The 72,089-nt window shown below is 26.6% G+C and overlaps 1 protein-coding gene across 1 annotated transcript; it reads right to left on the bottom strand.

The window, feature by feature from the left end:
* Window positions 1-23,953: 23,953 nt before the first annotated feature.
* Window positions 23,954-63,028, bottom strand: LOC135931051 (putative uncharacterized protein DDB_G0282133). The gene is made up of 13 exons (XM_065467908.1): window positions 62,988-63,028; window positions 62,856-62,937; window positions 62,758-62,812; window positions 62,576-62,715; window positions 62,427-62,533; window positions 62,096-62,257; window positions 50,114-50,434; window positions 41,498-42,210; window positions 28,606-28,830; window positions 28,283-28,453; window positions 25,738-25,873; window positions 24,730-25,690; window positions 23,954-24,639 (listed from the first exon to the last, which is right to left on the bottom strand). Exons 1-13 carry the CDS (start codon window positions 62,988-62,990, stop codon window positions 24,545-24,547), a joined length of 3,171 nt encoding a protein of 1,056 aa, XP_065323980.1. The 5' UTR covers window positions 62,991-63,028; the 3' UTR covers window positions 23,954-24,544.
* Between the last annotated feature and the right edge of the window lie 9,061 nt (window positions 63,029-72,089).

Here is a 72,089-nt window from a genome sequence, read left to right as displayed (position 1 = left end):
AAATTTTATGTGTATGAAGATGTTGTGGAACAAGTAAAATACAAAGATGTATATTCTAAAGCAACTTATACCAATATTTAAGTAAAAAAACGTTATGAAAGATTTAGAACAAAAATGTTACTCATTAATTTCTCCTCTATCTTAACTAATACCAAATATATAAATTTTTGGAGGAAAAAAAATGAGAACTTCCTAAACATTCCGTTATACCTAGAAAAATATTATGGTCCCGACTGCACTCCCAGTGAGCATTTATTTCAGTCTTTAGGTTTACTTTAAATTCATATTGATCCTTACTATGCACTTCAACTTTAAATAAAATATATTTTATAAGTTAATTATAATATAATAAAATAGTTAAATTTCTAATTTATGTCTAATTACTTTTTTTTGGCGAAAATTGTTTCTAATAAATTATTAATTTTAGTGTTCATGCAAAAAATTAATAGAAAATAATTTTTAAGATTATAAATTTCGGTTTCGCCAATTGGCGCGCCACCGATTACTGATAGATAAAACGGCGCTGCCATCAGTTTATTGGCGCATAGATTTAATTATATTTAAAATTTTGATCGAGAAGTTAGAGCTGGGCATTAAATATTTATTATAAAATATCTTCTGATTTATTAATAAAAGGGGGATTTAATTTTAAGAGTTTTTGGACAGACCGGATCTACGATAGCCGTTGTTGACTATTAATTTAAATAAAAATTCGGAATTTTTATTGGACTTGAGATTTATCATATAGATAAGATCGATATTTAATTTGAGTGGAAGCAGGCCAAGGCCATTTGATTGGTGCCATCTGTGTATTTATTATCTTATACTTCATACAAGGACTATAGAATTAGAACAAAAGCAATATTTTCCTTTACTGCCGACTATACTGAGGAAGATCTAATGCATTTTTAGGGCAGGGTTTTAGTTTAAATTCAAATGTGAAAAATTATTGACCTTGTTATTAAAACTGAAAAATTGATCTCATTAAAAGATTTTATTAGTGGTAATAAGACGATAATAGCAATTTCAAGATCAAAAATATAATTATAATCTTGAAAAATATTATACCATAATTATGCGGAAACTTTTATTAGGTTCATATATTTTTAAATTAACTTTTTTCGAGTTATACAAATATCAATTTTAAATATTATTCTCAAATAATACTCTTAGATCAGGATGCCCATTTTTTAATGCTTTTTCTCTTAACAAGATTAAATTAGAAATAATTTTACCAGCACCAAAAAATATTGAATTCATGACATATTATATTAATAAAAACATAACTTTCGATTTATATAAAAAAATAACAAGAAATGAAAAATCAAAGAAATAATTTAAAATAAAAACTCCGAAAAATTATCACCACCCATTATCGTGTCTATTATATTCGTCATTCCATCCAAAACCTCCCCATCCATTGCCCCAATCTTCATCCCTATCGTGGTATCCGTGATCGCTATAGAGGTTATTGTCTTTTCCGTAACCATCTCCATTTCGTCCTCCCTCATAGTCATTAGAGTCCCAAATTCTATTATGTGCATGTTTATTATTTCCATATTTATGTCCACGATTATTATATCCGCCATGATTATTATATCCACCATGATTATATCCTAATGGGTGAAAGCCATATCTATCCCGAAATTTCCCCTGATTCTTTGGGTTATTATGAAGGGAATGGTGATTAGTATTACTATAGGTTGATTTTTACCCACGCCGTGGCCATGGCTATAATGATACTTGTAGCCCTTTTCGCGAAATAAATGATTTAAATTTCTCTTTTTGATATGCTTTCTAAGGCCTTTATTGTTATCTAATTTGTCTAACTCGTCTTCTACCATAGATTGTTGTTGGTTAGAATGTTGATTATTATCGCGATCATGAGACTGGCTATGTTTTCTAAAATTTTCAAGGGGAGCGCTCAAAGTAACGGCTAAAAGTGAGAGTCCCTAGAAATTTGATTAATAATTTAATTATAATGAACCTTTTTAAAGATAATGATTATCATGACCATTTTTGATCGGGGTGTTTCCCTGCCACAATGGTTATCAAAATAATGATTTATATATGAGAACCTCTCTATCTTGACATAACTACCTCAGAGAATTTATTTACATTATTCTGTCTGTCACAATAAAGTTTAATATTATTATAAGTCATTTATTCACCAATCATATTTTTAACAAGAAACAAAGACTAACCAAACTATCAATATATAGAATCATAAAATTTAGCATTCTTAGGGGCTGGTTAAGGTATGAATTTACTAAAATAGAATATTCAAATTGAAAAAAATGTTCTAGGTTCAGAGAAAAAAATTTCAAAATTACGAATTACCAAAAATACATTTAAATGTTAAGGATATATGGTATGAAAAAATCTGAATAATTAAATAGATAAAGATATGACACAAACGGAATGTAATCGCAATTATATCAAATCAATATTTGATGAAATACAATTTATTGCATATAAGAGCTCTCATTTTGTGGCACTGACTCTACAACAATAACAGAAACCATATTGAAAGAAAACGAAATATATCCATCTGAGCTCTATATTTTTTTCCACCTGTCAAAAAGAATTTTAAAAAAATTGTAAAAACTTTTCCAAAAAATCCCCAGTATAGTTAGTTTACCAAAAATACAAAATAAGGAATATCAATTTTAAATGATATGATCTTAAATAATTAAACTCAATCACTTATAACAAAAATTAAATACCTCTTACTTTAAGGCCTACTAGGATACAACCGCGTACAAAAATCAATTAAACTTGGTAAGATTTATATTTAGTTGGAATAACGAATTAGAATAACCTTTGCTAATTAAATATTGAATAAATAATAAGCTGGGCATATGACGCCGCCAATGTTATGTCAAGTAGTTATAAGGCAGTTCAGACATTGTTATAAAAAAATTCATAGTAAAAGGATACTATTATTTGTTTAAACCATAAACAGCTATTTAAATTTAGCCAATAAATTGTATAACCTTTTTTAAAGATATTTAACATAGCTAATAAATACACTGGTATTATTTATAAGCGACTTAGACCTGACTGACCACTTAGAAATAGTGACGGTTTATTTATTATTTTTTCTGGTAGAAATATTTACGCTAAAGTTTCCACAAATGATTCAGTGGATTCTGGTATTTTGTTTCAGCAATATTATTAAGAATTTTATTCTCTTATCCATTATAATGTATATTATTTTAATAACCAATGACCCACATAAAATTTGTTGCTTCTACTATAAGATAAAAGAAATGATCAATCTTTTGTTCTTCCAATAAAACCAGAAAAACTAATTTCGAAATTTATTTTTCCCCAGAAGAATTAACAAAAATAAGAAAATAAAAATTTGCATGATTTTTTTGTTGTTACAAATATTAAGTTTGATTATGAAAGGAATTCTAATTGGGTCATTTTAAAAAGCATTTATACTAAGTTCGGTTTTTAAAAAAAATAATGAACGGCGTTCCTTTTATTTTTGACGGACTTTAAACTTGAATGCTTTCCTTTTTTTACGAACGCATTCGTGTTTTACGTTCTTTCAATCTAAAAAAATCTTCTTATTTTTATTCATTTGAAAATAAAACATATTAATTGGAATTTTTTAAGAAAATAAAGGATATTTTTTAATAAGATGTTTTCTTTATTAAGCGGAAAATATTTCCCCAGAAAAACATCCCAGGATTATAATTGCCTGGAAATAAATTCTCCTAGAAAATGATTACCCGGGAAAAAATTCCCATCGAGAATAATTATCCGAAAAAAAATGCCCGGAAATATTTTCCTTATTTTTAAATTCCATTAATAATTTTTTTAAAAAATATCAAAAATAACACCGCTGTCAAAAAATAATGAAAATATTTCTTAAAATATTATCACAGTAAAGATATACTATGTAAGTTGCAATTTTTTTCCAATTCCATAATTTTTTATCTAAGCATTGTAAAAAATAATCTATTGTAATCGTTTTATTTTCATCTTAACCAATCTTTATTTAGTTGCATTTTCTTACCAAAATTATAAAAATTTATTTGAGTACTTTTTATGCTATTGTTATTATATATCAAAATGACCACCAGATTTATCGAGTCATATTTTAAAATTAGCCTATTTAAAATCCCTCATAATTAAAATGAAACACTCCTTAAACTTTGAGAATATCAAGCTCAGTAAATGTCGGTAATTATTTCTTAATGCTAAGATATAAAACTGAATTGTCCAGAAAACGGATGTTATTTAAAAGATAAATTGTTCAGAAAAATATATGCTAGATTAAAATAATTTTTCTATTGATTTTAAGAAAACAGACAGACACTATTAGCAATTATCGCGGAATTGCTTTCGCACTTTTTTCCTGATATTGACTTCGCATTAATAAATTCGCATATATGATGATTCATAAAATAGTTTTCAATATATTGTCTTCGCGATTTGGGTTTCACCATCTATAAGATTTTCGATAAGGCTATAGTTTTTTAAAGTGCAAAGCCTACTGCTCATGTCGGGAAAATTAATTAATTTATCATCTAACTAGATTTTTGCTATTATATATTGGTGATAAATGTTTCGATGTTGTTATAGGGCTTCCTACCCAAAAGGAAAAGTTTTAATCAATAAAAGGAAAGGGTCAATTATAAAAGGAAAAGGTCAGATCAAAAAAGGAAAAGTAGCAATCATAAAAGTAAAAGGCTTGATTAAAAATAAGAGGTTCAACCAAAAAAAGGTGTTAATTAAAAAAAGGAAAAGGTTCAATCAAAAAAAGGAAAAATATCAATCAAGAAAGAAAAAGCCAAAAAAGGAAAAGTATCAATCAAAAAAGAAAAGTGATAATTTAAAATAATTTTTAAAAAAATTATAAAATTTTTGTCGATTTTCTTAAATTTTTAGGTTTTTAAATTTTTCCTGCTTATTTTTTTAAACTTTTTATGATCTCTTTATGTCATTTTTAATCTTTATTTTCTTAATTTTTTTCCTTCTCATTCTTGATCATTTTTTTTTGTCTTTTTAAAAATAATTTATTTATTTTCCCTGTCATCTCTATTCACTTCCCTATTTTTATTTTTAATTTTTTGACTTTTTATGATTTTTTATCCTTATATTTTAATTTTTTAAATTTACTTAATTTTTATTTCTCTTTGGCAATCAAATTTTTTTTATTAGTATTTTATGGCTCTAAATGACGCCTTAAAAATGGATAGCTATAAAACTGTGACAAATATAAAATACTCTAATCTCAAAAATGGAAAAAAATTTAGTTTATCCTAAGGAGGAGCATGTGCATGCAAGAAATTACAGGTTCCATTTAAAAAAGGAAAAGTATTAATTAAAAAGGAAAAGGTTCAATCAAAAAATGAAAAGTATTAATTAAAAAGGAAAAGGTTCAATCAAAAAATGAAAAGTATCAATCAAGAATGGAAAAGTCTCAAAAGAAAAGGAACCAGTGGCGTAGCTAGGAATTTTTCTTAGAGGGGGTTCATACATATAAAATCCTGGTGGCTTCGCCCCCAGACCTCCCTTAACGGGCCTTCGGCCCTTTTGCCCAGCCTTCGGCCGGGTTTATCTTAAAAATTATAACCACATCTTCGACAATATATAATAAATATATTTTTAAAATGCATGAATAATATGTTATTCTTTATAATAATACTACCCAGAATAATTTCAATAGTAATATAATATCCTTCCACACAAAACCAGAAAAATATAAATATTAATGGTATTTATTTGATATAAAGTCACTTTTAAGTCTTTTGAACGTACAATCTGAAAAAAAAATTTGCTCTGGGAGGGGTCCAAACCCGAAAACCACCCCCGTAGCTACGCCACTGAAAGGAACAGTGTCAATCAAAAAGGGAAAATTCCCATTAAAAAATGGAAATTCGTTATTTTTTTAAAAAATAATTCTAAATTTTTTTTTGTCAACTTTTCTTAATTTTTAAATTTTTTTGTTCTTATTTTATTTCTAAATTTTTGCAACTCTTTATCTTTAAATTTTTAATCTTTATTTTTCTATATCTTTTCTCAATTTTTTCTTCTTCTCTTTTTGATCATTCTTTTTTATTTTTAATTTTCACTTAATTTTATTTCTCATTGATATACAATTTTTTTTTAGTATTTTTTGCATAAATTATTTAATTACAATTATGATTTATAATTAGTAAGAAACAAATATTTATATTAATCATTAATAATTTCCCCTCTTCTAAATTTTGGAATATAGGTTTCCATATCCAAAATAATTCTTTCTCTCTCCATGCTCTATAAAACGAATTAATTCCTCCTTTGAAGAAACTCCAATCCTCAAATACTTGAGACAAAATTCTGGCCGAATGGCTTGCAGCTATCCCTAGTGCCAATCTTGGTCTTTTGCTATCGTGAGGGAGATCATATGATGTAGACTAGGCTGTGGTCTATATTTACCACCCCAAAAATATAAAGGGTGGGGAAAAACTTCGATCCTAGGGGCCGTCATGGTCTAACCTGTTTATATTAAAGGACAGTTCAGTCGCCATAGAGCTATTAAGTCTATAATTTCAAAAATTAGGGTTGATCAACTGACCAGACCTCTTGAAAGTCGTTTACTTATCCCTGTCTGACGGATAAAGACCAGATGGGCTCACAAATTTTACTTGATTTAGAGGAAAGCACCTTATTTGGGATTTCACTTGTGTCTCAAAATTTTCCTCTAACCCAAACATTGATCCTATTATTATAGCCGAAAAGTCAAAAATTAGAAAAAAACCACTACTTTTCTGATTTTCACAATACCCAAATAGTTTCTTTTAAAATGTTGCAATCAACTCGAATCCCCGTGTTTTGAGGTAACTATTTTATTTTCCTCGGATCTCAATAAGCGCCTCTTCCCCCCCCCTTCCTTTTATATTAAAAAAAATTTTTTTATATACTTTTTATAGTTGTTTTGTTTTAAAATTGTTTACATGATTTTTTTTTAAATATTATTTTAATATCGTTTTATATATTATGCTATTTTTTTTTAATATTTTTTAATATTTAATAAAGAAATTACACTAAAAAAATATAAATAATAAGACAATTCATGATAATTTTATTTATTTTTAACAACAATTGATTTTCAAAGTTTTAATCAGATAAACAAGAGCACTTCCACTGTGCTAAACACACTTTCAATTGGCGCAGAGGCTGGAAGGGTTGTACTTGTATTATATCCAATAAATAAATTTTTTATTGGGACAATTTATTAAAAATATTTAAGGAATGATCTTTATTTTCAAAAAAACTTATTGGGTCTTCATCACAAGTATTTTCATTCAGATCCTTATCGATTTTTTTGTATCTTTTCAGAAGTTAATCTGATATGTTCGTCATTTAAAACCAAGTCGTCAAAATCTTTTCTCAAGGTTAAAATATTTAAATTAGGACATTAGGTGTAGATTGGCTTTCTTTATTGGTTTAAAAATAGCTTCAAACTGAAGCCAGTGGGGTCAGAGTAGAATTAATCTTCATCTGTAGAAATAATTATTATTGACATATTCTTTTTAAAATTAATTCCAATATTAGATAATGTAAATTAGCATACCTTGCTTGATTCAATATTAATTAAATTAACAATCTTGACTATATAAAATTCAATAACAAAAATATAATAAATATTAAAAAAATGAAGAACGTTGGTGATTGATCTGAATTAAAATTTTGGCTTAATTTATTTAGAAAATTTAAGAAAGTATAGTAAAATAAAATAAAAAATATTTTTCCCATATTTTTTAAGAAAAAATTTTAAGTAACGATTAACGTTTTGCTATAATGTACTCACAAATAATCGTTTTCGTTATCTTTTGAAACAAGTAACAAATGGTGTTCCCTTATCCCAAAAAAGTAACCCGTTGGCAACGACGCACTTTATGCGACCATACTTTATAGCATTAAAAAATTAAAATTTTAAAGAGAACATGACTAAAACAAATATATAGTCAGATAAAAGTTATATCTATCACAAATTTTTTACAAGGAATAAAAGTTTTTCATTAAGGACAACCCAATAAAGATTATTCCCTTTATAATTCTTTCTAAAAATTAGAAAGAACTCTTCAGTAACAACATAGAAAGTAAACTTAAGGCTTGTGTCATATCAAATAAATAATAGATAAGGCGATTATTTAGCTAGCGCTAAATACTTATATTAAAATATAAGCTCGTCAATCAATTAACATCTTTTCGTCCTCTCAATAAAACTAATTAATTTTTAATCCGCTTACCAATAGGAAGACGAATAATGTACAATTCATCAGGAAAGAATGAATATTTTTTTAAAATGTACAAATATTTTAAATACTTATATATATATGTATTTGGCGATGGCCTTAGACTCCATATAAATACTTAAAACATATTTTTAGAGAGTTGAAGGCTATATGAAGAATCTGTCGTATATAACATCATTCTACATAATTTATTACCTAAATCGAGATATACTTATATTAAAAAATCATATGTAAACTTTGCCCAGGTTATAAAAAAGTGTCATTAATAGCATTTATGTCTTTTGAATTTCAACTAAAAAATATAATATTTCTTTTGAAAATATAATTTTATATTTTGTATTAAAGATTACCGAAAATTATGTAAATAAAGAAAATTAGGACATCATAATTATTAAAGCCAAGGTTGACAAGTGATCAATTGACCGAGAGTATCTGACTAAAATTATTTTCCAAATATCAGGGTCAGAAAGCCGGGCAAATATGATCAAACAGGTGCGAATAAACGGGAGAGTAAGGCCGGGCCACCAAAATTTATCTATTTAAATGCCAAATTTTAGATATTGTGCATATATTTCAATTTCATTTTTTGGATATTTAAATTTCCGACTTTAAATCATTTTGATTTCCTTTTCTTATAATTTAGGTAAATTGGGCTCTCTAGAGGGTCACCGGATTTATTTTCACCCGCACCGCCAAAAGTCCTAGCCCAGTCCTGTGATCAATTAGTCTAAAATCTATATATATCAAATCATTCTTACACACTTTGATAAATGAAAAAAAAACTTAAACGATTACTATGTGGCAGGCCTTAGTAAAAAAATGTAACAAGTGTAATTGTAACTAAAGGTCTGCCATAGGTGGGTTTTTAGCCCGAAAACCTGCTCATAAGAGTTTTTAAATAAAATCACCTGCCCCATTTTTCTAAAATTTTGTTTAATCCGTCCCCTGCCCAATATATTTGATTGGTTGGTATTTTTTGCGAAAACCGTATTATTTTAAAATCTCATACCATCAAAATCTCACGACTAATACCGTTTAAAAGTGAAATCATGAGATTTTTATTGCTTCAAATACATTAGTGGTCATTTAAATTTTTGAAATCTCTCGGCTATTCAATATTTCACATGAATGTTTTGAAAATGACAACTTATGAATTTCAATATGTTCATGGCTTAAATTGTATGAAATTTAAAAAAGTCAGATTTTAATATAACAGTCAAATTAAAAACATTTTTATATAATACATTTTAATTAGAAATCCGTTTTTATCTTCCTCCATTTTAATCATTTTTTCAATGGCATGCAAATATAACCACAATCCACATGGGTAATTAAAATGATAAATAATTATTTAAATATATTTTTACATTAAGTTTTTATTAAATAAAAATTTTAAAATTATATAAAAATAAATATTAATAATTTTATACTTATATCAATAAAGTTCTTTTTCATCTATCTTCTTTATTCTTTCATTGAATTTTTTTATAAGATGCCAAATTATGAAGCTTATTTTTATATTGATGACCCAATTCAATATAAATATAAAATGATATAGAAATAGATAATATTTATAATATTATTTTTATTTATTCGAATTGTTTAGAATAACTTATGTCGTTCGTAACCCAAGATGGCTCAAATAATATACTAATTCTTTTTGAATAATTCCTATTTTATATTTCTAGATAAAATATCCACAATTTTTATAATTATTTAATTATATCAAAGGATGAAGTTTAAACAAAATAAGCATTATATTTAAATATAATTGTTTAAGATTAAGCCAATTAGAGATTTTTTCTTATTGTTTTTTTTTTGCACCGTCTACATAGGGTAGGTGCTAATTTTAAGAGGGAAGGTATAATTTTAAGGAGGGTTTGCCTCCACTAAACTTTCTTTCATGTAGAAGTTCTCTGTATCTATTGAATACTACCTTTTATCAATAAACTAATGTCGATCTAGAAGATGTACCTTGTATATAGAATTCTGATGAGGAAAGATTAAGGCGTCTCCAGATACCTATTGGATCGGAGTCTTCGGTTTTGGACTCACTTAATTAACTTAAACTTGTATTACAATTTTATTCTATAAATTTCATATTTTGTATAATTGGAATGTTGGAATTCCAATCAAAAAAGGCAAAGAAAAAGGTCTAATCAAAAGAGGAAAAGTGCCTATCAAAAAAGGAAAATTCCCATTCAAAAAAAAGATAATCGTTATTTTTTTAAATTTCCTTAAATTCTTTATTTTTCTCATTTTATTTTTCTTGTCATTTTTGATCATTGTGTTTTTTTAAAAATAATTTATTTATTTTTTTAAATTTCACTTAATTTTTATCCCATTAGTAGAGGAAATTTTTTTATTAGTATTTTTTGCATATCAAATTATTTCTTTACAATTACGAAGTATATATAGTAAGAAACAAAAATTTATATTATTCATTAGTAATTTCCCCTCTTCTAAATTTTGGAATATAGGTCTCTATATTTCTAAAATAGTTCTTTGCATTCTCCCCAAATATTCCTCTCTCCATGCTCTATAAAACGAATTAATTCATCCTCATTAGAATTTTGATTTCTGACAAAATCCCTCTATTAAAAAATACATTTTCAATGTGATTAAGATAAGAGGGTAAATATTTTTTATATATGTCCTCTCCCTAATTGTATGGTTATGATGAAATGGAACATTATCCATCACAAAAATAATATTCATTAAATTACTTTCTTCAAAATGATTTTGTATCATTTCCAAATTTTCTAAAGTGCATAGCATTGCATGGACCATCAAGAACTTCTAATCTGAATATTCCCGCAATCGTGAGAGCAGCAATGATAGTATAATTCATTGTCTTTATCAATTGGACATTATTAATAGCCTTTCGTCACATTGATATTGAAAACCCACTCTCATCGATAAAGATAAAATTTTCTTTCATAGGCTACATCCAAACCATTTGGGGTATTCTTTACGAATATCAATATTTGATTCTATATCTTCTCTAATTGAAGATAGTGATACCCTTTCAAAACTATACCTAAATCCAGATAGCAACCTCGATACAGTATTTTTTGATATTTCTACATCATATCTTACTTTAATATTTCACATAACCTTCTAAGGATGCAATCCAAATTGATATAATTTAATGTATATTATACCCAGTAGCACTAGGGGGGTCGCAGGAGCTATAGCCCCCTGAAGAATTTGAATAGCCTCTGAAGCGAAAAAAAATTTTTCTTAATGGCTCCCTAATATCCCCCTGAACTAAGAATAAATTTTTTGATAGCCCCCTGAATGATTTCTTTTATAATTCTATTAAGTATTATATAAATTTGATTTTATTATTTAAAAATTAATTAGGCTATCTAAATTTTTATTAAATGAGTGTTATTTTAATTATTAGATTAGATTAATACATATAAATTTTATTTTATTACTTAAAAATTAATAAGACTATCTGAATTTTTATTAAATGAATGCAATTTTATTTATTAGATTAGATGAATACATATAAATTATATTCACTATATCAGCTTGCAACCATATAGTCAATTAATGATAGATACTGCCTCAAGGTAGTACCTATCAAATTTGTATTTTGTTTATTATTCATTTGGATAGGTACTACCAAATTTATTTATGCTATATTTGTAAAATCGTGATTTTTGTAAAACGTCTGTGGCCTCGTCAGAAAGAGCGTCGCTTACCAATTCGATGATTCTGGGTTCGAATCCCAACATAGATCATGTTTTTTTTATTCCAACTTGGTGGTTCTGTTCTTGGTGGGATGATATATAGGAGGCCGGACTTGGCCACGTGATTCCGTTATAATATATGTTAGGTGGTCTTAAAACATTTTAATAAATTTTGGTCGGTATTTAGCAAATTAGGTTGATACTTGAAAATTTCTATACGTTGACTTGGCAGTATCTATCATTAACCCATATAGTCTTATGATTGTGATTAGTAGTATATATTATCCCCTTTAAGAATTATTGATTTGGTTAAGCTAACAAATTTTTCCTTATTAGTCATATAAAACATTGTCTAAATGGTAACCCTATGTTATATTATGACCTTTTGTCAATGTAGGTTACTAAGAATTATATCTAACTGTATGGTTTTTAAAAACCATTATCAATTGAGTTTAACCTATTTTAGCACTTAAAACTTTAGAAAAAAAAAATTTTATATTCGCAATTGAAAATATTTAATATTTTAATAAATGGATAAATATTTTGTATTAAAAAATATTATATTTAGAAATATCTTGTATTGTTTTACTTTTATAATTTGAATGCATAATAAATGGCAAAATATGAAATTCAGAATAATTGTTCAGAGTTTGCAAATATCAATTAAAAAAGTATAATATATTAATATAAAACCTGGTCGAATGCCGGGCAAAAGAGGGTTGAGGACCCACAAAATAGGAATATAGAGGCGAGGCTCCCATAAAAAAAATTTTTTTGAGCCCCCTGAGATTGTAAAGGTTAGTGACTCCCCTGATAATCCCTATTCCTGATTTAATTTCTTGCGTGCACGTGAGCCTCCTTTGGGTACACTATATTTTATTCTATTTTTGAGATGGGAGTATTTTATATTTGTCACTGTTTTATAGGTTACTTTAAAACATGATGCTATATTTATGATACTATCCTTTTTTAATGCGTCATTTAAAATTTATTTACTTACAAATTTGAAATAAATATGTATAATATTATAGATAGTTGATATACAAAATAATTTATGCAGGATTCTTTATTTCAATATATTTACCAATAAACATTTTAGAATAAATTAATTAATTTTAAAAATATTTATTTATACATCTACGAGCTATTATGAATTTTGTTAAAAAAATATTTCCCGCTGCTATGAAGACTAAAGTCTAATCATAATAAGGTAAATTTTCTTTATTTTAAGTCATTAATGTAATTTGAATAAATCTCACCCTCTAGTTTTATCAAATCAAGGAATTGACGATTAGCAGGAAAATAAAATATCATTAATTTTGAATAGATAAGAAAAAGCGAATTCAGTTATTGTTAGTAGTTCTGCTACTGCTTATAAAAAATCTATAAAACATATTTCTATTAAAAAATACGGGTAATATTTACCGTTAAAAATATTATTCATATAATATTCGTAAAGATTTATAAGTAAGAATATATCATCATTTATAGAAATTAACTAAAAATATGTTCATAAAAATTAACATAAAAAATATGGTAAGTCACTGAAACTAGAGGAAATTTTGGTAAGTCACTGAAACTAGGGGAAATTTTTAATATTAATTATTTTTAATATTTTTTTATTATTTTTTTTATTAAAATTTTTTTTGAATAAAAATAATAAACATTTTTTTTGTTACAATTCTTTAATTTTAGAATAAAAATGTAGTATATTATTTTTTAAAAAGCGTGTATTGGATACTACTAAGTTAGGACTATTAAATCAAATACTAGATAAATAATCAATTCATTTGAGTGAACATAATATATAAACAATGATAATACAGATATATATAATTTTAAGGAAAAATAAAAATAGTTCTATATAAATTTATATCATTTGAAATTTTTTTTAATTTACTAAAATTTGACATTTTTAATATTATGAAAATAAGAATATTCACATATATATAAATGAGAGGAATCAGTTTCTGCTGTGATTTACCGAGTAATGATCATATCCATTTGAAAAATATTAAATTTTAAAATTTATCAATATTTATTTTACCCCTCAAAATATATTTATTTTTTTATTTGTATTGCACATAATATAACGAAAAAAAGTATATATATTATAATATAATCTAGTGTAATTTTCTATTAAATTAGTTGTTCAAAAAAATAGATTGTGTTCCCTACTCGATATACCGTATCGTATGTGTGTAGAAGACTGTGAAATCATAATTAGTGAAATTAAACAGGCTAGTAATTGCCTCGCTTATATAGTTTCTGCTATTTGGTTCAGGATATATAGATTGATATCGATTTTTCAAAACTCCAAGAAATTTTTTAATAGGGTTTAGTTGATGGAAATAAGGTGGAAGATATCCTATATTTTGGTCATTCTGAGTTATTATTATATGGGCACGATGAAAAAGCGCATTATCCATAATTTGAGTGAATTCAACAGCAAAATGAATGATAATTCATCCAGGTAAATTTGTCTATAATGGTATTTTTGAAACCATTAATTCCAATGGTACACCAAACCTATACATTTCCTTTGAAGGAGGGAGTTTGACGGATGGCCTCTTACCCAGAGGTGCCCATTCATTGTGGGAAATGACGTGGGAATTGACCTGTTTCATCTAAATAGAATATATTTTGAAATGGCACGTTCATCATTTTTAGGCAATATTCTTTATGAATATTGATAACATCTGGGGAATTCCGTCTATTAAGTTCTTTTCCAACCCTTTTCCTGCTCCATTCCATTGATTTGATGTATCTTGATATAGTTGTCTCGCTCAACCTTAGATGTGGCGGCAAATGTTCTTATGTTTTTAATGGTATAGCCGTTATTACCAAACAAATTCGATTGAAGTTCTGTTTTCTATCTTCTTCTGACCTCGTTGTTTTATTATATAATCAGATCAAGGGTCGTCGTGATATTCAGGGAAAGTTTCCCGCTTAAAACGATAAACTGAACCAATGGATAAATTTAGATCATAAAATTGTCTTTGCATTGGGCTGATCATCAATTGGTTTGCTCATCCATATTTTAGTAGCCAATTCCATCTTTTCATCACTCCAATTACCTTTTATTTTCCTCAAACGAATAGGATCCAAATTTGGTTGCTTTTGAATCGAATATTGACATCGGTTTGTAATATCTAGACATGAATTTGATGGGATAGGTGAATAACTTTAGTATCTATTTATTATTTCAGATAACCCCCAGAGAGAATTGAAGTTTCACTAGATTTAACTAAAATTATGTATATAAAGTTAGTAAATAATCGAATATTATATTAACAAACCTGAAACTGGAGATAGATTCAAAATACTAGCGATAGTAAAATTTGACATTTAATTAGAAATATAGTTTTTAATCGAAAAAAAAAATTATTAGTTTAAAATGAAAATTGTGGCAAATTTAAAAATGAATTATTACAAGTTTAATTTAAGTTAAATTACGGAAGTTTTTAAAAATAATGTCTTTCTCAATATTTTTTTCCAAGTTTTTAAAAGTAAATGTGTTATTTTAATCATTTTTGCAAGCAAAATATTTTTAATTGGATGGGTTTTAATTTAATCGTCAACATGTTTCAGTAAATCATCATAACACTGTAAAAAATAACTTAAAAAATAAATATGTAAATTTTGAGCAAAAAATCTTTTAAGATAAAAATTTTAAGATTCTTTTATAATAAAAAATTTATTGGGATTAAATCGCTTAAGATTTTTTCATCATTTTTTTTGGAAAGAGAAAAGCTCCGTGAAGTTGGCCGAACATTTGGAAGCACTAACGATGAATCATATGTCATTTTTTAGTGCTTCGTTAGTGCTTATTAGTGCTTCAATCCGTATAGTAGCCGAATTTAAGGAAAAAAAGTTATTAGCAAAAATAAAAATTTGTGCCAACTTCACGCTTAAAAGTTGACAGAACTAACGATGAAACTTATATCCTTCTTTGGTGCTTAGTTAGTAGAGGTTAGTGCTTCAATCACTTTTGTAGCCGAATTTAAGAATAAAAAGTTATTGGTGAAAAAAACAAAAATAAACAAATATTGGCGATGTGCCAAAACAAAATCTAGAGTAGTACTACATCCGATTTTCGCCATTATTTAGTGCTTAATTAATGTATTTAAATTCCGTTATTAATTTAGTTAACCGTCATATGGGAAAAATGTTATATAAAAATTATGACGTCACGATTTAGGCGTGAAGTTGGCCGAACTTTTGGAAGCACTAACGATTAAACTTATATCATTCTTAGTGCTTCGTTAGTAGAGGTTAGTGCTTCAATTACTTTTGTAGCCGAATTTAAGAATAAAAAGTTATTTGCGAAAAAAACAAAAATAAATAAATATTGGCGACGAGCCAAAACAAAAACTAGAGTAGTACTAAACATCCGGTTTTCGCCATTATTTAGTGCTTAGTTAATGTATTTAAATTCAATTATTAATTTAGTTAACCGTCATATGGGAAAAATGTTATTAGCTAAATAAAAATTATGACGTCAAGATTTAGGCGTGAAGTTGGCCGAACTTTTGGAAGCACTAACGATGAACCTTATATCATTCTTTAGTGCTTCGTTAGTAGAGGTTAGTGCTTCAATCACTTTTGAATCCGAATTTAAGAAAAAGTTATTTGCGAAAACAAAAATAAATAAATATTGGTGACGTGCCAAAACAAAACTAGAGTAGTACTAAACATCCGGTTTTCGCCATTATTTAGTGCTTAATTAATGTATTTAAATTCCGTTATTAATTTGGTTAATCGCCATATGGAAAAAAAGTTATTAGCTAAATAAAAATTATGACGTCACGATTTAGGCGTGAAGTTGGCCGAACTTTTGGAAGCACTAACGATGCAACTTATATCAATCTTTAGTGCTTAGTTAGTAGAGGTTAGTGCTTCAATCACCTTTGTAGCCGAATTTAAGAATAAAAAGTTATTGGTGAAAAAAACAAAAATAAACAAATATTGGCGATGTGCCAAAACAAAAACTAGAGTAGTACTAGACATCCGGTTTTGGCCATTATTTAGTGCTTAATTAATGTATTTAAATTCCGTTATTAATTTAGTTAAACGTCATATGGGAAAAATGTTATTAGCTAAATAAAAATTATGACGTCAAGATTTAGGTGTGAGGTTAGCAGAACTTTTGGAAGCACTAACTATGAAATTTATCATTCTTTAGTGCTTCGTTAGTAGAGGTTAGTGCTTCAATCACTTTTGAATCCGAATTTAAGAATAAAAAGTTATTTGCGAAAACAAAAATAAATAAATATTGGCGACGTGCCAAAACAAAACTAGAGTAGTACTAAACATCCGGTTTTCGCCATTATTTAGTGCTTAATTAATGTATTTAAATTCCTTTATTAATTTAGTAAAACGTCATATGGGAAAAATGTTATTAGCTAAATAGAAATTATGACGTCAAGATTTAGGCGTGAAGTTGGCCGAACTTTTGGAAGCACTAACGATGCAACTTATATCAATCTTTAGTGCTTAGTTAGTAGAGGTTAGTGTTTCAATCACCTTTGTAGCCGAATTTAAGAATAAAAAGTTATTGGTGAAAAAAACAAAAATAAACAAATATTGGCGATGTGCCAAAACAAAAACTAGAGTAGTACTAGACATCCGGTTTTCGCCATTATTTAGTGCTTAATTAATGTATTTAAATTCCGTTATTAATTTAGTTAAACGTCATATGGGAAAAATGTTATTAGCTAAATAATAATTATGACGTCAAGATTTAGGTGTGAGGTTAGCAGAACTTTTGGAAGCACTAACTATGAAATTTATCATTCTTTAGTGCTTCGTTAGTAGAGGTTAGTGCTTCGATCACCTTTGTAGCCGAATTTAAGAATAAAAAGTTATTTGCGAAAAAAACAAAAATAAACAAATAATGGCGATGTGCCAAAACAAAAACTATAGCAGTAGTTAACATCCGGGTTTCTTCATTATTTAGAGTTCAATTAGTAAATTTGAATTCCGTAATTAATTTGGTTAACCGTCATTATAACAAATTGTAATACGCTAAAGAAATGTTTAAAGATCAAATTATGGCCAGAAAATTATGAAAGCACTAACGATGAAATTTATATCTTTCTTTAGGGCTTCCTTAGTAGAGGTTACTGCTTCAATCACTTTTGTAGCCGAATTTAAGAATAAAAAGTTATTTGCGAAAAAAACAAAAATAAACAAATAATGGCGACGTGTTCCGTAATTAATTTGGTTAACCGTCTTTATAAAAAATTGTAATACGCTAAAGAAATGTTTAGAGATCAAATTATGGCCAGAAAATTATGAAAGCACTAACGATGAAATTTATATCCTTCTTTAGGGCTTCGTTAAAAGAGGTTAGTGCTTTAATCACTTTTGTAGCCGAATTTAAGAATAAAAAGTTATTGGCGAAAAAAACAAAAATAAACAAATATTGACGACGTGCCAAAACAAAAACTAGAGTAGTACTAAACATCTGATTTTCGCCATTATTTAGTGCTTAATTAATGTATTTAAATTCCGTTATTAATTTGGTTAACCGCCATATGGGAAAAAGGTTATTAGCTAAATAAAAATTATGACGTCACGATTTAGGCGTGAAGTTGGCCGAACTTTTTAAGGCACTAACGATAAAACTTATATCATTCTTTAGTGCTTCTTTAGTAGAGGTTAGTGCTTCAATCACTTTTGTAGCCGAATTTAAGAATAAAAAGTGATTTTCGAAAAAAAACAAAAATAAATAAATATTGACGACGTGCCAAAACAAAAACTAGAATAGTACTAAACATCCGGTTTTCGCCATTATTTAGTGCTTATTTAATGTATTTAAATTCCGTTATTAACTTGGTTAACCGCCATATGGAAAAAAAGTTATAAGTTAAATAAAAATTATGACGTCACGATTGAAGTTGGCCGAACTTTTGGAAGCACTAACGATGAAACTTATATCATTCTTTAGTGCTTCGTTAGTAGAGATTAGTGCTTCAATCTATTTTGTTGCCGAATTTAAGAATAAAATGTTATTGGCGAAAAAACAAAAATAAATAAATATTGGCGACGTGCCAAAATAAAAACTAGAGTAGTACTAAACATCCGGTATTCGCCATTATTTAGTGCTTAGTTAATGTATTTAAATTCAATTATTAATTTGGCCAACCGCCATATGGAAAAAAAGTTATTAGCTAAATAAAAATTATGACGTCACGATTTAGGTGTGAAGTTGGCCGAACTTTTGGAAGCACTAACGATGAAACTATCATTCTTTAGTTCTTCGTTAGTAGAGGTTAGTGCTTCAATCACCTTTGTAGCCGAATTTAAGAATAAAAAGTTATTTGCGAAAAAAACAAAAATAAACAAATAATGGCGATGTGCCAAAACAAAAACTATAGCAGTAGTTAACATCCGGTTTTCTTCATTATTTAGAGTTCAATTAGTAAATTTGAATTCCGTAATTAATTTGGTTAACCGTCATTATAAAAAATTGTAATACGCTAAAGAAATGTTTAGAGATCAAATTATGGCCAGAAAATTATGAAAGCACTAACGATGAAATTTATATCCTTCTTTAGGGATTCCTTAGTAGAGGTTAGTGCTTCAATCACTTTTGTAGCCGAATTTAAGAATAAAAAGTTATTTGCGAAAAAGCAAAAATAAACAAATAATTGCGACGTGCCACAACAAAAACTATATTAGTACTAAACATCCGGTTTTGCCATTATTTAGTGCTCAATTAGTAAATTTGAATTCCATAATTAATTTGGTTAACCGTCTTTATAAAAAATTGTAATACGTTAAAGAAATGTTTAGAGGTCGAAATTTGGCCAGAAAATTATGAAAGCACTAACGATGAAATTTATATCCTTCTTTAAGGCTTCCTTAGTAGAGGTTAGTGCTTCAATCACTTTTGTAGCTGAATTTAAGAATAAAAAGTTATTTGCGAAAAAAACAAAAATAAACAAATAATGGCGACGTGCCAAAACAAAAACTATAGTAATACCTGTTATATTTGAATGTTTATATATATTTTAAAAGGTTACGCTATTTGAATTATATATTTCTTACATTTTATATTATCTTATGAAGGTCAATGTAATTACATATTAGTAGTAGTTAAATGACATAATTATAAGACTATATATAGGTAACAATTTTATAATAAAGAATCTATTGTTTTGACTATAAAAAATGGCGACAAGGTAAAAATAATCTAGGTCGCGAGGTTTTCGGTCTTCGGTCAATTTAATAATATAAGAATTATAAAAATTTTTTCTGTTTATAAAAAAAAAAATTATATATACTTAGAAATTATGGATAAAATTATTCTCCAGGACTTTAAAAAGGAAAATTGTTCTATCGAGGACTTCGTTGATTATATCAAATATATTTTAAATATGAAAAATATTTCTAAAACTGACGCCACTTTAAAAAAAATTATTTATAGCTTATGGAGGAATAAACATTATAACTGATTTCAAAAAATTACTCTATCCTAGGAATATAGAGGAAGTAGGATGGGTTGACATATATAAAATAGCAAAACAACTATATAAAGATGAAAGAACTATTTTGGCATCAAGAATTGATTTCATTAGATTAAGTCGCGGGTAAAGAAGAAGACCAACCATTAAGCTTAAACAAAGTGGCAGAATTGGTTTTAGCGATGGAACGAGCCGACTTAGAAATAAATAATACTGCTAAAATGGTATATAAAATCAAAGAGCTGAATAAACATATTAATAATCGGATAAATCAACATGATAAAAATAATCGGCAGTATAATAATAATGATAATGATAAACGGCACTATCAAAAGGATAATAAAGCATATATAAAAAGAGAACTAGTGCCCGGGTATAATAACTACCATACAAATAATAATAGTAATTGGAGAAAACCATGCTATTTCTGTAATCGGCTTCATGCTATTAGAAATTGTACAGTCTACGGAAAATTGTGCAGCAAATGTAGGAAACCAAACCACTTCGCCGTATGTTGTAAAGCTAAAGAAAAGATTAACGGAACAAATTACAATAATAAAGAAGACGATTCGGATGTCCCAATAAGAAAAATATACAAATATAGGAAACATCCAACAATTGAGGTATTAATAAACAACCAAAAAATTAAAATGAAATATGATACTGGCTCGGCAGTAACCATTATTAATGAAATAATATGAAATAAAATCGGAAGGCCAAAACTTAGAAGGGCTAAAGCACCAACTACATATGTAAATAATAGAATCAAAATTATGGGTGAAGCTGATGTAAAAGTACAATTAAATAATAACATAAAATGGCTTCCATTATTAGTCACACAAACAAATGATGCAGCTCTATTTGGATTTCCATGGATTATCGAATTTGACTTATCGTTACCAAAAAATGTAAAAATCAATATGATCAACAATAGATATAAATACAATGATAATGGTAACGTAAATATTGACAAACTATATAAAGAATTTGCTACGGTGTTTGATAATAAAAAATGTCGAACCAGTAAAACTACAATTGGAAGAAAATACAAAAATGTATAAGAATGGCGCAAGTAATATAATTGCAGATGCTTTTTTGCGAAACCTAATAGAGGAAAATGATAATAAAATAAAAAAATCGAAAAGTTTTGGCATTTTGTCAAAATTAAAATTAAAGCAATCATTTTTTAGTTAAAGCCAATAGTGTCGATCTTTTGTATTTTTCAAAAGGAATGTCAAAAAAATTAAACGGAAGTATATTATCAACAAAATAGAGAAAGTATGACGGAAAGACTTGAAGCTCAATTGCTGAAACCCATGCCAATGTGTAGCACGTTAATTGATCTTCATACCGGACACCAGTGGAATTACCCATTATTAAATATAAGCCCCGTGAAGTTGGTCGAATGATTGAAAGCACTGACGAAGAATAATATGCCATTTTTTAGTGCCTCGTTAGTACTTCAATCTGTATAGTAAGCGAAGTTAGGGAAAAATAGTTTAAACAATAACTTTGGTCAACTTCACGCTTAAAAGTTAATTGGAGGCACTAATGATGAAACATATATCATTCTTTAGTGGTTTGTTAGTTGAGATTAGTGCTTCAGTCACTCAAAACTAATAATTTGCTAAAAATACAAAAAATAAACTATAATCGCAGCTATTATATAGCACTTAATTAGTAAATTCAAATTCCGTAATTAATTTTGTTAAAACCATATGAAAAAATAGTTATACGCTAAGGAAATGTTTTGAGTTAAATTCTGACCAGAGAAATTATGGAAGCCCTAAGGATGAAACTTATCTTTATTTAGTGCTCTGAATCTACAAGTCGTTCCGGCAGCTTCAAAATTTCACCCTTTCCTTATAACTCATTAAGCTTTGATTCAGCCGGTGTCTGGTTTGAAGATCAATTAACACTCTAAATATTGGCATAGGTTTTGTTAATTGATCCTCAAGTCGTTTCACCAATTTCGCGAACCTCCAGGCCGGCCCTAAAAATTTTTTAAAAAATACCCGATGCAGGCCGGAGATTATTATTCATTGGAGGCAGCAGATAATTTTGGCACTCCTCATTAATTTTTTTAAAAATAAACCACATTTTAAAACAAAATATTTATTAATATTTTTCAGTGAATTTATTATTTCAAATTCTATTGATTAAAGATAATAAGAGTATAAAAAAATAATCAATCTATATATTATGTATAATTTGAAAAGATAAATTTTGATTTAACTTACGCAGGGAAAAACTATGTCTGAGGTGTTAGTTATAAATATTTTTTATAGAAATATATAAATCTGTAGGAACAAATATGTCGTCATACGATTGAATTGGCCTATTATAGAAAAACTAATGAATTTAGGCTCGATATAAAGTTATCTCCTTCCTTATTATCTTTGGTAACAAAATAGTCTATTAAAATTTAAAGATATGTTAAATTTGATAAAAAATTTATAATTTTAATAGGAATACCATAAGGGTTAATATTATTGTTATGTGAAGCAAACTGCAATTTATAAAAGTAAATAAATATTATAATTATAGGTAATAAATTAAACGAAAATTTCCATATTCTTTTTCAAAACGTTGGATAGGTTCCAGAAACACCACCAGCTTCATAGACTCTTGGTTCCGTTAACTTGTTTTTTTATTATAAAGTTTTTTTTATATTAATTGGTTAATTTAAAAAATAATTATAAACAATTAAGATTGTCGAGGAAACGATATAAGAGAGCCACTATAATATTGAATCGAATATATTTTTTATTAGCATAGGTAAAAAAAAATTTTAAGCCAAAATATTTTCAAGTTATTCACTCTAAGTTAAACATTCATATTCTATTTACATTTATTCATATTTTTAAAAGGCATGCTATAGGTTCAGTTGAATCGTTTTGATATGTTGCCATGAATATCGTATAAAAATCCTAAATTCATATTGCTTTGGGTAATAATATAAAAGTATTTAGCTTGAAAATTTATAGAATAAGCAAAAAATAAAATATTGTTAATATATCGAGGATATATTATGTGTGATTATTATAGGTTGTTGTTATGAAAACTTATCTACATAAATATTTACAAGATAATGAGCAACGCACTATTATCTATATCATCGGCATGGCGACATTGTGAATTACAAGGATATTAAATTGACTGAGGCAGGGTCCAAACTAATCAAATTTATTATGGCTGAAAAACTTTAATATTAAATAATAAATCTGAGTAGTCATTAAACCGAATATTAAGCCAAAAATGCCAAATAACTAGAAAATGTTATTTAAAACAAATGTAATTAAAAATCCATTTTTATTTAAAAAAACAAGCTGTAAAATTATAGGATGTATAAAATTATACAATATACATTAGTATAATTTTTAAAATTAATATATTATAAAGAATCGTAAACATTTTTTAAAACCCTTTAAATTTAAAGAAATAATAAAAAATTCTAAAAATAAAACAAATTTTCATGTTGCTGAAAATATTAACAAAAGTAATTAAAATAATCCACTTTTATTTAAAAAACAAGCTGTAAAATTATATGATGTATAAATTTATACAATATTCATTAGTATAATTTTAAAAATTAATATTTTATAAACAATCGTAAAATTTTTTAAAACCCTTTAAATTTAAACAAATAATAAAAAATTCTAAAAATAAAACAAATTTTCATCTTGCTGAAAATATTATTAGCTATGACATACATATTTTTTAAATATTTATAGCATATACATTCATACAGCTAGGTGATGGCCTTAAAAATGCAAAAATGATTTCTTCATATAATTTCATAGAGTAAATTTCACGAATTTTGCATGCATTAGTTATCTTTTAAACGAAATTTTAATATTTCTAAGAAAATGTCACTATTAATAAAAACATATTTAAAAAATTTAGTAAAATCGAATGATCAGATAAAATCCATAAAAATTATATGTACATAGGTTAGAGTTATAAACTATATAAAGAATAATTGATAACATTAACTATTTTCATAATTATTATAAAAATTATATTATAAGCAATATTAGAAATATGGTAAAAAAAATATTATATGATTTTATATCTGGACCACAAGGTGTTTAATAAATATTTACATATTTTAATTTCGTTTGATATAATTAGCACCAGAAGTTGGGTTATGAAGGTGTGGTTTATAATGGGCTCCATTCATTCTTTTCAAACAGTGGCTACTATCTAAATTTATGAAACATAGAAAACCACAGATAAAAATTGTATAAAAATCAAGATTCAAAATCAAATATAATATAATATTATGGAGTTAACTTTGAACTGTGGATTTCTTGTTGAGAGATTCGCTTTTATCAATATGATTAGAATTCGAACTTGACCAATCGTTATTGAAACCATTGCATCTGGGTGTATTGTTTTGTGTGGGCCGGAGATTGTGACTTTTATTTAAATAAATGTTTCCATTTTGAGAATATGGTATAGGGTTTTTATTGATATTAATGAATGTAGGAGGGTCTTTGTTATCGGTAGAGGTGGACAATCGGTGTTTCGTAGCGGCTATATTTCTGGGGTGGAAAGGCAAGGAGGTAAATTTTTGGTAATAATTGAAATTATTTGAAGTTTTAAATTCCAGATTATTTTTATGGTTACTATGAACGTTTGCGCCATAGTTGATTGATTTTGGAGGCCTTCGAGAATTTCTTAATGTGATATTACTATTATGATTCTTAAGTTTAAAAGTCTTTTCAGAAGAGTTATTAACGTTATCAGAATCAGATCCTATGCTAGTAAAAGAGTTGGTATTTTTTAATGGTATATAAGACGAACTTTCCCAGTTTAAATCATTTTTAATGGTCTCGCCTAGTTCTATATCTAATATTGCATCATTGTTGGTTATACCTTCATCTACATCTTTGATGTTTTCACATTGATCGGCATCTTTGATGTTCAAACCATAATCTGCAACTTCTCCAGTTAAGGCGATTGGCAAGTTAGTTTCTTCGGTCCATTCAACACAAGATTTATCTTCAACATCCAATAATTTATCAGGTTGAAAATTTTTTTCGATATCATTTTTGAATATTGTTTTTTTGCGAGAAAGAGCCTGTGCATAGCTCAGTTTGGATTCAGATTCCATAACTTGTAAATCACCATGCATTTCTGTAGTAATTATATTAATGTTTTCGATGTGCAAGGATGTGTTTTCCTGATAAATATCATTTGTCTCACAGTTAAACATAGAAGCTATGACATGGGAGGCCATATTCGGTAACGCCTAAAATAATTAAATAGTAATATATATAACAAATTATAATTGTCTACCTTTTGACGAGATAATTTGTTGTTGGAGATGGAAGGCAATGTCTGCAATAATTGAGAATCTGTTAAATATAGGCTATTCAGTGTCAAATTAGGCAAAAGTGATGTGACCGTTGATAAGGGTGATTGAAATTCCGATCTAAAAGGCATGCATACATTAAAATTAGATGTAACGATAATCCCGATTAAAAATCGTGATCTTTTTATGAATAACAAATATTTTTCCATGAGACATTTTTTCTACATTCTGGATTGTCTATTTTATAAAATCCTTGTAGAAAATTTATGACCCATGCAAAATAAACCATATTAATTTTAAAAAAAGTGGTTAAAGTGCTAAAATCATTTTTATTTATAATATTCTTAAGACTATATTTTTTTTGGGCAGTAAAAAATAAAAATGCTTAGTTAATTATTAAAATTATCATGAATTTAAATAGATCCTAATTTTGATTATTTTAATACAAATATATAATTTTTTTTATATGGGTTTGATGAAACTATAAATGCTTGGGTAAACGCTGGTATAAATTATATAGACAATCGATTGATTAAATTACTGGATATTTAATAATATAATCATATAAATTAGTAATTATGTTTCATTTAATCTAATAATAGATGGTTTAATAAATAAGAAAACATACCAATCTGTGATCAGGATTGCAACAGCTGAATCAGGTATAAATTACCAATTTTATTTTTAAAATTATATTATATATTAATCCTACCCCATATTTGGAGACCAATTTAATTTCAACCCTATCTAGCTCAGCCCTAATTTCGCCCAAAAAATAATTTAAACATTTTAAATAACCTAAGTCATCGTCCGAAATAACTATTACATTCAAATCAGATATTTTTTTATCTTTATATGAATATTTTGCAAGCTTTCAAATCCTTATACCGTTGAGATAGTTTTAAGGATAAGATGATAGAGGATTTTTCGTGCAACCATTCTGATTTGATTGCAATATGGTTTTAAATGATTTTACCTTGAATGATAATGGCTTATTGTATGATTTTTGTATTGAGGCTTATGATGGGTTTTCAGATCTCCCACATTAAGTGAGAGACTATCGAAAGTTTTTAAAAGGAAATTTATCACAATGATCAAACTTACATAAAATCCATTCCAATTTTAATTTTCACAAATCATAAAATCTCCCGCACAACACTGTATATAATAAAAAAATTATAAACAAACAAATGTTTAATTTGTGTTGATTTTATTTTTCGGTTTACCAATAAAAATAGGGAATCATTATTATTTAGATCAGGGCACTTTTGCCTCGCTTTCGATTAAAAGCATAGTAAATGAATATTTAAAATAAGTCCAACTTTAATTGAAAAATAATTATTTTATTTTTTATATATTTTTTTGATGCAGTTCTTTATTAAAATTTTATTTAATTTAAATTCCTTTACTTTAAATTTGTAAATCGCAAAATTATTTTGTATAATAAAAAAATTATAATAAAATCTGAATTATATGTAATTAGTAATATAATATTACTATCAAACAATCATCACCATTATTTGGAAGAACAAGCTAGTATAAATAGAGAATGTTATTCATTATTTTTTCCTAATTTTTCAGAAAAAAAGAAGTTAGAAATTTAGGAAGCTTCCTTTCCAGCTCCAAGTACACACTTCAAGCGAACGCTTTTCGTATCAGCGCTTACTTTAAACTCTAGAATAATTATTATGCCACTGAAAAATAATTTTTATATATAATTTATAGCCTTTACAATAGTTTCTAGCCCAACCTAAATATTTTCAAAAAATTAAGCCCATCGATTTCAGGGCTTATTTTAAAAAATTGTGATAAAATAGGTAATTTTTTTAGCTTTCAGTATTTTTAAATTCTGAGCAATCAAGCAAAAAATTATGAACGTTTTATACTTAGCGCGAAATAATGTAAGTCTCAATAAATTTAGAAAAAGGACCAGAACCTAAAGCTAGGAAAGGTCTAGTCTTTGATTTTAACCTAATAAAAAAGAGTAAAATTTAATATTTTATCATAAATCTTAATTTTTTACTAATCCGGTTCGATATTCACACAAAATCGATCTGAATATTTATGAATTTACCTCCATCTTTGAACCAATGTCATAAAATTTTATACTTTAAAATCTTCCGTTTCTCAGCCAAGGCATTATTTGGTGGATTATCACGAATACTTAAGGTATTTTGTTCTTTAATTCCCCAAAAAGTTAATTATGTCATTTAAAATATGGGCAATGTTTATGGCTGAAAGAGGATGGGTAAATTATTTTAAATCCTTCGCTTGATGAAAAAACTTATATCACATTAGCTACCCTTTCTTTTAAAAGAATTCTATTTTTTTTAAACATTTTGAATCTTGGTCCATTTTATTCATTCATATTAGAAAATTATTAAAAAAATACAATTGTAAAATAATAAAAGACAATAATATGGACGGGTATTTTTGAAAATAATATAGGCCGATCCGTTTTTTAAACGCCCCAATCCTATATTTAATATCGGCACAGTTCTCGAAATAAATAATGTGTTGATTTCTTACATTTGTGACTGTGAATTGTTGTTAATGTAGAGAATATTTGATTGGGTGTGGCTTAATAAATCGATTTGTTTATCGAGCTCAAAGATATCACTAGAAAGACTGATTGGCTTTGAAAAACTTTCAGCAATGTTTGCATTATTGGAGTGACTAATAGTAGAATCAGCATTGTGTCTGTTATATGTGAAATATAAGTAATATATAAAAATAACTACTACGGTATTGTAAAGAATTCGATAAGACTTTGTACAAAGTAAATTTAATATAATTAATAAAAGTAAAACCTTGACAGTAAAATCTTACAATATATGTAAAATAATGTATACGGGATATTGTCGAGGGAAGTGGTATTAATCGGAGAAGTGTCACTAATATCAGAAACACGAGAATTATCGCTTTCAATTTGGGTAACTTTGTTAGAATGTCGAGTGGTCGCATCAAAAAGATCATGTGACTGACAATTGTATGAATTGATGGAAGCTAATGTTGTGTTAGGTGATACATATTTGCTGGTGTAGTTATTATAATTCATGCTTTGGAGATTATTGTACCTTATATAAATTAGCAATAAAATTTTAAAAAATATTTTCATATTAATGAAAGGTTAAGCTAATTTTAAATTTAAATACAGGGTTTACTCATTCAATCAAACCCTTTATTAAATATATCACTAAATTTAAAAAATATGAAAAGCCACCATATATATCTCTTTATATGCATGATTTAGAATTTTCATCTGATCTCGATGATACTTAAGTATTTGCAAATGTGGATACCATACAATTTGGAAGATTATCTAATCTTTTAGAATCCATCTTATATATCAAATGAGCAAGAAAATTAAGATTTTCGGCCGACCCCTTTAACTTGTAGGCACGTTATATATATATTGTAGTAATATCTGTAAAAATCTTAACTCATTAGCAATTATATTACCTGGCACGGCTTTTAATATCTTTAACTGATGATAAGTAATTAGTTTTAATTATAAGCTAAATTAGCTCGAATATTGAACCTAATATTAATAACTGTCAATAATTGATAATTATGGGGATATATCAAAATTAAATTTTTAAATATTGGTCATCTTATGTATCTTTGAAAATTAATACTTCGAATATATTATGCGCTTCAGTGTTCTAAATTTTTATTTTCCATATTATTTTACTATTTTTCTAATAATTTCTTAAATAATTAGTGCGGCTGGATATATATTTAAAAATTAAAATAAATATCCGGCATAATGTATAAAAAAGTATATATGGCGCTATATATGAACATTTTAATACAATAAAAGGCCTTTACTATCGTTAAAAATTTTAAGGCATTTATAATTGATTTAAGAGTAATATTATTTATTTGAAAAAAAATTTTTTTTATAAAATTTAGTTGTTTTTAAAATATGGCTAAAATAAAATCTCCCCAAAATGCATATTACTAGCCGGCTTTAGCTAAACTTAATTTATTGATCAAGTCCGGCCCAGACCTGCAGTATTTAATAATTAAGGTTGTTAAATGGCTCAATTCGAGCAGATTTTAAAAACAGATAACTTAATATTTTAGCCAGGAAATATTGCTAAGCCTCGAAATTTCGCGATGTACAAACTTTTGTGCCATCCATGAGTAAAATCTTCAGGTTTGCATAATATTTTTCAGGTTAAAATATTGAGTAGTGCATTTTTAAACATCGACTCAAATCGAGTCGTTTAACAACATTACCAAAATAAGTTTCAAAATTTTTCCCAAGACTAGCCCAAGCCCTTATCCAAAAATTGTTTTAATGAAAATAAAACAATATTTTTATGTATTTAGGTACTCATATTTCCAAAAATCCAGGCCTGCTAGAAAATATAATATTAAATTCTTTTTTAATTTTTAGAAGCAAATCTCTGATCATTAGTAAATCAATTTAAATGCCTTGAAATGATTTTAAACGATAAAAAAGTCTTTTACATTGATATTTTTTAAATAATTACCCAACAGCGCTTACTATTAGAGAAATTATTAGAAAAATAGTAAATGAATAATAGAAAAAGAATTAAATCATGATCATTTCGAAATATTAATTTTCAATTTTCAAATTAATTTTGATGTTTCCCCCTTCATTATAAATTATTGAATTATTTATTAATATTAGATTAAATATTTGATTTAATTTAGTTCTTAATTTAAGGCTAATAATTTAACATGAGTAAAAGATTAAAAAAGCCTATTATTATAGACATTGATTGCCAAAAATAACGAAAACCTTATGCCTTTTTTAAATAAATTTATTTTAAATTTGCAATTAGGGTAATTCCATACCAAATCGATAACTTTTGGCCCGACCTTTTTAATTTTGATAAAATTTTTCATACTGAGAGAACATCACTAGATATTATCGAATCCAAAATTTTAGCCTCGTGGTACTAATAGTTCCTGAATCAATAGTTTCTTCGAATTTGATATTTTACTATTCAAAAAAATAATAATTTTATTTATTACGATTTTAAGAAAAGTAATGAATATTTTTCAAATAGATGTTGCACCCATATAAAATAGAGTATTAACCCTCTATTGTGTACATCATATTTGAATACACATACCTAAAAAAAAGGCATAAATTTTAATAACACATGATGTATAATAGATACACATAATTTTATTTATTTCTATAGTTAATTTTGTCAAAAATGAAAGACATCTATCAATATAAAAATTCTAAAATACGTAATTTACAACTTTCGAATAGTTGCATTTTTTACATTTTATAAATCATATCATTTCTCCTGCACAAATTTTTAAGGAACAGGAACAAGAATCCTATTAAATAAAGGTAAAAGAAATGTTTTATATATAAATATATTGTTATATTCATTAATAGTGTTTAGAATATAAGTTTTAAGGTACGTGTACCCAGATACATAATGCGCAGCAATATGAATTTGTGCTTTTTTGATTATTTTTTTAAAATTATTAAATATTCTTTATTTGCTATCTATAGTCAAAATGTACTGTATTCCAGAAGATAGTTCTGAATCTTACCTTAAAGGTTCATCAGATGAGGAATCTTGATTCAAGATCAACAGATGTTGATACTAGCGGAAATGCGGTATTTCAACTATTGGTACCACTACATTCCAATTTTAAATTGTGTTTTTATAATTGGTTCTGTGATATAGAACTTCAAGTATTAATCGCCCAAAAGAGAGCATTGCTATAGCGAGAGCTAATAGAATTTATAAATGACAGTTTCCAACTGAAAAAGAATTCTAAAAGATGGAGCGTGGATCTTTTATCGAGAAGGCAACAGTAAATGGTGTAGAAATGCTACTAAATGGCATAATAGGTTTGTAATTATCGTAAATACGTATATAGGTAGTTACCCTGTTGGAGATTGTGACCGATTTGATAGAAAGGAACGACTGAAAATTAAAATTCCGTGTCCAAGCAGCTATAAAAGTTTACAATATAAATATGGGAGGTGTCGATTTAATGGATTCATTGATTGCTTTATATCAAATTCACATAAGATCACATAAATGGTATCACCGTATAGAATTCTATATACTTGATATGATGCTCATAAATCTTGGTTAATGTATAGGGGAGATTTTGTAGCTTTAAAGTTACCAGTAAAAGAACAGATGCCATTATTAACATTTAAAATTTCAATAGCAGATACTCTGTAAATTTAAAAAAATATGAACGCTAGCGTAAAAAAATGAATATCAATTGACACTAAATATAAAAAAGAATCTAGCAAGGGGCCTACAAGTCTTATTACGCAGAAAGGAATAAGACAGGATTTAATAGCACATTGGCCAAAATATAGTAAAAAGGCGCGATGCAAAAACCCTGGGTGTAAATTGATTACGAAGTGATTGGTATCAAATATGGTGTATCATTATGTTTTACTACAAAAAACTATTGTTTTAAATTATTTCATAAATTAATATAAATTTGTTTTATTACATTATTTATCATATAATAAAATTATATGTCTTTATTTTGTAATAGGTTTGAAATTGAAAAAATATAATACTTTTTATACGCATTGTGTATTTAAAACCAGGGTTGTGCATTTGACCGGTCAAATAAGATTCGGTCAATTGACCGATATTTGACCAGTCAAATATGGTCAAATTCAAATAAATGTTGTTTAGGATAAAAAATGTATGTATATTAAATTATTTTTTAAATTCTATAATTAATGTTTCGCTTTCCATGGCATAACCTTGTTCTAATTTATAATCAATCTTATTTTTTTTAACATTTTTTAATCAATCTTAGGTTATGATATACTCCTACAAATTTCCTGGTTGTCGAGATCTTCAATCTGATTTCTTAGACATTTCTCTTAATATTAAAAGTGAACAAAGCCCATTACAACAACTGAGCCCGAAATCTGATTGTTTTTTATGAAAATTACTGGTTTCTACATTTTGGCTATACGACGCTTTTACTTCTGAAATTTATAAAATATTTTAATGATCATCTTTTTATGAAACGACTAATTTTTATGTCATATACTTCATCAAACTCAAGAAAGATGCCCCTTATATTGGGGATCAATAATCAGCAGTGCAGTGTGAGCACATGTATTTGATGTTTTCTTTTTCAAACTAATCTTTAATATTTTTTCTTTAGGTTGGAAAATTATAAAATCATGGACATGATTGTATTATGTGTTTTCTAAATTAAGCATCTCATTTTTTAAGTGAGCCAGAATAGTTTAAAATTTTAAATTTTTTGTCCAAAATATATAATTTAATATATTATATATTATTGATAATTTCTCTCGGACAAATATCCAACTTCTTCAACAGCTGCTTTCAGAGCTTTGTTGCATATTTGTATTTGCTCATTATATATTATTGATGATGCCCAACTTGTTTGGATAATTGTACATAATGTAATATAAATTGGCAATTAGCAATTTACTCAAACTATACTTAAGTTAAATTTTTATATTTATTTATATATTTAGATTCAATCAAATTAATAATGAAAAAAATTCTTAATATTTTAATATGAAAATTTTATATTTTTATATAAAATTATAATTAAATAGATGCCTAATAAAATATATTGTAAAATAATTTGTAAATAAATTAGATGGATAAATATACTTTATACATATTAGTTCATTATATAAATATAGTTATTCACCAACAACATTTTAGAGTATTTGACCTAACTGTCAATTGACCGAATTTGACCGGTCAATTGATCGACTTGCCAGCCCTGTTTAAAACACACATTAAAAATTTTTTTACGGTTTAAAAAAATTTTTTTTTTTAAATTATTTTTAGTTTATTAATATGTCGCGCAATAGAGGGTTAAATCGCAATACTAAAAAACCCATGGTTGTCATAAGTTTTTTTGTAAATAGATATATGTATCATAAAATATTAAATTCAAAGAAATTTGGAAAATGAAACACCTGGAGCTTTTAGGTTCAAAACTTATAACGTGGATACAGCAATATTATTATTTTATCCCAAATGTTTACTAAAATGTAGGGATGTACCGATATTTTATATCGGATAGGATCGGGCCGATATTTCGCTCATTTTAAAATATCGGTTATCGGCAAATATTATAAAATTTTCCGATCCGATATAAAATGGCGCTTTTAACAAAATTTAAAAAAAATTATATCTAAAAAACCATTTATTTTTATAAATAAAATCGAAATACATTTTTATGTTTAATTTTTTTAATAGAAATAATTAGTTAATAAACATTCTGCAATATAGTTATTTTTTTCGCATTCTGTTTAAAAAAGTGTTCATTAATCTCTTCAGTATCTATTTTTAGTGATGCTAGTGATATTAACAGTCCCCATCACCGCCGACATATCTCTGATATAAAAAGAAATATTCGATATATTAATTTTAAATATTAATTTCAAATTTCATAATATATTTTTTTATTACTAATTATGTAAATAGATTAATGTTATTACTTATTATATAAATAATAGCAATTGAAATGAATATAAACTATAACTGACCATTATAATATATTTAAATGACATATGTTATGGTATAGTAAAATTATAGATGTTGTACTAATAAAAAGTATATTAAAAATTAAAATCGGTATCTTTGCAGAATACAAAATTAGATATGATATCGGATCGGTTATCGGCCGATATCAATTTATAATCTAAAATATCTGATCAGATCGGATCGGCCTCCAAAAAATGGTATCGGTACACCCCTACTAAAATGCATATAAAAGTTATAAAAGGACATATATTTAATTTAAGCATCATTATTTTTTAACTTTATCTCAATTTTAAAAAATAGTATTTTTTCAAAAAGGTCATTTTTGACAATTTTGACCATGAATATCTCAGAAACTATTAGTGCTAAAAGGCTAAAATTTTTGACTCGATGTCGAACGATTTTCCCTCAGTATATAATTATTAAAATTAAAAAGGTCGGACGGAAAAGTTAACAATACTTATTTAAGATATAGAAAATTTTTGTACTAAATAATATATCTGAAAAATAATTGTCTTATTAATAAATTCGAATTATTTTTAAAAAATCGAATTATTCGTATTATGAATATATTATTTGATTATTTTAAATCGGGCTGAATTAATCAGCCAACGCTAGTATAGGTAAATGATATTAAAAATGACAAATAACCCTATATTTAAAAAAATTTAGCCTATTTTGAGGCCATTGATAAAAAAAATTGATTTACAAATTTTAAAACTAATAAGAAAGTCCTTTTCCTATTTCTTTTTACTTTTATAAGTATCGAAATATTAATTATAATTCAAAGACGCCTTTAAAGCTCTGCCCGAATTTTTATTTTTGATCATTATGTCCCAACAAAAAATTTTTAAAATTTCTTTAATAATGTTGATTGTATTTTGCAAATGAAATTGAAAATATAAGCAATAAATGAATTAGGGGTGTACCGATACCACTTTTTGGAGGCCGATCCGATCCGATATTAAATTGATATCGGCCGATAACCGATCCGATATCATATCTAATTTTGTATTCTTTAAAGATGCCAATTTTTTAGTATACTTTTTATTAGTATAACATCTATAATTTTACTGTTACCATAACATATGTCATTTAAATATATTATAATGAACAGTTATAGTTTATATTCAATTCAATTGCAATTCTAAAAGTATATAAAATATTTTTATTGATATAAATTACTTATTTATATAATAACATTAATCTATTTACATAATTAGTAATAAACAAATATATTATGAAATTTGAAATTAATATTTAAAATTAAAATATCGAAGATTTCTTTTTAGAAATACCAAAATTTCCAATTTATCAGAGATCAATCTGCGGCGATGGGGACTGTCAATATCACTAGCATCACTAAAAACACATTCTGAAGATTATTGAACACTTTTTTAAACAGAATGCGAAAAAAAATAACTATGGCAGAATGTTTATTAACTAATTATTACTATTAAAAAAATAAAACATAAAAATGCATTTCGATTTTATTTATAAAAATAAATGGTTTTTTAGATATAACTTTTTCTAAAAATATTTATATTATTTTATTTTTGTTAAAAACGCTATTTATTGGATCGGATCGGAAAATTTTATAATATTTGCCGATAACTGATATTTTAAAATGGGTGAAATATCGGCCCGATCCGATCCAGTATAAAATATCGGTGCATCCCTAAAATGAATATTAACAACTTCATTAAAAATTTCCCAAATTTTCCCATTGATCAATTGATATAATTTTTAAGTCTGGTACAAATTTATCTTTTAAAATTTTTAAGCCGGCCCGAATTTTAAGTCATTTAGGCCCATTTCAGGCCGGATTCTGGGCCTGCAGGTCTCTGAAATTTATAGAAGTAAATTTTAAAAAATAAATATTAACAGCACCTTCTTCCTTCGGTTTTGTCATTTGTGAATATCGGTAAAGTTCAATCAATATCATGAATATTACCGTATATCAGTAAACTATTAGGGTTGTTCCAATATTTAACGTTTTCAAAAAATATCGGATCGGGTCGATATTTTTTTATTGTTTTTGGTTATTTTATAAGTAATAATATTTTGGCTAAAATTTTGATTTAGCCCTTTTAAAAATCTAAATAGGGCAACAACACTATATTCACCTATAAACATTGCATTTTAAATGAGATTATTGACTTTTGGAAATAAAAAAATAATATACACTTAATCATTATTTTAAGTTATTTTGCTTTTTTGAAATATAAATATTTATGACATTGATATAAAGATATGGTAAATAAAAATCAATATAAATATCAGATCGATTTTTTAGTAATATCGAGGTAGTGAAAAATTTTAGGATAAGAACAGCCTTAGTATTTATCGTAAATTAATAAAAATAATAGTTTAATGAAGGATTTTATATCCTTGATTTTCCAATAAAGGTACATATACATAATAATAATTAGTGTTGTACCGATCCACATTTTTCGCCGATCGAATATTGGTTCAAAACTGATCCGATATATTTATATTGATTTTTTATACCAAACCCCCCCCCCTTGAACTAAATGTAATTTAAAAAACCCATATTTTCTATGAAAAAAACGAATATGCATTTAATTTTATTTTAATATTTATATTTCTACAATTAAGACTATTTAAAATAATATTATATTTGATAAAAAAAAATATATTATAATAATGTATCGATTTTATTTTGAATAATATTATGTGTTGGTATGAATCATAAAATTGTAATATTTAATATATAAAATTATAATATATTAGATTTTTTAATAAATATGAGAGCCTCTAGCTTTTCTGGCATAATCTACGATATGGACTATCAATATCCCCTGCCGTACTGAAAATAGATCATGATGGGACACTTGTTGCAGGAGGCGCCAAATATTTACATGCAGTTGGATATTCAGCATTTTCTCCAATAGTCGAGTGGATCCACAAGGGATAAAATATCCATTATCAGAGTTATCCAAACAAACACAGACATAAATTAGCATTTTTAAAATAGTGGGCTTCATAAAAACCCAACCTTTTATGGGGTTTGAAAAATAATCAACAAATGGGTCAATCATAACCCAACCAAGCTCTACTATATAAAATATGAAAATATGTTATTATACCATCTAGATATGAAGATTCTTTAATTTAGGGGGTAGTGTGCATTTCTATTGTTAAAAATAAAAAATAAATCTTTTGAAATATTATAATAATGTATAATAAACTATATAATTATCTATAATATATAATATATATAGGAGCCTAGTCACACTGTCATAATTTATAATATATATTTAAAAAGTCGTTATTTGGAAAAGCGTGTGTGGCCTAATCGGCTAGAGATTCGTTTACAAATCTGAAGGCATTGGGTTCGAATTCCAACAAACATTTTTTTCTTAACCCAACTTGGTATATTTTTTTTTAATCCAACTTGGTATTTTTTTTAATCCAACTTGGTGGTTCCATCCTTTGGGATGGGCATTAACTAAATTCCCATTGGGCTTGAAAATGTTCATTTGCAGACCTCTGGTGGTAAATGCATGGGAAAATAAAAGTGGCAGAAGCATATCATTTAGAAATAGATTCTTTGGTAAAGGTAAAATCCATTATGATCTACTGTTTCCTATGTCATCTTGGCAAGAGGTATGCAATGGGCAAGTTTTGGTACATCTGTCTGCTCATTTATTTAAAAATTATCATATTGGTTGATTTGGCTCTTTATGTATTATTTTAATATTTTTTACATAAACTTGTAAATTATGAAATAAAAAATAATATCTATCTATAATCTATCTATCTATAATCTATCTATCTATAATATATATAAAAGCCGTGTTACACTCACAGTGTCACAATCTATAATATATATTTAAAATTAATTTTGAAAAGCATCTGTGGCTTGCTTAATCGGCAAGAACGAAGCTAACAAATCTGATGGCTTTGGGTTCGAATCCCAGCAAAGATCTTTTTTTTCTTAATCAACTTGGTATTTTTTTTCTTCTTAATCCAACTTGATGGTTTCGTCCTTTAGGGTAATTTTTAGGCCTAGCCAGGGTATTTAAAATAATTAAAATATAGCCTAACCCCAGTACCTGTATCAAAATATATTTTCTTATAATCAGGATCATCATGAAGAATAGATCCATATTAGTGAAGGTCAACGGTCCGGATCGGTCTTAGACCGGGACTGGACCAATCTTTTTTTGAGGACCGTGGTCTGGAAGGTCTTTTTATTTTTACGCTTATATTATTGTTTAAGTTTGCTTTACTATTCAATTAATATAATTTTTTTGTATATTTTATTTTATGATATTTTTCTAGAGGAGTTATTTTAAATTTTGTTAATTTTTATTTTACAATATGAAAACCATAAGTTTGTCCAAGAAACATTTTACTTATAGTCCCAATAAAAAACATAGAGTATGTGTTCACTGCAGTACCAAATTTAATATATCGTCAGCAACAAGTAACAAAATAATTGTTTATAATTTTTTAAGCAATATATTAATCAAAATAAGCAGTAATATTAAAATATTTTGGTTATTATTTATATAGTTCTATTTTTTCTTAAATAACTGTCTGAATAATTCATTGTCAAAATAATTTAACCTAGTTATTTTATTAACCTTAAGCCAATGACATATAATGTCATCCTTAAGCAGACATCTGATAAAACATAAAATATAAAAATGAAAATAACTCAAAAACACAATCTACTCTAAATTTTAATATGCCCTCCACAAGTACAAAATCACTTTCTTCTATACCATTGGATAAATTTTATTGTTTATATAATACTCTTATATTTAATAAAATGATAAAACAAATCAAATTAGGTTAAAAATTGCAGAAAGTGATTTTGAGCTTGTGGAGGGCATATTAAAATTAAGATTCATCATTAGAAGTATATATTTTATGTTTTATCAGATGTCTGCTTAAGGTACCTAATTGTTTTATTAAGAATAAGGTGAAGTTATTTTGACAATGAATTATTCAGACAGTTTCTTAAGAAAAAATAGAACTATATAAATAATAACCAAAATATTTTAATAATAATACTGCTTATTTTGATTAATTTATTGCCTAAAAAATTATAAACAATTATTTTGTTACTTGTTGCTGAAGATACATTAAATTTGGTACTGTAATGAACACTGTTTTTTGTTGGAACTATAAGTAAAATGTTTCTTGGACAAACTTATGGTTTTCATATTGTAAAATAAAAATTAACAAAATCTAAAATAACTCATCTAGAAAAATATCATAAAATAAAATATACAAAAAAATTATATTAATTGAATAGTAAAGCAAACTTATATAATAATAAAAGACCAGTCTGGACCGTGGTCTGGATCGTAAAAAATAAAAAGACTGGTCCGGACCACGGTCCTCAAAAAAAGATCGGTCTAACAATCGGTCCCGGTCTAAGACCGATAGGACCGGACCTTTGACCTTCACTAATCATGAGAAGATATAAACTTATTTAAAACTATGTGGATAAGAATTTACAAAGGAGTGCTTTGTAGGTTCCATTTAAAAAACCCTAAAGGAAGAATCCATTCCCACAATCTAATAAATATTTACATTTTATATGATTACTAGCTGATGTCCCATAAGAATGACAAGGAATTAATATTCTCCTTAATTTGATAAGCCTATATGAGGTGTGAATCAAAAATTTACCTTATTTTGATGAGTTAATTCCAAAATTTTTATTATTCTTATAATATGTGTATATATGTGTATATATGTGTATATATGTGTATATATGTATATATATGTATATACATATATACTTATTGCATTCAATATGAACAAATATTTGAAACATGTTTAAATATACTTTTTTTAATTATATTAATTTCCTTATTTTTTTAATTTTTATTATTTATGTACTCAATAAAAAATTTAATCTTGCTAGATGAGGGTTTTGTATATTGTTATCATGGAAACAAATTTTGGATTTTGACTTATTAAGAATGAGTCAAATTGGCTTCAAGAAATTAAAAACCAATTATTTTAGGAAGAGCATCACAGATTGTTCCATCATCAAGATACCAAAAATTTATATCCAAATCAAATTTAGATTTAAGATAATAGATGAAGACAATGAATACCAAAGTAAAATATGAGGATGTGTGCCCCCTGCATCCTTTCGTCAGAATCTATGACATGTGGGCTGAATAAAGGAGTTTTAATGTTACAATATGTCTCTAGGAATTTTGAATAAACAGGACATTTGCGATAAAAACAATTTATAAAATTTGTTATAACATTTTTAAAGTCTACTTTATAATAGCCATGTTAGGAGGAGGATTTTGGATATAATATAAATGGCATGTGAAGCTATTTTGCCTTATCCCTTAACATTAAATCCTAACTGGTACGTATACTTAATAAATTAGGACCCGACCCTGGGTATTGACCTGTGACAATCATTTTTGCTAATAATCTTCTATCAGCCCATTGCAATGGGGTGGATATCACCACAGTGTTTGTGAGATAATCAGGTTTGCTCCCATAATTGATTCGAATCTATGATGGCAGGTCTTTTTTTAAAGAGTATTTAGGAAGGGTTTAAAGCATTTAAATGATTCTGATGAATGTAGATATACAAAGAGGGAGGGCAAGAACCATATCGTTTGAATGTGGAAAATTTGTTAAAAGAATTGATAAATATCATAATTTACAAATAATATTTTTTTTATTATATATTTTTCATAATATATTTGGCCGTTTCTCTAAATAATTATAGAAATCTTAGAAGAATGAATATGGATAATCTATTCCTCTCATTTGACTATTCTGATCCATCGTCAAATGAAAGTAACTTAATTTATCCATAAGGAGAAAATTCTAATTCCCAGTCATTCTTGATGGGTTATCAGCTAGTATATAACATAAAATAACAAAAAAAGTAAAATCGTATCGGTTTTTTACAGGTATTAGCCCAATCTGATATTTTTAAAAACTCTAAATATCGGTCTTAATACTATCACACTTAAAGCTTAGAAGTTTAGGCTATTGATGTGATGGTTTGTTAACTAAAAAATTCAAGGTATTCACATCATAACAACAATCATAAAAAATGAAAACATTTTTTTAGAAGATACTAATCACTTTCACTAACATTCCTCACTAGAATTTCAAATTAAGGAATTCGAGCTAATTTTAGTATTTATAGAAGATTGACTCATAAAAAAATTGACTGAATTTAAATAATAATTTTTTAATTTACCTGAATGGATCACTGAGTGCTTGTTTTTTTCTGTTATAGCTTGATCCTATGTTGGAATTGGATTTACCAATGGCAAGATTGTTATTCAAAGCATAATTGGTGTTGTAAGTAAGTGGTAAGCTAGACATAGTGCCCTTAAAGCCCAAATTTTTGTACAAGTGATTAAAATTGTTTGGGGAGGGATGATTGTATTTAAAACCGTTGATATGAGAATTGTTCAAATTGGGTACCCCATTATAAGCCGAAGGGTACTGATAAAGGTACTGAGGCATGCCATAATTAAAGTGCATCATTTTATTGCTGGAAGTTTTGGAGGACATAACGTTGATATTAGTATTGATGCAAGGAGGTTGGTGATTAGCCTGCAACAAAGGAGGCACAAAGGGTGAAATCCCAACATTTTGAGGATACAGTCCGTTTATGGTGGTACTGCTTTCCTTAAGACTGTTGTAATTTAAAAATGGGTTGATGGTATTGAATAGTTTATCACTTGGAGTATGAGACATATTGTTAGTGTCACCACTATTGTTGATATGTCTTATATTCGAATGGTGGTGTGTCCATATATAGGAATCACTAGAAGGTTGTTTTATAAGATGATTATAGTGCTGTTTTTGAAAGGGTTTATTGGCAGGCATCAGGGTATTCAAGGGCGTAGTAATGTTAATTAATTCAGGCAGTGTTTGCTGACTATCCCCAGAAATGCAATTATCCTAGAGATCAATAAAAAGAATATAATCTGTCAATGAAAAATGATATAGAGAATATCTATATAGGAAATATTGATTTCTATGTTTGCACAATTTTTTTAACTAAACAAATCAGTATGCTAAAAATCAAGAATTTCCTATGCATTTGATTACAAGATTACTATGTCGTGGATTTTATATGTGATCACACAAAATTGCAATATATTACAAATGAAAATATAAAAATATTCATTACATTTTCTTGATTATTTATATTAAATGTTACATTCCCATTTTTTATAAATTTTACAAGCAAAATTAGAAAAAACAATCCGATATATTAAAAAACTTTATAACTATTTAATTGTTACTAAATACCCCCCCCCCAAAAAAAAAATCATGAATTGAAGGAATATTTTATTAATAAATTTATTAGAGCTTGGAGTATATGGATCAAAAATGAACTCGAATAAAATATTCTATTATCTCCTTAATTCTATTTTGTTTTGACCATAATAATACATAGATTAGATACCCAATATAATAATCAGAGACCTGCAGGCCCAGCCCTAAACCCGGCCCGGCCCTAAATATACCCGGGCCGGGCCTAAAAAAAATTTTTTTAAACATATCCGGGCCGGGCCTAAAAAAATTTTTTTAAATAAACCCGGGCCAGGCCGGGCCTTAATATTTTTTATAAAAATTTTTACATTATGAGTTAATGGTTATAAGATTATATTATATTATAGTTATGATTAATATAATATTGGGCGATGGTTAACACTACCTAACAACCCACAGATCGATCCAATTATTAATTTCCTGCAAATTTATTCAAAGTATTAATATATTTTTTTATAATTCATATCTAAATTTTTACAACATATTTTACCAAAACAATCAAATAAAGGAATATCTTAAATAAGCCCCAATATTCAAGTATTATTAATATATTTTTTTATAATTCATATCTAAATTTTTAGAATATATTTTACCAAAACAATCAAATAAAGGATTATCACTTCTTAAAGTAATTGATTTTACTTAATATAAAGCATTTTTTAATTGAAAAATTTGTTTTACACAAGTATCATTTTATTTCTCTTTTTCTCTGTCCCAAATTCAAGCAATTACGTATGTAGTCAGGGACAGGTCGCAAAATGAGGGAAAACTATATAAAAGATTATATTAAATTACAAGAGGCTCAGGAAGTAAATGAAATACCATCGACCAGTCAAATTACGACTGTTGTTATAAAAACTGAATCGTTTTATGACAAATGGGGCGATGGTAATTCTGGTAAAATGTCAATACCCGATGATGAATATTATAATTACATAAATAATAGATAAAACATTTAAGGTGGATAATTTGTTAGAGTGGTGGGCGGCTCATCAAAGCGAATTTCCAATTTTAGCAAAATTGGCAATTCCTGCTTTAAGTGCAAGCTGTGAGCGGAATTTTTCCACTACTGGGAGAATTCTTGAAGAAAGAAGAAGTAATCTTCAACCTGAAAAGGTAGATATGCTTCTCTTTCTTCATGATAATTTGTGAATTTTTAATATCTTTCTTGAGTATAGGGTTTCGTTAATCATGCTGGTTTTTTACTTTGCAAACTATCAAATATTTATTGCATTTATTATATTTACCTTGAGTCATGAAAATTTTTAATCCAACATTTTTATTATTTTTTTTTACAATTTTATATAATACAATTATCTTCTTTTGTTAAAAATTTATATTATAAAATAAATTATATTAATATTGTGCAATTAGATTATATTTTCAAAATACTATTTATTATACATGCATTTTTTTAAATAGCGATTTATTTTTATTTTATAAATTAAATAGTAAATTAAATACAATATATTATATTCTCAAAATATTTTCCATTTTTATAAATTAAATATTAGTTTTATTTTTTTTAAATGTAATATAAAATATAGTATATGACAAATATTATTACCATTTTTATGAATATTAGTTTTGTTTTTATAAATGCAATATAAAATATAGTATGCTCAAAATATCCATTTTTATAAATAACTGATTTATAATTTTATAAATTTAATATAATATTCTCAAAATATTAGCTTTTTACATGCATTTTTTAAATAATAAGCAATAATACTCGCTGAAAAATATGGTAAAATACCTCATAGGTGAATTTTTGTATATACCAGGTCATTTTTGAAAATTCCGAGCCAGGCCTGAAATTTTTTTTAAAAAAATATCCGGGCCGGGCCTTAAATTTTTAAATCCGGGCCGGGCCGGGCCGTAAAAAATTTTTTTTAAAATATCCGGGCCGGGCCTAAAAAATTTAAAACCGGGCCGGGCCGTGCAAATGGTACCTCTGCAGGTCTCTGATAATAATTAACCCTCGCATTTAAAAAGAGGTTGGCCTACAACATTCTATGAATTGAAGAAAAAAGATTGATTTCAACCTTATAAACAGATAAGAAGAAATTTTTACTTTTAATTTTTCTTGCAAAATAAACTTTTGAAGAACATAAAATAAATTACTACAAGTTTCATTATTTGGTCATTCCATGATAAATGAGCAAGAAAATTGATTTTATAGCCGACCTCTTTCAATTTTGATAAAAATTTATAAGTACTTTTGCTCATCAGTAGTGTTGCGTAATCGGCTAAAAACTACGCCTAAGCCTAATAAGGCTAAGCCTAAAAATCGGCTAAGCCTAATTAGGCTAAGCCTAAAAAAATCGGCTAATCCTATTAGCCTAAGCCTAAAAATCGGCTAAGCCTAATTAGGTAAGCCTAAAAATCGGCTAAAACTAAAAATCGGCTAAGCCTAATTAGGTTAAGCCTAAAAATCGGCTAAGCCTATATAAATCTGCTAAAAATTAGTCAAAATTCTGCATCGATGCTTAGTATTAATTATTATTTATTTATTTTAGTAAAATAATTTATTTTATTTATATTTAATGTAAATATTTTATTATTATCAACAAATAAACATGATATGATTTAATATTTTTTATTTATATTATTATATTTTGAAATGAAAATAAATTTATTTGTTTGATGTTATTTTAATAAAAAAAATAATATGCTGCTATATTGTAAAATTGTAATATTCTTTTTAATATAATTTATTAGTGATTTTCACAATCTTCTTTATAAATACATCTTTTATTGAGGAATTATATTGTAAATTTTATTAGATAAATAAACAATCTTTTAGGTGAAATCTTTTATAATTTTTTTATCATTTTTTTTAAATTATCTTTTTTATTAAATGAGGTGGATTTTATGAAACTTTTTTGATGATTTTATATGATCTTTTTAAGGATAATATTTTAATGTGACAATTGTCATAATCGTTATTTTATAAGTTTTTTGAATTTTTTTGAAGAAAATAGGTTAAAATAAGTATTAATAACATGTGTAAATATAAATTTAGTGAAGATGTACCAAAGAAAAGTGACAATTGTCATAATCGTTATTTTTTTTTTTGAATTTTTTTGACGACAATATGTTAAAATAAGTATTAATAACATGTTTAAATAAAAATTTAGTGAAGATGTACCATAGAAAATTGACAATTGTCATAATCGTTATTTTATACGTTTTTGGAATTTTTTTGAAGAAAATAGGTTAAAATAAGTATTAATAACATGTTTAATTATAAATTTAGTGAAGATGTATCAATGAAAAGTGACAATTGTCATAATCGTTATTTTATAAGTTTTTTGAATTTTTTTGAAGAAAATAGGTTAAAATAAGTATTAATAACATGTGTAAATATAAATTTAGTGAAGATGTACCAATGAAAAGTGACATTTGTCATAATCGTTATTTTTAAAGTTTTTTGAATTTTTTTGAAGAAAATATGTTAAAATAAGTAGTAAAAACATGTTTAAATAAAACTTAGTGAAGATGTACCATAGAAAAGTGACAATTATCATAATCGTTATTTTATAAGTTTTTGGAATTTTTTTGAAGAAAATATGTTAAAATAAGTATTAAAAACATGTTTAAATAAAAATTTAGTGAAGATGTACCATAGAAAAGTGACAATTGTCATAATCGTTATTTTATAAGTTTTTTGAATTTTTTTGAAGAAAATATGTTAAAATAAGTATTGATAACATGTTTAAATAAAATTTAGTGAAGATGTACCATAGAAAATTGACATTGTCATAATGGTTATTTTTAAAGTTTTTTGAATTTTTTTGACGAAAATATGTTAAAATAAGTATTAATAACATGTGTAAATATAAATTTAGTGAAGACAATGAAAAGTGACAATTGTCATATTCGTTATTTTTTAAATTTTTTTGACGAAAATATGTTAAAATAAGTATTAATAACATGTGTAAATATAAATTTAGTGAAGATGTACCAATGAAAAGTGACAATTGTCATAATCGTTATTCTTAAAGTTTTTTGAATTTTTTTGACGAAAATATTTTAAAATATGTATATATAACATGTTTAAATAAAAATTTAATGAAGATGTACTCTAGATAAGCGACAATTGTCATAATCATTATTTTTCAAGTTTTTTGATTTTTGTTGATGAAAATATGTTAAAATGAGTAATAATAACATGTTTAAATAAAAATTTAGTGAAGATGTACTATAGAAAAGTGACAATTGTCATAATTGTTATTTTTAAAATTTCTTTGATGTAAATGGGTAAAAATGTAGATTGTAAAATTAAAATTGCCTGAGTATATGCCATAGAAAAACATATGGTAATAATAGATTCTTCCCCAAAAACAGGAGCAAATTGGCATTTTATTACATTTGTTCATCGGGTCAGAAATTAATATGCAAAATTTATATCATAATATCTAATCCTAAGTTAGAAATTATTATTTTTTTACCAATTTTCACCAGACAATCTTGTTTAAAATTTGGGTAAACTTTTTTTTCTATTTTAAAATCAATATCGATGCAAGTTAACTATTTTCGTCAAAAAAAATCAAAAAACTTTAAAAATAACGATTATGACAATTGTCACTTTTCTATGGTGCATCTTCACTAAATTTATATTTACACATGTTATTTATACTTATTTTAACATATTTTCGTCAAAAAAATTCAAAAAACTTTAAAAATAGCGATTATGACAATTGTCACTTTTCATTGGTACATCTTCACTAAATTTATATTTACACATGTTATTAATACTTATTTTAACATATTTTCGTCAAAAAAATTCAAAAAACTTTAAAAATAGCGATTATGACAATTGTCAGTTTTCTATGGTACATCTTCACTAAATTTATATTTACACATGTTATTAATACTTATTTTAACATATTTTCGTCAAAAAAATTCAAAAAACTTTAAAAATAACGATTATGACAATTGTCACTTTTCTATGGTACATCTTCACTAAATTTATATTTACACATGTTATTAATACTTATTTTAACATATTTTCGTCAAAAAAATTCAAAAAATTTTAAAAATAACGATTATGACAATTGTCACTTTTCTATGGTACATCTTCACTAAATTTATATTTACACATGTTATTAATACTTATTTTAACAAATTTTCGTCAAAAAAATTCAAAAAACTTTAAAATTAACCATTATGACAATTGTCACTTTTCATTGGTACATCTTCACTAAATTTATATTTACACATGTTATTAATTCTTATTTTAACATATTTTCGTCAAAAAAATTCAAAAAACTTTAAAAATAGCGATTATGACAACTGTCAGTTTTCTATGGTACATCTTCACTAAATTTATATTTACACATGTTATTAATACTTATTTTAACATATTTTCGTCAAAAAAATTCAAAAAACTTTAAAAATAACGATTATGACAATTGTCACTTTTCTATGGTACATCTTCACTAAATTTATATTTACACATGTTATTAATACTTATTTTAACATATTTTCGTCAAAAAAATTCAAAAAACTTTAAAAATAGCGATTATGACAATTGTCACTTTTCATTGGTACATCTTCACTAAATTTATATTTACACATGTTATTAATACTTATTTTAACATATTTTCGTCAAAAAAATTCAAAAAATTTAAAAAATAACGATTATGACAATTGTCACTTTTCATTGGTATATCTTCACTAAATATGTATTTACACATGTTATTAATACTTATTTTAACATACTTCCTTCAAAAAAATTCAAAAAACTTATAAAAGAACGATTATGACAATTGTCACATTAAAATATTATCCTTAAAAAGATCATATAAAATAACATCAAAAAAGTTTCATAAAATCCACCTTATTTAATAATAAATAGATAATTTTAAAAAAATGATAAAAGATTTCACCTAAAAGATTGTTTATTTATCTAATAAAATTTACAATATAATTCCTCAATAAAAGATGTATTTACAAAGAAGATTGTGAAAATCACTAATAAATTATATAAAAGAATATTACATTTTTACAATATAGCAGCTTATTATTTTTTTTATTAAAAAAACATCAAATAAATAAATTTATTTTCATTTCAAAATATAATATAAATAAAAAATATTAAATCATATCATGTTTATTTGTTGATAATAATAAAATATTTACATTAAATATAAATAAAATAAATTATTTTACTAAAATAAATAAATAATAATTAATGCTAAGCATCGATGCAGAATTTTGACTAATTTATTTTAGCCAATTTTTAGGTTTAGCCCATTTTTAGGCTTAGCCAATTTTTAGGTTTAGCCGATTTGTAGGCTTAGCCTAATTAGGCTTAGCCGATTTTTAGGCTTAGCCTAATTAGGCTTAGCCGATTTTTAGGCTTAGCCTAATTAGGCTTAGCCGATTTTTAGGCTATACCTAATTAGGCTTAGCCGATTTTTCCACCTAAAATCTCGGCTAAGCCGTTTTTAGTCGGCTAAAATTAGCCGATTACGCAACACTACTCATCAGCAATTATATTATCTGAGATAATAGGGATTAAAGGCACAAAAATCCACTTTTAAAATATTTTACCGATGTTAAATAATTAGATTTAAATAAAAAGCTAAATTATTTCGATAAACATCATATTAAATTTATTTAAATATTAGTCATCTTATGTAAATTTGAAAATTAATATTTAGAATATATTATGAGCTTCCATTTTTCAAATTTTTTTATTTTTGGTATTCTTTTAGTATTTTCCTAATAATTAACGCTGCTAGATAATTATTTAAAGATTAAAATGTCGCGAATAAGATATTAATGAGGTATAGATGGCGCTATATATTAAAATTAAGATGCAATAAGAGGTTTTTCTGAATAAATAAATTTTATATAAAATATTTTTTATTCATGATATTACTCCAATTTCAAAGCCTTGAAATGATTTCTAAACAATAAAAAAGCTTTTGATTGCATTAAAATGTTCATATATAGCGTAATCTATACGTTTTTAACCAGTCACGCATTGAAAAAATTAGTAGAAAAATTAATGATTATTTAGAAATATTAATTTTAAATTTTCTAGTTTAAAAAAATGATGGTTCCCCCTTAATCAACAATTATTGATTTAGTTATTAATATAAGATTCAATATTCGAACAAATTAAACTTCTAATTTAAAACTAGTTATTAAACAACAGTTAATAGTTTAAAAAAGCCGATTCCCCAATATTTCAGGTAATACTAAGCTAAAATTTGTCTCAGATATTACTAAAACACATGTTCCTACACTTTATCGAAATTGAAAGAGATCGCCCAAAGGTATTTGATTTGACATGAAATGACGATAAAGGCATTTTACTGGCTTAAATAAATAATAAAAATATTTATGCGGAAATGTAAACTGGGAAAAATCTTATTATTTTCTTGGAATATAAGAATGACATCAGGTATCAGTAATATCGGCCGGTACCGTAAATAGTATTAAAAAAGTAGCATCGCTGCAACTCTTTAATAAATAAACCAATATGTAAAATTACTCGATTTTAGCTTACATATATCAGACTTATGGCACGGGGACTATATTGATTGTTGGTAAAGATTTCACTATTGTAAACATTTTTATTTTTGAATTTATCTTCAGTCTTAGAAGCCTCCAAACCAATGGTAGTCATCAAATTGGGTTGATCGAAGTTTGTGTTGGTATAAGATGTGTTCCCATTGTGATTTGTTTTGTCGAAGAAGGAACTAGAGATAATAATATTGTTAGGTGATTCAATGGGTAATATATTGGAAGCCGTGTTAGCTGGGTCTCGATGATGTTGAGAGGATAGGAACTGATTAGGTATGGGGGTATCTTTAACTTTCACTCGGACCTTAAAAAAGTAAAATAAGTGAAAATGAGGCATGATTAATAATTAGAGCTATATGTTAATAAAATACTTAAATAAAAAAACCGACATGTAAATGCCTTTAAACAATTACAGCTTAATGTCGCAGATTAGGTTAAAAAATATATTACGAATAGGTACAAGAAACGTTCCAGGAACAAGAAGTTTAAAAAACAAGGAAAAGGGTATGAGGGATTATTTTTAAAATGGAATGTTTCAGAATTTTCTCGGTTGTTAATATTCCGGCTTCTCAGACATACTTTGATATAAAAAATTTTAAATTAATGAAAGGGGCAGATAAAATGTTGATTGTGAGACCATAGTCACGGGATGGTTGATAATATTAAATTTTAACCAATAAAATGATAATTGGGTCATTAAATCCAAAACCTAACAGATAAACATGATTTCTATGGACTCCTGGAAATTTGAATGAAATTTATATACAAACTAGAAGTCTGCAATGGCGGGTTTTTACCCTATAAGCCCGCTTGTCCAATGTTTAAAAAAATTTACTCCATTAGTCTATAATTTTCCGCCCGACCATTATTTATAAAAAATTTTAACTCGAGGCGGCCATATAAAAAATAAATATGTACATTCTTTCAATTTTTTAACGAATAAAATAATTCAGTTTCAGTTGCACCCTTTCATAATTTAGGAAATTACTATATTAAACATAAAAAAATATATATTAAAATACAGATAAAGAATTTATTTGATCAAATAAAATATTTATGAAAAAATTATAAATGTAAAATTAAAATTTATTGATATTATTTGTAATTATATTGCAAAAATAATAACGAATCCGCATTTTCCGGATTCAAGCACGTTCTTCTTTGTTTTAAAAACCTTCCAGCAATGCTTAATCCTCCTTCAGAAGAAGCATTAGTTGCTGGAATTGCCAATAATTTTCTAGCTAATCTTGGTAGCTTTGGTAAAAAATTTTCTTGTCGTTTCCATCAAGGTAGGATATCTGTTTGAAGTATATCCACTTCCTTAAGTGAAATCTTTAAATTAAAAGTGAAAACAATTAATAATAAATTTTTAAAAGTAATTTTGTTTGTAAATTGTAAACTAAACTGTAGCCTAAAATCTTGATAAATTATATAAATCAAACTTGTTACTTAAAGATTTAAATATATTGTTATATCATTAGGTAGAGTGCTCTCCTCTGTAACCACCTAATTCTCCCATTGTAGTGGTTTAATTTTGACGTGGATGCTATTTATTTAAAACATTGCATTTATAATTTAATACCCTTTAATTGAATTCTCTTTGCTTTTGAGAAAACGGGCAAAAACAGATTTTCATCCATGTATATGTTATATTCTTCCATGCAAATCAAATCCAATTTCCGATATATTTTTTTGTTTCATTAATCTCTTCCGAAGACAATATCCTCAGTTGTGGGAATTTTAGTATTAAAAATGCTGAGTAGCATATTTTTTAAAAATTTTACTTAAATGCTTTTTAATAGCAAATAAAAATTGAAATTTATTTAGTCCGCCAGTCAAAACAAAAACATAATTTTCCCCATGCAATCTACAATTAGAAAAATTTTTAGCGTATTAGCTTTTATATTTTTGAAGATTATGTAAGTTCAATACATAAAAAATTGCCTTTTTGAGTGTCTGTAATCATTAAATTTATGATTGATCATAATAAATTTATTATTCACAGACACTATAATTGCATTTTTATAATTTAACGATCTAATTAACTCGTTACTTTTCAAGTTATTTATAATATATTTCATTCATTATATTTTTATATCCCATATTAAAAATAAAATAACACTTCTATTTATTTCCGATGAAAAAGAGCACAACTCTTAATTAATGTTTAATAAAATTTATTAAATACAAATTAAATAATATTATTATTTATTTATGTATTTTTATGGTACAATAAATATAAATATTATATTTTTATTTAGAATCTATCGGGGAAATTCACTAAGAGGCATTATCAAAGTGATATATCCATTTTCATCCCAATTGTAACATTTCCATCCCAGTCATTTTTTTCTTAGAAATATTTATTCATCAGATTTTTAAATTTCTTATTATTGTAAATTGAGTGATATATCCATTTTCATCCCAATTGTAACATTTCCATCCCAGTCATTTTTTTCTTAGAAATATTTATCCATCAGATTTTTAAATTTCTTATTATTGTAAATTGAAAAAAGATAGATTTTAAACAAAACACCAACTTATGGACATACCACGATTTTTATAAAATTTTAAGCAAATACACTAAGACTAATCTAGATATATATAAAAAAATAGGAATGCCATATAAAATTATATAAATATCACACATATGTTATTAATTGTCCTAACATTAATTCTAATGCTGTTTTGAATTTGATTTAATACAATAAAATAAATTAAGATTTTTGCCAACTATAACATGGACTAAAAAATATTGTTTGAAATGTGTATCCATTTTATAACCATCATCCTAAGTTTGATTCCTTTTCTAAAAAACTGGTCGATTTGACATTTAATCAGCCAAATATATGCCTAGCGTTCAGTAACAATGAGTTTATAGTTTGAATTTTTTTTTAAATTATATATTTCACAAAATTTAAAAATGTAATTGTATATATTCTTTTTGGAATATAATAGATACATCATTTAAAGAAGACAGGCCGAAGTATATATAATTTTATATTTTGCATATTATCTTATCTGTAACAGGGTAATTATATATTTTATTTGCAATTTTTTCTTTCACAAAACGTTATATATTATGAATCTTAAGCCAGCAGGAAAATGATGAGCTTTACAAAAATAATTCACTTTTTTTTTAAAAAAAATAACATAAAATTTTAAAAACATAAATTAATATGCAAACAAATAGTGAAAGTAGTGTTTATAAAAACCCGATTTGGATCACTTTTAAAAACTACCCTATTAAGAAAGCCAAAATAATATTATATAAGCATCGAGATTGAACAAATAGAGCAAAATCTCCAGGCATACATAATATTTTAACTAAAATCCTAATCGGGTCCTTTTAAATCGACTCAAATCGTTTAAACAATCCTAAGTGAAGGTCAACGGTCTGGGTTTCTCCGTTTGAATCGCGGCATACTAATCGTGGTAATATGGTCATTAGAATCGAATCCGTTGTTCAGCTTAGACTGATAATAAATATGTATAATCTTTTTATAATTATCAAATATATAACAATATAAAAAAATTCAAAATCTATTCAATATTTATATATAAACCTAGTTTCCTACATTTTTTAATTGATATATAATTTATTTACTCACTATATATTATTTACCATTAATCTATAATGCATGTTCAAATATGATAAAATATTTAAGTGTTAAGTTTGGGAAATTCAAATGGTCAAATCATTTCAGAATCTCAAGAAAAGGCAATGCATTCATTGTTAGGGTCATTCCATGTCAAATCAATCACTTTTCGGCCGACCCCTTTCGATTTTGATAAAAAATCGTAGGCTGGTTATATATGTTCCCATTAGATAATAAACAAAATTTTAGCGCATTAGCAATTATATTAGCGGAGATATTCAGGGTTAAAGGTCCAAAAAACGTCTATTTTTGCCTTTTACTGATGTTAAATAATTAGTTTTTAATTTAAAACTAAATATGATCAAATATTGAATCTAATATCAATAGCTAAGTTAATAATTGATGATTATGGTGAAAACATCAAAATTAATTTTTGATAAAATATGGGTCATCTTATGGTCAGTTGAAAACTTGAAATTAATACTTCGAAATGTATATGATCTCCGATTTTTAATTTTTTTAAAAAATATTATCCGTTTACTATTTTTTTAGTAATTTCTTCAACAATTAGCATGGCTGGATATTTATTTAAAAAAATATTGCGATTTTTATACTTTAAAAAAAATAGATGGCGCTATATATATAGTTTGTCACTTATCTATAGTACATCTTCACTGAAATTTTAATTTAACATGTTACAACCTATATTTATATTCATTTGTGTCAAAAAAATTCTATAAACTTTAAAAATAACGATTATGACAATTGTCACTTATCTAGGGTACATATTCACTGAAGTTTTATTTAAATATTTTAGCAATACTTATTTTAGCCCATTTAAATAAAAAAAAATTTAAAAACTTTAAAAACTAAGATTTGTCACTTTTATATGTTACATCTTAATTGAAATTTTAATTTAGCATGTTAAAAATACATATTTTTGTCCATTAGCATCAAAAAAAATCTAATATGTTTAAAAATATTGATTATGATAATTGTCAAATTTCCAAGGAACATCTTTATTGAATTTATAATTTAACATCTTTACAATATAAATATTATTTTACCTTTTATGTCAAAAAGTTTCAAAAATGTTTAAAAAATAACGAATATGACAATTTTCATATTAAAATATTTTTGTTAAAAAGATCATATAAAATAATATAAAAAAGATATAAATATTTTTAAAAAAATTATTAGGAAAAATAACATCTTTTAATATACTAAAAAAAGATAATTTTACAAAGATGATTAAAAAAAACTATAAAAGATTTCACCTAAAAATTGTTTATTTATAATAAAATTCTCAAAAGAATTCCTCAAAAATGATTTAGTTACAAAGAAGATTTAAAATTCTTATCAAATCCAAATATGTTCAACAAAAATGTATATATATAAAATCTTTGTTGATATTGAAGATAGAAATATCAATAACAACTTAAACAATTGAAAGATGGTGGTTAGACCAAAAATAACATTTAAAAAGTCCAGGACGGGCCAACCTTATGTATATAAATCATGGACTATGTCTAAATATTTTTTAAAAAATCCTTGCCAGCCCTATTTTTTTTGAAAATAGGATCCTGGACGAAATTATTAGGGCTATGCAAATTACCTCTGCAGCTATCTGATATTAATATTTTAAAAAACCACATTTAAAAATTCATAAATAATACTTAATATTAATTAGGGCTGTGCCGATATTAAATATCGGATCGGATCGGTATCGATATTTAGCGTTTTCCGAAAATATCGGATCGGGCCGATACCTGTCATAAAACAGATCCGATCTTTTTACTTTTCTTTTTTTTGTTATTTTATTTTATGTTATGTATATTTATTTATTTTACATCATTATAATATTTTCTAAATAATTCTTTTAAATTTTATTTTTTTCAAAATAGATTTATAGTATTTTAAAAGTTTTGTTATAAAAATAGAGAACACCCAAAGTTTTAAATCTTTTTAAATAACGCCAATTTTTTTATTTATACTTTAAATAAAAGATTTTTTTAAATATGGTATCTGAATTATGGAAATTATTTATAAAAGACAAAGATAATTTTGCAAAATGCGTTATCTGCGGAATCATCTGAGACTGCCTTCAGTACGGCAGGAGATATAGATAGTCCATATTGTAGAAGCTTAGAAAATTTGGAGGCTCTCATATTTATTAAAAAAATCTAATATATTATAATTTTATATATTAAATATTACAATTTTATAATTCATACCAACATAAAATGTATATAGTATTAAATATATTTTTTTTATTATAGTCTTAATTGTAGAAATAAAAAAATTAAATTAAATTCATAATTCGATTTTTTGCATAAAATTAAAAATCAGTATAAATATCGGATCGGGTTTGAAGCAATATCGGAAAATATCGGATCGGATCGGTGAAAAATATGTGGATAGGCAACAGCCCTAATATCAATATAAACCACCTTTAAAAATGTTTAATAAAAAAAATTAATTAATATTTACATAAAATTCTATGAAAAAATAAAGAAATAAAATGTTGAGTTAATGTAAGATTATTTATCTAAATATATTTAGCTTAAAAGAAAAAAATGATTTATGTTTTAATTTATATACTATAAAATAAAATAACATGTACAAATAAAATTTAAAAACAAAAAAATAAAATATTATTAAAAAATATATATGAGGGGTATAATTTATTTATAAATTCTAAATTTGTATTTTTTTCCATTTATAACATGGGTATATAAGCATAAATAATATAAAATAATAATTTATAAAATTACAATAAACAAATTCAATATAATAATAAATAAAAAATGAATCAATCCTTTTTTTGTTTTTTTTAAATTAATATATCATTTTTTTAAAGATATTTTAAATAGCTGATGCCGATTATATATCCATAGTCTTTTTTTTAAATGAATATTTTTAAAGTAGGTGTTATACTCAAAATGATTAAGCAACTTGTGAATGGGTTTTGTTTAAATAACCAATTATGGTCAGGAATACAATATACTTTTTGCAATTTCATAATGCGAGTAGAAAAAAAACAATAGTCTGCTATACCGATTCAATATGTGTCATAGATCTTTTTTAATTATAATATCTTACTTTTGGCTTGAGCCTCAGTCAATTTTTGACTCAAAAACAAGCTGAATTTAGAGCCAAGCCGGCTTGGCTCAGATATTTAAAAATAAATTTTGGCTCAAAAGTTGGCTTGAGCCAAGTCATAAGCCAACTCAAGCCAGCCGACTAATTTGGCTCAAAGAGCCGCCTTAAGTCAATTTTCGACTCAAAAACTAGATGAGTTTAGGGCTAAGCCGGCATAGTTGAGCTGTTTAACAACACTAATCTCAAATAAATGAATTTTGGCTTAAAAGAGGGCTTGAGGGAACTCCTTAGCCGGCTTGAGCCAACTCGAACCAGCCAATTAAAATGGCTTAATGAGGAAGCTTGAATGGCTTGAGCCAATGGCTGAGCCAGCCGGCTCAATAATCTGCCTTGAGCCTGAGCCAAATTTTTGGCTGAAAAACTGGCTGAGTTTTCAGCTAAGCCAACAACACTAGTTGGAACGTGCCAAAAAGTTGATGCACATGTAATCCCAAGCCACAAGAGCCAATTAAAATGGCTTAATGAGGAGGCTTGAATGGCTTGAGCCAATGGTGGCTGAGCCAATGGCTTTTAGCTTGAGCCAATGGTGGCTGAGCCCAATGGCTGAGCCAATGGCTTGAGCTAATGGCTGAGCCAGCCGGCTCAATAATCTGCCTTGAGCCTGAGCCAAATTTTTGGCTCAAAAACTGGCTGAGTTTTCAGCTAAACCAACAACACTAGTTGGAACGTGCCAAAAAGTCGATGCACGTGTAATCCCAAGCTACAAGAGGCCCAGAAGACCAAAGTATTAGGCTGATACCATCGGGTCTTCTATTGTTGCTTGGGAATAAGTGATTAGGCTCTAGGGTATTCGGGATGCTGGCCCTTTTAAGAGCTTTAGATATTAAATTATTAATATTTGTATGACGCAAGAGGTGGCCTTTAGAAAATCTAATTCAAAGGATGGTGTCTTTTGAAATCAGATGGTAAAAGAACAATTAATGCAGCCAAAGGAAAGAGAAATAGCTATAGAAAGTTGTTCATTGGTGAGAAGCCCAGGATTTTTTTTGGGATAGTTGACAGCCATTTGTAGCCATATGTATAATTCAAAATAGCTTGAATAGGACATTATTATAGGGTCATTCCATGTCAAATCAATCACTTTTCGGCCGACCCCTTTCGATTTTGATGAAAAATCGTAGGCTGATTATATATGTTCCCATTAGATTAGAAACAAAATTTTAGCGGATTAGCAACTATATTAGCGGAGATATTCGGGGTTAAAGGTCTAAAAAACGTCTTTTTTTGCTTTTTACTGATGTTAAATAACTAGTTTTTAATTTTAAACTAAATATGATCAAATATTGAATATAATATCAATAGCTAAGTTAATAATTTATGATTATGGCGAAAACATCAAAATTAATTTTTGATAAAATATGGGTCATCTTATGGTCAGTTGAAAACTTGAAATTAATATTTCGAAATGTATATGATCTCCGATTTTTAATTTTTTTAAAAAATATTATCCGTTTACTATTTTTTTAATAATTTCTTCAACAATTAGCATGGCTGGATATTTATTTTAAAAAATATTGCGATTTTTATACTTTAAAAAAAATAGATGGCGCTATATATAATAGTTTTAATATGTTAAAATTCATTTTTTATTGATTAAAAATATTTTAATGTATATATCATACTAAATCGATTACAATGTCCATTATATATATTTATTTGTAATTCAGATCATAAATTTTTAAAATCTTCACAAATTTAGCCTAATTAAGATAGTTTATAAATTAATTAAATCTTACTTCATCTAAAGGAACACAAAGCCTGGCTAGCTTGTGAGATTTCTTCAGGAGATAATATATATGTTCGACCGGTGGGAGTAGAAGGATTGACCAGCGAAAGAATATGAGATTTAGGTAACACTAAAATATCATCTTTCAGGGGAAATTTAAATGAGGCTGAAGGTCCACAAGGGTGTAAAAATCGGATTTTTACTTCTTCATTTGTAACATATTTATCGATTATATATCCTAACCACCATTTATCATCATATACACATGTTACATATCCATAAATATTTTTAAATATAATTTTTTCATTTAAAAACGAAACTTGTTTTATATTATATTTTTTAGAATTTGAATATATTTTGGTTTTTAGTCTATTTTGATCAATGGGAATAACCCCGTGAATTTTTAAGGTCCCATGTATGGGCAGCACAGAATTAAATCTTTTGCGAAGGGCTAATTCCCCTTCGATATATTCTTGATTGGATATATATTCAAATTGAATTCCATTAATATTTTCTTTAGCATAATTATATAATTCTAATGGGGTTAGGATTTGATTTTTATTAGGCCTTTGAAGACTAGCTCTGGCAACTAATCTTTTGACAGTTCCTCCGATACCGTCACATGCATTTTTGCCGTGAGCAGTGGCAAAGAAATGCCATTCGGCAGGAATATTAAAATCGTATTTATGAAGGCATATGTTCAAAAAATTTTTGCGATTCTTGTATTGAGACGCGGCTCCATCTGAAAAATATATTATTTTTTCTGGTTTAGAATTAAATTTGGCTGTTAAGAAATTAATAAATTTTTTTTGGTAAAGGTGGACTGCACTAATATTATGGTTTAATGATTCGAATATAATAACAAAATTTATATTTTTTAAATCTTCTCCAGATTTATAATATGCTACAAATGGATGTATAGTGGCCTGCACGTTGTTCCAATGAAATCCCTGAACTTCATCTTGTAAAATGAAGGAATAATTTTCAGAATAATCTAGAATTGTTAAAAATTCCCCATCTTTTAAATTTTCTTTGGAATTCTTCAAAAATAAACTTTGTTGTTTAGCTATAAACGAGTGACGCAGTAAAATTTGAACTTTTTCTAATAAATAATCGATGAAATCATCAACGGACTTTATAATAGTTTCAAGATTTGTTCTATCCACCGTGATCCATTGTTTAAACGTGACATATTCTATACGATTTCTCTGAAACAATTGGTATAATTGTCCCTTAAGAGATTCTATACCAGGGCATTGATCACAATTTGTTAAATAACATTTTGGCTGAGATGGATTACAAATAATTTGCGCCAATAGATAGTTGTAAGAATTTATACAGTAATCTTCTCCTGCTGTAATTTCAGCTATTACATTTGTCATTAATTTCACATTCTGATGAATAGCGCAGACACAAACAGTGTAAAATACAGTTTTTTGGTCTAAGTTCGGCAAATTTAGAGAATCCAATTGATATATTTGGGTATTCTTCCTTAAACATCTTGAATATTTCTTTAAGATTATTTAATATAAGTCTTTTTTGAACTGGTTCTTTCTCGCCTTTAACAGATACACAATCTTTTATTCCTGGCATGAGTCGGCTTATTTCATCAGAACTATAAAAATCCTTGACGAGTTTAAATGTTTTTTCGTTTAGTGTCTTTCCTGCCTTATGTTTTGGAAATGAAAGAATTCCACTTTCTTTTACCATCATTTTAGATTTTCTTGCCATGTATGATGTTACGTTGAATTCCTTTTGAATTTTATTTACACTCCATCTTTGAGGCAAAATTGTAAGAATTTGATATTGTTGATTTTTTGATAATTTATCAAAGTTATCCTTTAATATAATAAGAATTTCCTCTTTCATTGGACAATGCTCAAAATAACTAGTTAATTTTTTGTTAATTATATCGCTTAAAATTTTTTAAAAAATCTTTGAAATTTTCTGGTTAATGACAATTTTATAACATTCTTGGTCTTGATGGGTATGACTTAGTCTGGAGGGGGGATGGAGGGTAGGCCGGGTAATTATATGATTTTCGATTTTTCCCTTAATAATTTTCCTGCACTCCTTTAATCCTGCTTTTTTGTTCGCATGTTAGTCGGATTTTTTAATTATTTTTAATTTACATTGAAATATTAAAAAAATTATTTTTTATCCTGCGAATATCTCAGGGGAATAAGGTTTACAAAGTTATATAATCGAATTTTATGATATATTATACATTAAAATATTTTTAATCAATAAAAAAATAAATTTTAACATATTAAAACTATTATATATAGCGCCATCTATTTTTTTAAAGTATAAAAATCGCAATATTTTTTAAAATAAATATCCAGCCATGCTAATTGTTGAAGAAATTATTAAAAAAATAGTAAACGGATAATATTTCTTAAAAAAAATTAAAAATCGGAGATCATATACATTTCGAAATATTAATTTCAAGTTTTCAACTGACCATAAGATGACCCATATTTTATAAAAAATTAATTTTGATGTTTTCGCCATAATCATAAATTATTAACTTAGCTATTGATATTAGATTCAATATTTGATCATATTTAGTTTTAAATTAAAAACTAATTATTTGACATCAGTAAAAAGCAAAAAAAGACATTTTTTGGACCTTTAACCCCGATTATCTCGGCTAATATAGTTGCTAATGCGCTAAAATTTTGTTTATAATCTAATGGGAACATATATAACCAGTCTACAACTTTTTATCGAAATTGAAAGGGGTCGGCCGAAAATCTTGATTTTTTTGCTCATTTGACATGGAATAACCCTATAAAGAATAACTTGATAAAAGATAATCAACAGAGTGAGAAAGGGGAATATCCTATGCTTTCTGAAGGTAGGTCAGCCAACTCCAGATTGGCAATTGCTCACCCATGTGTGAATAGCGCTTTCTAGGTCAAAACCATGATCAGTAGATTAACCATCGTTATTTGTGTTTTTTTCAGTATAAATAATTTTCATAAAAATTGGCTCAGCCCCTGTCTAAGACTGAAGGATATGACTTTTGACCTTCACTATTTGTAACCCATCCACCTGCCGAATGTTTAAAATTTTTAACAAAACCCAAACAATCAAATCCAAAAAATAATAAGGACAAAGGTGTATTTTAAAAAAAAACGGTTAAAAAAAAGTACATTTCTTTTTTAACTTTAATTTTGATTTACAGTTTCATGGTTATATAACATATTTAATCACATTTATAAATAAAAAATGTTTCTGAGAGAGGGGAGTCAAATGTCCAATTAGAAAATGGGTAAAAAGTTAGCAAATAAATTTTTATAAAGGATCCAAGTACCAAGCATAGATAATTACTGCTGGTAAAAAAATGGGGTCAACTAGTATCAATAAGATCTAGACCAAGTAAACATCAATTAATTATCAATTTCAAGTGGTATAATAACCAAAGTGATAAATTAAAAATATTTAATATCAAAATAATATTTATCTAATATACATTCATATCCATGTTAAATGCTATGGTATCCTGTGCCTGTAGATTCAAATAACATTTTGATGCTGATTTTTTGTCATCAAACAAAACATACCAACATGTTTCCCCAGCTGATTCAATATAAAGTGGTTTGGGATTTATATTTTCGAAAATTGTAATCATATCCTTTTATAATGTATTAATAATTAGGATATAAAGAAAAATTTTTGACATCCTTTATACTTTTAAAAACTAAAAAAAAATCTAAATAGTTTATTAAAAATGGAGAAATATAATTAATATAAGTTTGAAAAATAAATATGAAAAAAAGTAAAGTGATTTAAACATTATTTACTTCTAGTGTTATTTTTTTAGGCATATCTCTAATTATTAGACAGGATCTACTCAAATGTTTTGGGAATATTTTTTTATTTACTTCATCAAAAATAATGCTTAGATTTTCTATAAATCACTATTAAAATACATATATCAAATCTAAAAAACCTTTTAGAGTTTCAATTATAAGATTATAATCAGTTGTTATTTTATAAATTTGAGGTAAATTAGTAAATGCTTCAAATGCAATGCTACAATCATTTTGATCCATTAAACGTTTAATTACAGGATGAAAGCTTAATATTCTCCTAAATTAAAATTTTATTGTTGAAAGATATAGAATTTTTTACCCATTATATAATTCTTCTATTATTAAATGTAGGGTGCTTTTGGTATCTTCTACGCCTTTATTGCAATGTAGAATTAATTTTAAATAAATTTAAATAACCTATATTTGGTGCATAATTTGATGGAATAAAATTAAGTTGATAAGCATTAGGATAATTTACTAGAGGAGCTGCTAAGTGCATCTTATAAATATATATAATATATATGATTAAATTTATATATTTATTATTACCATATGATGAGATGTCTTGAAAGGAAATTGTAAAATATTATTCGAACATTAATTTAAATCTTAAAAATATTATAAAAATTATTAAATTTAGATTTATATTTATAACTATGGTATTAGACAATATGCATAAAATATTAATTTTATATTTGATATTTTCAAAAGAATATATTTTTTAAAGAATATTGTTAAATGTGTGATAAATAACAAAATTGGTTATTACTTGAGAATACTTGTATCTAAGATACATGGTCTATTGCATCAATATCTTTTTTACATTTTTAATAAGAAACTAGTATCTGTATTTAAGATCATTTATTTTGTAAAGTATCATATATTTTTTAATTCTTATTATAATATTTATTTTTAAACAATTGACATACAGATATAACTAATTTTTTTTTCGTTTTGTATTAATTTCCTTTTTTCATGTTGATTTAATTTCCTTATTTTTTTCGGCTATATTAAATATATTTGACAACTAAAATTAGCTGAAAAATTTACAACTCACATTAAGATACATAGATAAACTATAAATAAATAAAAACGAAAGTAAAGAATATCGTTTATATATAAATGTAACTCGATAGAATATCATTATCAATGATACCTTTTTAATTTTAGGATGATTAATACTCATGGTAGTGAAGAAGAAGAGAATGAAGTGAAATTCAGGGTTCTATAATCTTTACATTAATATGGTGCTAAAAAAAATTTTTTAATTATTTTCAAAAATATTTACTATTTTTTAGTTAAAATTGTCTACTTTTTATTAGCTAACATTATTACTATTTCAAGCTAAAATTATCCAAAATTAGCTCTTTTTTTAATTAACATTATCAAAATTACATTTGGTATAAAAGAAAATTCAAGATTTAGAGGGTATTCGTTAATTTTTTTAGGGGCCTTTAGCCCCTGTGCATCCTACTCTAGTGACTCTAAATGTGGAATTATATTAATAAGTTCCTATGAATTAAATACAAATCTTAAAATTATGGATGAAAATTTTTTTTTAAATAATTCAAGTCAAGAAAGAACATGTATAGGCTAAATGTCAATGCGCAAATAAAAAAATTATTATTAAGGTATACATTTTATTATTAGGATAATTTTTTATTATAATATAATTATATATTATTATTTTTTTAAATAGAGATGTCATTTAGAAATTTTTAATCAATATTATCTAAAAAAATAAAAAAGATTATTAGTAAACTTCACGATTATTTAAAAAAATGATATATATCTTCATTTCAAGCAATAAATAAATAACAATAATTTCACAAAATACAATTGTTAAGTCGATATGTGCATTAATTGTCCAGGGTTTTCACCATTTAGGACTAGTTGAACAGCCTGAATTTATTATAAAAATAGAAATTTATATAATTTATATAAAGATAAATGTTGAAATAATATTATTTAAAAATTTTATAGATGTCCTTTACTAAGAAGAATCATGAAATTTTTGAAATTCAAGCAGATACTCAATGACGATTTTAAGAGAAGATAATTTTTTGGAAATTTATTATTTCACAATAATTTTCTCGGTTACTTATCTAGCTTCCATCATATCATCTAAGGAAGCTCTAACCACCATATAATTTTATGATTTGGATTGGTGATTTATATTCTCTATTTAAAAGATGTATTGATTTGGTTAGGCGTATAAATTTTCCTTATTAGTCCATTCTATAAAACATTGTCTAAAATGGTAGCAAATAGTTATATAAGTTTCATTACATTTTGTCAATGTAAGTTGCTAATAATTATATTATATTATATGGTTTTTAAAAACCATTATCAATTGAGGTATATGTATAAATTAAATAACCTTTTTATCTCTTGTAATTCTTTAGATGCAGTTTATTTTGTTAATATGATAAAAAATATGAAATTCAGAATAGTTGTTTTGAGCCTAAGTCATATCTTTTTCATTGGTTTGTTAGAATCACTAGCTTGTTATCCTGATCGTCTAATCATTCGCTTGATCTGTTCCGTTTTAACCCAAACGCTCTAATTACTGTGATGTCTGTAATTGTAACACTTGTAAATCCCAATTTTATTGAATATGTATGAGTATTGAATATTAATAAGTTGATCGAATATATAAAATACAGATTCTATCTCATAATATATATTATATCATGATTGACAGTTTAGAATATTAATATATAAAAATACAATGATTGACAGACAGTTTTATAATATAAATATTACAACACCTCCCCCCTTTTGCAATCATCTTTCTATCTCACACCCAATACATCCATCATCCCCATTATAACCATTCACACCCCATACATCTAAACATTCCCCAATACATCCCATAATCATTTGCACATCTTCCCAAACCATCAGTTAAACATCCACCCATAATCGATCACATCATCTCTTGAACCTTACAAATCCCATCTGTTATATTATCATTCCTTAATCTTTATCAGCTTCCCATTTGACCATTCCAATATCATACGTCATCATACCATTACTATTCACCCCTCCAATTCCATCTTGCATCCCTTCTTGCTTCTCAGTAATCTTCATATTGTACTACCATTCAAACTTCAACATACCTCCATAACCATCTGAATATGACTAATCTCCATCCTAAATTCCATAACCATCTGATACCATAATCTTCCATAACCATCTGATACCATAATCTTCCATAACCATCTGATACCATAATCATTTGACCAATTCCCAAAACAAATACCTCCATAACCATCTGAATATGACCAATCTCCATCCTAAATTCCATAACCATCTGATACCATAATCTTCCATAACCATCTGAATAGATAATCCCTAAAGTATCTTTCTTTTCCTCTTTTTTTTATTTTTTTTATTATATTCTTTTCTTCTCTTTTTTTTAATAATTTTTTTCTATTTTTTTTTTTAATATCTTTCATTTTCTTTTATTCTATTCTTTTCTTTCATTTTTTTTATATTCTTTTCTTCTTTCTCTTTATTAATTTTTCTCTTCTTTTTCTTTCTTTTTTTAAAAAAAATACTTTTTCTATTTTTTTTTTCTATTAATTTATCTTCTAATATTTTTCTTTTTTTTTAAATATTTTTTTAATATCTTTCATTTTCTTTTATTCTATTCTTTTTTTTTTAATTTCTTTTTTTCCACTAACAATTACATTTTATTAACAGAGCGAATATTTAATATACATAATATAATCGCCAAAACTAAACTAAATATATATCTATTTATATCTAATGCTACATTCATCCCAAACATATTTAAAAACCACTCCCTAATTGGATACCACCATCTAAGTTGTATATAATGACATACATATTTACAATCTCACATTAAATATTAATTTAAATTACATCTAAAATTATACAAATACAAATTATATATTAAAACATACATTCACTTCCAATATTCTTCATCACCATAAATAATTACAACAACCAATTAAATTTCAAAATCTTTTCCAAATTTTCCAATCCCACATAAATAAACCACAAAATACCTTTAAAATATAAACATTCGACCAATTATTATTACAATTAAATTTTTAAATTACAATCACCAATAAATAACCACAAAAATAATATATTAACAATAAAAACAATCTAAAAATTATTCATACCATTTAAACATTTCCCAAAATTTCCCATGAACTCTAATCATTAATTACAAAAAAAAACAAATAAATCCGCACTATTTACAAATAAATTCCTTCCTAATATTCGTATATATTTTAAACTTATTCACAAATAATTACCACTTACAAATAGCATGTAACATATTTTATTTTCCATTTCGTTAAACATAAAATAATCCTACTCAAAATTATCAAAAAAAAACAACTTATTAAGAATAATTAATTTTCTATTCCCCCACATTCTCCTTTTAAAATAATACTATTCCCCCACATTTTCCTTTTAAAATACTACACCACCTATAATATTAATTTCCTTTAAAAATTTATTTCGAAATTTAGGTTATACCAATGACAGTCATTGGGTTATACACAACAATAAAAACAAAATACAAACAGCTGCCTTTCACCTTACTATTCCTTAACTTTTTATAACAAGAAAAACTATTAACTATAATCTTTAAACCACTAATTATCAATAAGAATTAAAATAACATAAAAATGTCTTCAATCTATCTAATGATAATTACAATTATCAATAAGAATTAAAATAACATAAAAATGTCTTCAATATATCTAATGATAATTATAAGCTTCCCTTATGAGAGATTACAATAATTTTCCTATCTTCTCTTCTTATACGATTACTAATAATCTTTTAATTCTCTTTTCGATTAAAACCTTAAAAATTGATTTTTATTATCCTTAATCAGAAATCTAATAAAATCAGTATTACTTACCCTACATCATCAACCTAATTTCCTTTAATTAACTGTTTATACCCCTCCCCCAAGTTTTCCTTTTAAAATACTACACCACCTATAATATTAATTTACTTCAAATTAAGACTTCAAAATATATATTACCATACCCTTATATCAAAATAAAATCATCTCAATTTCAATCAACTCAATTTTACCACCTTCCTCACAATCCCCTTTGTTCCCATATCCCTTCTATATTATTTCCCTTTTTTATACCCGCATTCTTAATTGTTTAATATGACGCATCACTTTATCTCCCCTTTCCTTTAACCTTACCTCCACTTTTTTACATCCAATATTTTTTATAATTACCTCTTTCACCCACTTGTGAGGACCTTCCATACCAATACGCATACGTTCATTCCCAACTTAAATATCAACTCCTTCCGGACTTCTGCTCTCCCCTTTCCTTTCTCTCTTAATATATCCAACGGTCTTCTTGTCACCCTTCCTAAAAATAATTCGGCCGGCGACCCATTTATACCTACTGAATTATTATAAAATAATTGCGATAACCACACCTTTCCCTCCCCATATTTTTCTTTTCTCAACCATCCCTTTACTATTCCCACCATTCGTTCCGCCTGTCCATTTGACCGTGGATAATTCAGCAAGACATAATATGTATTATCCGTACTTTGGCACAAAATTCTTTGAACCCCTTACCCTGAAAAGCTGGACCCCCATCCGAAACAATGGTCTCAATTATTCCATAACGCCCACAAAAATCCTTAATCTTTTTTACTACTATTTTTGCCGTCAATCCCGTCACCCCACTAAATTCTATCCATTTGCTATACGCATCCACTATCAAAAAATAATATCTCCTATCCAATTCAAAGAAATCCACTTGCACTCGCTCCCCCACCCTTTGTATTGGCTCCCATATATCATCCTTATCCCTACCTGGTGCATTCATCCACTCGTTACACGTATCACAATATTGAACTATTCTCACAATATCTGTATTTATACTTGGCCACCATACATATCTTCTTGCATCACTATTCATCTTACTTCCTCCCTGATGACCAGCATGTAATATATTCAGCACTAGCCCCCTTAAAGCTTCAGGTATTACCAATCTATATCCCCGAACTACATTACCCTCTAGCAGGCTTAACTCTTCTTTTAATAATTCATACCTTTTATCCCTTATATCCCACTCACTTTCTCCCCTTAAACTGCTCATCACTCTACCCAATTCCTCATCCTGACTCGTTGCCCTCACAATTTCTTCCCAACTCACATAATCTTTTACCCCCTTTACTCTCACCACATTGACTCGTCCTTGTAGACTACTTTCATCCCCACTCCCTCCCGTATTTCTACTTACTTTACTCCCCTCCTCCCTCTTAATTTGTTCCACCACACATAATCTGGACATAACGTCAGGCATCCAATTCTCTTTCCCCTTCCTATACCTCAACTCCATATTGAATGATCCAACCAATAACAACCATTGTTGTAACCTATCTGATAACATTAATTCTTGATTATCTTTCCTCACTAAACCCACCAACGGCTTATGATCTGTATATGCTACAAAACGTCTACCTATCAAATATTCTCTACATTTTACTAACCCCACCTTTATCGCTAACGCCTCCTTCTCAATCACTAAATAATTCCTCTCAGCTTCACTTAATGCTCTTGAAAAGTATAATATTGGACGCTCTCTACCTTCTATTATATGTAATAATCCACCCCCTATTCCCTCATTCGACGCATCCACTGCCAAAACTACCTCATACTCTTCATTAAAACCTACCAAAATAGGATTCTTACCTATCTCCCCTTTTAATTCCGGAAAACTTATCTCCTGCCTTTCTGTTCATTCAAACCTACTATTTTTCTTAAGTAATTCATACAATGGTCCTGCTATTCCCGCAAAATCCTTAATAAATCGATGATGATAATTCACCATCCCTAAAAAAGATTGTAACTCAACCTTATTCTTTGGCTCACGCATTCTAAGGATACTATCAACATTTTTATTAACCGGCATAATCTCAGATCCCTTTATCATATGCCCTAAATATTCAATCTCTTGGACCCCAAATATACTCTTCTTAACATTTGCCCTCAATCCTCTCTCTACAATTCTTGCTAACACCCTCTCCAATCTTTTATTATGTTCATCCCTTGTCCTACCCACTATTAATACATCATCCAAATAATAAAACACTCCCTTAATCCCTGCAAACACCTCTGACATAGCTTTCTGAAACACCGGTGCTGACAAACTTAACCCGAACGGTAATCTTAAAAAATTGAACAAACCTTTCGGTGTATTCATTGACAACATATTACTCATCTCCTTATGCACCCTTAATTGTAAATACGCGTTGCTAAAATCTTCTTTAAAAACCATCTAGCCCCTCCCAAACTAGCCAATATCTCCTCCACCCTTGGCAATGGATACTTCACCTCTACTAACCCCGGATTCAGAGTTATTCAAAAATCCGCACACAAACGTAACTTGCCATCCGCCTTACGAACAGGTACCAAGGGAGTAGCCCACTCACTATGCACCACCGGCATTATTATTCCCTCTTCCTTCCACCTATCAAACTCCTTACTAATCTCCTCACGTCATTGGAAAGGTATCCTCTTCGACGTTAAGAACCTCGGCTTGTAATCCTTCTTTACTTTCATACTAACCAAAATCCTTCAACGTCCCCAACCCCTCTTCAAATATCACCCTATATTTCTCCAACATTCCCTTAATTTCTCCTTTCTCATTTTCCTCCAACTCCCTCTTCTCTGTCATCACTTCATCCCTACCCTTCACCCCCTGCACTGAATCCTCACCAACTACTTTTACAAATTCCTCTCCCCTTACAACCCCCATATCCTTAAATTTACCCCACCATCTATACAATGGCCCCACCCAGCATAAATTATCCCAGTATTATTTCCTCTAACCCCTCAACTACACAAAACTCAATAAAATTATTCACCCCTGGTATCTGTATATATAACTCCCCCTTATTTATCACGCTCTGTCCATTTAACAAATACAATACCCTATCCGATTCTTTCAACTCTTTTCCTGGCCAACGAGCCAACACTTCCCCCAACGATATAAAACTTACATTTGCCCCAGTGTCAATCAAAAACTCAACTCTCATTCCTTCCATATTCAACACACCTCTTGGACAATTATTCTCCCTTTCCTAACCCTTGGACAATATTTTGGACTTTATTATGAACATATCAATACCCTCACCATCCAAATCCCCTTGATTCAACCCTATTTTTAGACTTGTAAGGACTCCCTGGACACTATCCTTTGTTCGGGTATTTCCTATGGACTCAATACTTTGGACTTTGCCTACAGGACAGCTACATACCACAAAGACTTTGGACTCCCTTTCCCGATAAACTCCCTTCCCCTCTTCTCTACATCCTGTATTCTTACATAACTCTATGATATTCCCCTTACCCCTAAATAAACCATAATCAATCATAAACTCTAAAACCTTACTTTCCCTCCACAATATTATACTAGTAGATAGCCCGTCAAAAATGACGGAGAATGAGAATTTTATTCGTTTTTTTTAAGAAAGATGTTACCTTTTATTTAAAAATCATATCCAATTTATATAATTTTTAAACCCCCCCCCTCCCCATTTAGGTCAAGTCCAAGCAATGTCATTGAGTCCAACCCATTAGGACTAAGAGTGGAAACTATTATTTGAGTCAAAATATATTTAAATGAGCTTGTACCCAATACCAAAATTCTTTGTAAATATATTACTGGTACATAAGACTAACATTTAACATTAAAAAATTTCAAGCCAGGTCCAAGCTCATAAGATTTGGAAAAAATTTCTACGCGTTCAAGACCTTATAATTTATAAAAAAAATTCTCAAGCCTAGTAGATAAAATAATTAGTATAATTAACTTAATTTAATATTCTTATTTGAGTATATATCTTTTCTTTTTTTAAAAAAGAATTTAGTTTAATTTAATAACCTTACTTCTTCAAAAGGAAACTTTGATTAAGTCTGTTTAAGAGTACCCTTATTTAGAGAATTTTTTTAAATAACTGGCACTCCGATTTCAGGAATTCAAGGAAAATGATAGTCTCTAAAAATAGATATGATCATAAAAAATGAACAAATAAATTACTTCTTCTGATTTCAGGAATTCAAATAAAATGATAATCTCTAAAAATTGGTATTTGGCACTCCGATTTCAGTCAAGGAAAATGATAGTCTCTAAAAATAGATATGATCATAAAAAATCAACAAATAAATTACTTCTTCTGATTTCAGGAATTCAAATTTGGTATAGCCTAGTAGATAAAATAATTAGTATAATTAACTTAATTTGATATTCTTATTTGAGTATATATCTTTTCTTTTTTTAAAAAAGGATTTAGCTTAATTTAATAATCTTACTTCTTCAAAAGGAAACTTTGATTAAGTCTGTTTAAGAGTGCCCTAGAGAATTTTTTTAAATAACTGGCACTCCGATTTCAGGAATTCAAGGAAAATGATAGTCTCTAAAAATAGATATGATCATAAAAAATGAACAAATAAATTACTTCTTCTGATTTCAGGAATTCAAATAAAATGATAATCTCTAAAAATTGGTATCTGGCACTCCGATTTCAGTCAAGGAAAATGATAGTCTCTAAAAATCGATATGATCATAAAAAATCAACAAATAAATTACTTCTTCTGATTTCAGGAATTCAAATTTGATA

The sequence above is a fragment of the Gordionus sp. m RMFG-2023 genome, chromosome 1 (assembly GCF_954871325.1).
Source record: "Gordionus sp. m RMFG-2023 chromosome 1, tfGorSpeb1-WG-v2, whole genome shotgun sequence".
In the NCBI taxonomy this organism is placed as follows: domain Eukaryota; kingdom Metazoa; phylum Nematomorpha; class Gordioida; order Chordodea; family Parachordodidae; genus Gordionus; species Gordionus sp. m RMFG-2023.
This window is presented reverse-complemented; position numbering and strand designations above follow the sequence as displayed.

Bases quoted from the DNA above. Each gene is read 5' to 3' on its own strand.
- LOC135931051 (XM_065467908.1), bottom strand. The intron at 62,813-62,855 runs GTTATTTAAATT...ATTGCAATAAAG, and splicing joins AAATTATGCACCAAATATAG to GCGTAGAAGATACCAAAAGC. The intron at 62,716-62,757 runs GTAAAAAATTCT...ATTTTAATTTAG, and splicing joins ATAGAAGAATTATATAATGG to GAGAATATTAAGCTTTCATC.